The sequence below is a fragment of the Carassius carassius genome, chromosome 16 (genome assembly GCF_963082965.1).
Source record: "Carassius carassius chromosome 16, fCarCar2.1, whole genome shotgun sequence".
In the NCBI taxonomy this organism is placed as follows: domain Eukaryota; kingdom Metazoa; phylum Chordata; class Actinopteri; order Cypriniformes; family Cyprinidae; genus Carassius; species Carassius carassius.
In genome coordinates, this window is record NC_081770.1 from 20829940 (window position 1) to 20902028 (window position 72089).

General features: G+C 36.9%; 5 protein-coding genes, 1 long non-coding RNA gene and 2 pseudogenes across 6 annotated transcripts; 6 read left to right on the top strand and 2 right to left on the bottom strand.

Moving 5' to 3' along the window:
• The first annotated feature begins 12750 nt into the window (after positions 1 to 12750).
• On the top strand, positions 12751 to 14670 carry LOC132159858 (mast cell protease 3-like). Its single transcript, XM_059569492.1, has 5 exons — positions 12751 to 13173; positions 13258 to 13408; positions 13543 to 13684; positions 14060 to 14314; positions 14404 to 14670. Exons 1-5 carry the CDS (start codon positions 13113 to 13115, stop codon positions 14560 to 14562), a joined length of 768 nt encoding a protein of 255 aa, XP_059425475.1. The 5' UTR covers positions 12751 to 13112; the 3' UTR covers positions 14563 to 14670.
• Positions 14671 to 24610: 9940 nt separating this feature from the next.
• On the top strand, positions 24611 to 36475 carry LOC132160202 (transmembrane protease serine 9-like; annotated as a pseudogene).
• Positions 27919 to 29828, top strand: LOC132159859 (complement factor D-like). Its single transcript, XM_059569493.1, has 5 exons — positions 27919 to 28443; positions 28528 to 28672; positions 28796 to 28949; positions 29253 to 29504; positions 29586 to 29828. The coding sequence occupies exons 1-5, from the start codon at positions 28383 to 28385 to the stop codon at positions 29739 to 29741; spliced, it is 768 nt and encodes a 255-aa protein (XP_059425476.1). The 5' UTR covers positions 27919 to 28382; the 3' UTR covers positions 29742 to 29828.
• A 1679-nt stretch (positions 36476 to 38154) lies between the features above and the next one.
• On the top strand, positions 38155 to 39824 carry LOC132159860 (granzyme K-like). The gene is made up of 5 exons (XM_059569494.1): positions 38155 to 38522; positions 38628 to 38775; positions 38931 to 39066; positions 39148 to 39420; positions 39639 to 39824. Exons 1-5 carry the CDS (start codon positions 38465 to 38467, stop codon positions 39789 to 39791), a joined length of 768 nt encoding a protein of 255 aa, XP_059425477.1. The 5' UTR covers positions 38155 to 38464; the 3' UTR covers positions 39792 to 39824.
• Positions 39825 to 40073: 249 nt separating this feature from the next.
• LOC132160205 (granzyme A-like) lies at positions 40074 to 42371 on the top strand (annotated as a pseudogene).
• Positions 42372 to 44420: 2049 nt separating this feature from the next.
• LOC132159129 (MICOS complex subunit MIC13-like) lies at positions 44421 to 48029 on the bottom strand. Its single transcript, XM_059568700.1, has 4 exons — positions 47884 to 48029; positions 47325 to 47481; positions 46743 to 46794; positions 44421 to 45003 (listed from the first exon to the last, which is right to left on the bottom strand). Exons 1-4 carry the CDS (start codon positions 47910 to 47912, stop codon positions 44906 to 44908), a joined length of 336 nt encoding a protein of 111 aa, XP_059424683.1. The 5' UTR covers positions 47913 to 48029; the 3' UTR covers positions 44421 to 44905.
• Positions 48030 to 48614: 585 nt separating this feature from the next.
• hsd11b1la (hydroxysteroid (11-beta) dehydrogenase 1-like a) lies at positions 48615 to 52124 on the top strand. The gene is made up of 6 exons (XM_059568701.1): positions 48615 to 48990; positions 50210 to 50340; positions 50420 to 50623; positions 50835 to 50928; positions 51017 to 51182; positions 51758 to 52124. Exons 1-6 carry the CDS (start codon positions 48906 to 48908, stop codon positions 51969 to 51971), a joined length of 894 nt encoding a protein of 297 aa, XP_059424684.1. The 5' UTR covers positions 48615 to 48905; the 3' UTR covers positions 51972 to 52124.
• Positions 52125 to 53780: 1656 nt separating this feature from the next.
• Positions 53781 to 55616, bottom strand: LOC132159131 (uncharacterized). Its single transcript, XR_009437789.1, has 3 exons — positions 55343 to 55616; positions 54149 to 54506; positions 53781 to 54018 (listed from the first exon to the last, which is right to left on the bottom strand). It is a non-coding gene; the product is annotated as an uncharacterized LOC132159131 (long non-coding RNA).
• Positions 55617 to 72089: the final 16473 nt, after the last annotated feature.

Genomic DNA, 72089 nt, shown 5'->3' on the forward strand with positions numbered 1-72089 from the left:
ATGCTTTTATCTGTTTCCACTAAAATAGCTCAAATATATCTTATCAGCAAAACTGCAAACATTTAATTTGAAATAATCGCAATTCTATTTGGCCTGTGTAAAAGAATGAGATCATCTAAAATATCTGAGAACTATTTGGAACCATTTTGTTTTTATGGATATTTCAGGTATTTATTCTAAAACATAGCAGGCATACTATTTCCCTACTGTCTCTGTGTTAAAAATGGTGTTACACCATGCATGGGAATTCGCATGTAAATGATATGCAGATGAGGTTATGCATAGCAAATCAAGGCATTGTAAGCTCCATATATGGTGATTTTGGGGAGATGAGGTGGAAATGCATGTACCGTATTTTCCGGACTATAAGTCACACTTTTTTTCATAGTTTGGCTGGTCCTGCGACTTATAGTCAGGAGCGACTTATTTATCAAAACTAATTTGACATGAACCAAGAGAAATGAACCAAGAGAAAACAAAACCGTCTACAGCTGCAAAACTGCGCTCTATGCTGCTCATTGCAAAATTGACGTAAAATTTTAGGATGAAATCTACAGAGAGTTTTTTAAATGAGATCCCAGGGGTGTATTCCAGAAAGCAGGGTTAACTTACCTTGAACTAAAACCTGAACTCTCGGTTGATTAACCCCAAACCTTGCTTTCTCGAGGTATGTGGTTCCAAAAACGCATCTGGGAGTAAGTTCTTTCAACTCAGAGTATGTTCCTGGTAAAGACTCAAGACATTCTCAACAGAGCGACGAATCGACGAGTCACTATAGAAACGGACGCTTAGTAAAAGCGCGCCAAGCTGTTTCTTTCTTCTTCTTTTGTTCATTAGTTGTTTACATGCTTAGTGCATATCGCCAACTGATGGCTGTACAATCATTTAAATTTTTTTCACATTTAATCTTTAATGCTTGAGAATGTGATTTATATTGTTTGTTTTATGCCAATTATATATTAAGTCATATTAGAAATTTATTTTGATTTAGAATTTAGACATTATAGAAAATGCCGCTCCATATAACATGTAATATATTAAAATAAATAAATATATATGTTAAACATTACCTTGTCATAGTGCTTTAAAATTTATACAGATAGCTCTTATAAATGCCAATAAAATAAATAATCTTATTAGAATAATATATTACCTTATTTATTACTTATATTAGCGCTCCCTCATTAACATATCAAATATATATATATATATATATATATATATATATATATATATATATACACACACACAAACACACACACACACACACACACACATATATATATATATATATATATAATAGGCTATATTACATATTGTAATATTATATATATATAATATTATATATGTTGTGTGCTATCTGTCACGCCCACTGAAGGCTCGCTGAAGTGAACCAACCCTGGAACATAACCTGCTCCGGAGCAGGTTAAGTTCAGAGTGTGAGTTGCTATGACAACTAACATACCCTGGAAGTTAGCGGGGATGTCACATAACCTGCTTTCTGGAATACCCCCAGGTGAAAAAGACCCCAGGAGTTAATGAAGAAATTGAATTTTTTTTTGTTTGTTTGTTTGTTTTTTTACTGTTTTTTTTTATTTGAAATATTGATGCTGTACAACCTTTATTTATACTGTTATATAACCTTTTCTCTCTCTCCTCACTTATTTTTTACCCTACCTTTTTCCTCCTTTACCCCCACCCCTTGTTTTAAAAACAAGAGGTTTCTCTTAACCACACCTACATATTAACCAGTTGTCTTTGATTCATTAATTAACACTTATTTAAAAATACCTGTTTGAGTAATTGCTGTGTGTCCAAAGTGACTTACAAATGAGGACAATGGAAGCAATCAAAATTGACAAAAGAGCAATAATACAGTATATACGTTCTTTAACAAGTCTCAGTTAGCTTAATGCAGTACGCGTGGCATTAAAAATAAGTCTTTTAAATAATAAAACAAATTAAAAAGAAAACGGATAGAATAGAGCTGGAGTTAGAGGTTTCTTTTGTAGATTTTATAATAAATGAAAAGAAAACAGAATACAAAAATATTAGAAAGCTATTTAGATTTTTTTTTAAGAATAGAATTAGAATAGTGAGTGCTAAAGTTAGAGGGTCAAATAAAGATGAAAGAGATGTGTTTTTAGCCTATTCTTGAAGATGCCTAAGGACAGCTGCTCGGATTGATTTGGGCAGGTCATTCCACCAGGAGTGAACATTTAATTTAAAAGTCCATAAAAGTGACTTTGTGGCTCTTTAGGATGGCACAATCAAGTGACATTCACTTGCAGAACGCAAGCTTCTAGAGGGCACATAAGTCTGAAGTAATGACTATAGGTAAAGAGGTGTAGAGCCAGTGGTAACCATTCAAGCTGGCGGTTATCAAGCCTCTTATTAAGAAACCAAAACTAGATCCTAGTGTACTGGCAAATTATAGGCCTATTTCAAATCTTCCATTTATGTCTAAAATTTTAGAAAAAGTTGTGTCTGCTCAATTGAGCACCTTCCTGCATAAAAATGATCTGTGTGAAGAATTTCAGTCAGGTTTTAGGCCCCACCATAGCACAGAAACTGCACTTGTTAAAATTACAAATGACCTGCTTCTTGCGTCAGATCAAGGCTGCATCTCATTTCTAGTCTTACTTGATCTTAGTGCTGCGTTCGACACCATAGATCATGACATACTCATAGATCGATTACAAAACTATACAGGTATTCAAGGGCAGGCTCTAAGATGGTTTAGATCCTACCTGTCCGATCGCTACCATTTTGTTTACTTAAATGGGGTGTCATCTCATTTATCATCAGTAAAATATGGAGTGCCACAAGGATCCGTCCTAGGTCCCCTTCTATTTTCAATATACATGTTGCCCCTTGGTAATATTATTAGAAAATATGGAATTAGCTTCCACTGTTATGCTGATGATACTCAGCTATATATTTCAACGAGACCAGATGAAACTTCCCAATTATCTAAGCTAACAGAGTGTGTTAAAAATGTAAAAGATTGGATGACAAATAATTTTCTCCAATTAAATTCGGATAAGACAGAGATATTAATTATTGGACCAAAAAACACCACACAGAATCTTGTAGATTACAATCTGCAACTAGACGGATGTACTGTTACTTCCTCTACAGTCAGAAATCTGGGTGTTATATTAGACAGCAATTTGTCTTTTGAAAATCATATTTCCAATGTTACAAAAACCGCATTCTTCCATCTTAGAAACATTGCCAAGCTACGAAACATGTTATCTGTTTCTGATGCAGAAAAGCTAGTTCATGCTTTCATGACCTCTAGACTGGACTATTGTAATGCACTTCTAGGTGGTTGTCCTGCTTCGTCAATAAACAAGCTACAGGTAGTCCAAAATGCAGCAGCTAGAGTCCTTACCAGGTCAAGAAAATATGATCATATTACCCCAATTTTACAGTCTCTGCACTGGCTACCTATTAAGTTCCGTATCTGTTACAAATTATCATTACTTACCTATAAGGCCCTAAATGGTTTAGCTCCTGCGTACCTAACTAGCCTTCTACCACGCTACAACCCATCACGCACCCTAAGGTCACAAAACGCTGGACTTTTGGTAGTTCCTAGGATAGCAAAGTTCACTAAAGGAGGTAGAGCTTTTTCACATTTGGCTCCCAAACTCTGGAATAGCCTTCCTGATAATGTTCGGGGTTCAGACACACTCTCTCTGTTTAAATCTAGATTAAAAACGCATCTCTTTCGCCAAGCATTCGAATAATGTATCTCTTAAATTGTGAGTGTAGTTGCATCTGCATTTTTATTCTTTAGCTTGGGTTAAACTAATTTTACTTTGTTGGATCAGCAGCTATGCTAATGATGTCTCTATTTTGTTTCTATGTTTTGCCACGGGATTTACATCCCGTGGTAACTAGGATTTACACAAGCTCCAGTCTGGATCCAGAACACCTGAGAAGAGATAATGCTGACCCTCAGAGGACCCTAGATGATCCTAACCTTGAATAAACAAACAGAACTAACAATTATTGCTACATGTGTGACTGCATCATATAATTACTATTAATTAATAATATTGATAGTTCATCATCTAGCTGACTACGTCTTGTATTATTATTATTATTTTTATTTTTCTAAAATCCTGTCAAACGTGCACAAACTACTAGCTACTACTAAATATTGTAGAAACATAATTTTCTGTAAAGTTGCTTTGTAACGATTTGTATTGTAAAAAGCGCTATACAAATAAACTTGAATTGAATTGAATTGAATTGGTGGTTTTGTAGGCAAACATCAATGCCTTGAGTTTTATGCGAGCAGCTATTGGTATCCAGTGCAAATTGATAAACAGAGATGTGACGTGCATTCTTTTCGGCTCGTTAAAAATGAATCTTGCTGCCGCATTCTGGATTAATTGTAAAGGTTTGATAGAACTGGCTGGAAGACCTGCCCAGAGAGCATTGCAATAGTCCAGCCTGGACAAAACAAGAGTTTGACCAAAAAGTTGTGCAGCATGTTCCAAAAGAAAGGACCTGATCTTCTTGATGTTGAATAAAGCAAATCTGCAGGACTGGACAGTTTTAGTTATGTTTTAGTTATGTGGTCTGAGAAAGTCAGCTGATCATCAATCATAACTCCAAGGTTTCTGGCTGTTTTTGAAGGAGTTATGGTTGATGTGCCTAAATGAGTGGTGAAATTGTGATGAAATGATGGGTTTGCTGGAACCACAAGCAGTTCAGTCTTGGCAAGGTTGAGTTGAAGGTGATGGCCCTTCATCTAGCAAGAAATGTCTGTTAGACAAGTTGAGATGTGAGCTGTTACCGTCGGATCATCAGGATGGAATGAGAGGTAGAGTTGAGTGTCATCAGCATAGCAGTGGAATGAAAAGCCATGTTTCTGAATGACAGAAACATGTAGACGGAGAAGAGAAGTGGTCCAAGAACTGAGCCCTGAGGCACCCCAGTAGTTAGATGTTGGAACTTGGACACCTCTCCATGAAACTTTGAAAGACCTATCTGATAGGTAAGACTCAAACCACTGGAGTGCAGATTTGGTGGTTAACTGTGTCAAAAGCAGCTGACAGATCAAGCAAAACAAAGATTTGGATTCCGCTCTTGCCAGTCTTAGGGCTTCAATAACTGAGAGTAAGGCAGTCTCAGTTGAATGTCCACTTCTGAAGTCAGATTGGTTGCTGTCAAGGAGGTTATTCTGTGTGAGAAAGGCAGAGACTTGGTTAAACACAGCTTGTTCAAGTGTTTTTGCAATGAAAGGAAGAAGAGAAACTGGTGTGTAGTGCTCTTAAAGAGATGGGTTGAGGGTGGGTTTCTTAAGTAGTGGAGTTACACAAGCCTGTCTAAATGTTGAGGGAAAACCCCCAGTGTGGATGGATATGTTAAGAATGTGAGTGCGTGCAGGTACAACTGCAGGATAAATGGCTTGAAGGAGATGAGATGGAATAGGATCAAGTGGATAAGTAGTAGTATGACTAGAAAGGATGAGTTTGGAGACTTCTGTCTTAGAGAGTGAAGAGATGGATGTGAATGAGTGTATGTTTGCTGGTAAGATGTGCTTGATGGATTGTGGTGTGGAAAATTGTGCATTGATGTTTTCAATTTTATTAATGAGAAACGTGGCAAAGTCATCAGCTATTAGAGTTGATGCAGGAGGGGGAGGAGAAGGACAAAGGAGCGAGGAAAATGATTTAAAAAGTATGCGAGAGTTAGACAAATTGTTAATTTTGTTATGGTAGTATGTACTTTTAGCAGTGGATACATTAGCAGAGAAGGAAGAGAGGAGTGACTGACAGACATTAAGGTCAGTAGTATTTTTGGATTTGCGCCACACCCTTTCAGCAGCTCTAAGCTTAGAACGAGGTTCGCGTAGAACATCGGATAACCAAGGGGCAGAAGGGGTGGTATGTGTTGGCCTAGAAGACAAGGGGCAAACAGTGTCTAAACAAGATGTAAGAGTGGAGAAGAAAGTATCAGTTGCACTGTTAGTATCAAAAGATGCTAACAGTATAGGGGAAGGAAGTGAAGATGAAACCATAGCAGATAGCTGGGATGGTGAGGTTAAGAGTGAGGAGGAAGTGATCCGAGGTGTGCAGTGGGTAACCAGTACATGAACAGTGGAGCAGTGTCATGAGTAAATAAGGTCCAGTTGGTTGCCTGATTTGTGAGTAGCAGTAGTTGTCATTCGGTTGATCAAAAGAGGCAAGCAGAGTGTGGAAGTGTGCAGACAGAGGTTTATTTAGGTGGATGTTGAAATCTTCAAGCATAACTAGGGTAGTACCATCCTCAGGAAAGTTTGAGAGCAGCACATCTAATTCATCCAAAAAGTTACCTAGTGGTCCTTGGGGTCGATAAACAACTACAAAATGGAGGGTAGGTAACAGTAACTGGATGAGATTCAAAGGAGCTGTTGATGCCCAAAGATGGTAAAGGATTAAATTTCCAGTCATTACAGATAAGCAGACCAGTACCTCCACCTCTTCTAGTCAAACGGGGGGAGTGGGAAAATGAGAAATTATTGGAGAGTGCTGCAGGTGTAGCAGTGTCCTCTGGTTTGATCCAGGTCTTTGTCAAGGCCATGAGATTTAGTTTTAAATTACTAATAATAGAAGTAATAAAATCGGCTTTGTTTACAGCAGACTGGCAATTTCAGAGACCAATTGAAAAAGTAAGTAGTGTATTAGCACACATAGGCAAAGTGTGCAGGTTATAAGGATTGTGCTGCCTACAGTGTGTGATGCATGGTTTGTGAGTGGTAGTGATATTAGGGATCTGGAAACACATAGTAAGAATTGGTTATAAAAAATAAAACAGAAGTTAAAAAAGTAGTAGGAAAAATAATTAATCAAAATATTAAAGAATATTAAAGAAACGATCATTAATCACACTTACAGGTCGTGATTTGGAGGAGCAAGCTGGTCCAAACAAACTGGGCACTAACTCATCTTTCAAAGAAAAATGGTTTAAGAATCCTGGGTTAAACTCAACAGAGTTGAGTTGGGAAGCAGCTGTAAGTGAAATGACAGGAACACAACAAGAGGTTGTGATTATACTGCTGCAGTATCATGGTAAAGATCCATTTAACCCACTGATTCTTCACAGCCTCATCCTTTGGAAGTAAATTCGCAGAAGAACACAGCATCTTCTCAAGATTACGTTATCCACATGAACAAGCTATACAGCATTTGTAGGGGTTCATCTTTTCCCGGGATGTCAAAGAAGAAGGTAGACGGGCATTATGCAAATGCATTGACTTGGGATGTATGAACTTTGCAGAAATGGGATTTGAAATTAAAATGAATTAATTCAGAGTCAACTTTTTTTTTATACGTTTTTCAGTTGTGACCTTAAAGGAACACTTCACTTTTTTGAAAATAGGCTAATTTTCCAACTCCTCTAGAGTTAAACTGTTGAGTTTTACCATTTTCGAATCCATTCAGTTGATCTCTGGGTTTGGCGGTAGCACTTTTAGCTTAGCATAACCCTTTCGCACGTGAGTTTATAATATTCTAGCTGAGATCCCGGCGTGAGTTTTTTTAGATGACCATTATTTTAGAATGTTTGTCATGTGACACAACACAGATCTGTATGACACATGGATTGCTTTTATTTAGTTTTTCCAGTTTTATTAAAAATGTTCCCAAAACATGCTCAGTATTATGAAATATCTGATATTCCGATTCTGAAATATGTGGAAGTAAATATATTTGGTAGCTTAAACACTTTTATATTGACTGTGTTAGTTGATCTATACCAGGTGATGGGCGTCGCCATGTTAGTTTGCGCTGAATCCAAACTGTGGGATTTACAACACACATCCTCTCCTCCCGAAAACACATAAAAGTAAGTCCGTGGTAAACTGAAAGAAGAGCCGAGTAAACTTTATAGTTATCTACACAATCTGTTTATGAGATCAATAAAAACATGTCGTCAGATTATATTTGTAAGGATCATTATTGCCATTCCCACAGACAACAGCGTATATTTTACAATGTATGTAAATGTAAAGGTATGTATTTGCCAGTACTCATGTGTATTTAAATATATGAAACCTAAAATAAGCATTATATGACTGAAAACACTGAATATTTGTGATAATATGACCAGTGCTCAGCGCATCCGATCTGTCTCTGCTCCAGCGAAAGCGGATTTAAATTCAGCAGTTGATGACGTGATGCACTGAAAGTTCTAATCACTCCAGTGTGATCATACGCTTCAGGGACCAACCAAGACTGATCACACCGGTGTGATTGTACACGTCAAAGGCCTAACATAGATCATTGAATCTGATTAGACTGTTAGCAACTCGCTCAAAAATGACCAACGACTATCTATATCATTTAAAACTTGACTCTTCTGTAGTTACATCATGTACTAAGGCCGACGGAAAATGAAAAGTTGTGATTTTCTAGGCCGATATACTCTCATTCCGGCGTAATAATAAACAAACTTTGTTGCCATACCATGTGTGCAGCAGGAGCAATGCTATTACTCAGCACCTGAAAATAGGCTTATTGGAAGTTACCTAACTGGGACTATTTTCAGGCGCTGTGTAATATCATTGCACCTGCTGCACACACTTTTTAGATCGCAGCCAGATTTTCTGTCATTATGGCAAAATTATTTCAAAATGCTAATTATTTATTCACCATGTGGTCCAGTGTGGGAAGACTGCTTAATCTGTTTCCCTGATCACATGGTTTGGGTTGTGGCCCAGATATATATATATATAAATATATATATATATATATATACATATATATATATGTCTGTGTGTGTAAAAATATTTATTTTCTATGTGTAGTTTAGACTAGAGCAGTGGTTCCCAACCTTTTCAACTTGCGGCCCACACAACCACACACATATGTTTGCGCGGCCCACTTCAAAAAAATTAACTGACCCCTCTATTGTTGGGTTAATAATTTAGTACTCAGAAGCTAGATTGTTAACTGTATTTATTGAATGAACTAGGGCTGTGCGATATGGACAAAAAAAAAAAAAACCTATCGCGATTTCTTTGATCAATTTTGAAATTGTGACACACACCGATATGCTTTCACAGTCATAAATGCATTCAGGATTAATTTGAAACATATTTCCAAAAGAAAACAAATTAGAGCTTTATCAAAAAGTTGTAACATCTCTAGAACAGACATAAGTCAAAATTATCACTATAGTAAAGATGTAACAAAATGTATAGACTTATGGCAAAAAAAAAATCCCGTGTACAGGGACTTTCTTTTTCTTTTTTGCCATGCATTGTTCATAGAGTTGATTAATTTTAGCGGTGCCTCAGGTGTTTGCAGTGTGTATACAGTATGTGTATGCGGTCAGCAGCGAGAGCGCATAAATATAACGCGAAAGCACATTAAAATAATGCACGAGTGCGAATCTCTCTGTTCGCATGCAAATTTCCTTTGCTCTGTCACAAAACCAGACATGCTTGCTAAGAAACACGCTGCTCTGCGCGGAGAGAGTGTGCACACTTAAAACATGTCTCCTCTCACTTAAACTGCGTCCTGTGCGCTCACAACTCTCTCTATGCTCATTTGTTAATATTAATTATTTTCGCACGTTTTTATTTCTAGCCTTTTACCGTGTGCAGTGTGAACGCTCTGATCCGTTAACATGGGCTCAGAAAAAAGGCGCATCACAGACAGTGTGTGAACCTGGAGTTAGGCATATGCCCCGTCTGTTCTGTTCTCGCACTAGGCGCGTTGCATACTGATTGGACCGGATAGCATACTACGGGAGGTCAGGGTCGCGGAAAATCGTGCTATAAAGCGATTTAGAAATCACGCACGATCAAATCGTGATTTTATGATGATTTCTTTTAATCGCACAGCCCTAGAATGGACTGGAAATGAACAGAAAATAATTGGCGGCCCACCTGCAATAGGGGGCCGCGGACCACAGGTTGAAAACCACTGGACTAGAGGGTTAGACTGGGGTACACATGCCATTCAATAGAGAATAACATATAAACCATTATATTTCAATATATGTAAAGTTAATTCTATATACTGACCCTTATAGTAATGAATTCGATTTTTTTTTTTTTTTTTAATATGTGTCAGTTGTCCATTTCTTACAAAAACATATACCGTATTTTTCGGACTATAGGTCGCACCTGAGTATAAGTCGCATCAGTCCAAAAGTATGTCGTGACGGAGAAAATTGGTTTATTTAGAACCAAGAACCAAGAGAAAACATTACCATCTACAGCCGCGAGAGGGTGCTCTATGCTGCTCAGTGGTAGGCTGGTTCATTTCTCGTAGTTCATTTCTATTGGTTCTTGTCAAATTAATTTTGATAAATAAGTCGCACCTGACTATAAGTCGCAGGACCAGGCAAACTATGAAAAAAAGTGTGACTTATAGTCCGGAAAATACGGTATATGATGTATCAACCTGTACCAGAATGACGGGAAGAAAAAAGTATGGAGAAGGCTTGAAACAGCTCATGATCCAAAGCCTACAACATCATCTGTGAAACAGGGTAGAGCAGTGTGATGGCATGAGCATGCTCTTCCAGCAGCTCTGGGTTACTGGTGTTTACTAATAATGTGACAGAAGAAGCAGCCGAAAGAGTTCTGAGGTGTATGGTGCTATACTCTCTGCCCAGATTCAGTCAAATGGAGGAAAGTGGATTGGGCAGTGCTGCATAGTACAAATGGACGATGACCCAAAACAAACAGCAAAAGCAACCCAGGTTTTGAAAGTAAAAAAGTGGAATATTCTGCAATGGCCTAGTCAATCACCTGATCTCAACCTGATTGAACATGCATTTCACTTGCTGTAAACAAAACTACAGGAAAAAAGTTCCACAAACAAACAACAACTGAAGTCAGCTGCAGTAAAGGTGTGGAAAAGCATCAGAAAGGAGGAAACCCAGTCTTTGGTGATGTCCATGAATTCCAGACTTAAGGCAGTCATTACATGCAGAGGATTCTCAACAAAATATTAAAACGAACATTTTGTTTATGATTATATTTTTGTGTCCAATTTGAGCCCCTGAAAATTGGGGGACTGTGTATAAAAATGGTTGTAATTTCTAAGCATTTTATGTTCGATTTTTGTTCAACCCCTTAAACTAAAGCTTAAAGTCTGCACTTCAACTTGATATTGTTTTGTTTTTAAAGGGATACTCCACCCCAAAATGAAAATTTTGTCATTAATCACTTACCCCCATGTCGTTCCAAACCTGTAAAAGCTACGTTCATCTTCGGAACACAATTTAAGATATTTTGGATGAAAACCTGGAGGCTTGAGACTGTCCCATAGACTCATGTAAATAACAGTGTCAAGGTCGACAAAAGGTATGAAATTCATCGTCAGAATACTCCATCTGCCATCAGACATGCAATCTGGGTTATATGAAGCGACGGGAACAGTTTTTGTAAGTGAATAAAACAAAAATAACTACTTTATTCAATAATACATTTTTTAACCGTCTATGCTGTGTATGCTCTTCTGTGTCATCCACGCCACAAGGATGCACTGTTTCTACGTGTATTTAGCTTTGATTTGAAATAAACAGTGCCGTAGGACGTAGGAATTATTGAATATAACGCGAAAGCACATTAAAATAATGCACGAGTGCGAATCTCGATTCCCGTCACTACATATAACCCAGATTGCACGTCTGATGGAAGATGGAGTATTCTGATGATGACTTTCATACCTTTTATGGACCTTGACACAGTTATTTACATGAGTCATAAGGCATTAATATGTGCTTAATCAGTACTAATAAATGGCTAATATTCAAGTAATATGCATGTTAATAAGCAACTAGTTAAGAGACCCTAAAATAAAATGTCATGTGCTTTATAGGTACTAGTAAACAGCAAATATGTTATTAATAGTCATGATAATAAGCAACTAGTTAATAGTGAGAATTGGTCACCATACTAAACTGTTACCAAATTTTCATTTTTGGGTGATCTCTTTAAATGGTGATGGTAAAAACATTATTTGGAGTGAAGAGGAGGCCATTTAATTTTTATCTTTACAGTCCACCAAAAAATAAATTCAGGAAAAACTTGATGGTACAGTCTGCAATAAATAGAGGATGCGTAATGCACTGTGTAAACAGGTCACATACTCCCTTTGTCCAGTCAGTTACATTGATGCTTCACATATGCAAATAATAACATTAACCCAGGGTTTAGGAATGTTAAGTGATAAATGCCAGCATTTGAACACACAATTATTTTCTAACCTTAAGTAAAATATGACCATTTTGAAAAGTGAAACCAGAAAACCCAGAATGACCCAGAGTTCATTTTTAGAGTTTTAGAGTTATTTTAAATGTGAAAAGCCCAAAATCCCATTTTGATTAACTTTACATTTTCACATCGCCTTCTATTTCATCTGTCAGTTTTATATATTCGAAGTACATCTTCATCATTCATATTTATGTTCATAATAAATGCTTAAAGGTGCAATGTGTAATATTTACAAAGCTCTATTGACAGAAATGTAATATAATATACATAACTATGTTTTCAGAGGTGATTAAAGACCTTACTTGAACCGTTATGTTTTTATTAGCATAGATTGAACAATTTCTATCTACATACACTGCGGGTCCCCTTACATGGAAGTCACCATTATGTTTCTACTGTATCTCTAAAAGGACAAACTTCTCTACACTGCATTTCATCACTTTGTTGTTCTTGCGAATAAAACACTGACACAATGATGAACAAGTACATCAATATCCACCATAACACTGATTTACTGAATAATCAAGTAAATATAATTCCTTAATTTACCTTTGAAAAGAAATCCAATCATTGCTCTCTGCTGTCTTTACCGATGACATCTTTACCGTATCTTCTCTAAAGGGAGGGGTGAGTGGGGGACTGAACCGTTGGTTACAATTCGCAACCTCACTGCTAGATGGCACTCAAATTTACACACTGCACCTTTAATTCTTATCACCCAAACCACCTATGGCTTAAATTTGTGACCGCAAGGATTAACAAGAACAATGCTCACTCATTTTACAAGATAATTTTAAAGAGTAGATAGCTCAATGTCTCCGCCCACCTTTAAAGTATATTTATACAGTGTTTTGTCAGCGAGAGCTCACTGATTGTCTTCATGATGACCATCATCTCTCTGCTCCTGCTGGCCTCTCTGCTGCCACACCTGATCTTCACTGGTGAGACTGATTGTGAATGAATTCTAAGAGTAATTCATTGGTATGTGCTGAATAAGTTCACTTATAACACTATCTCTCTCTCAGCTCATGTAAATGTGGGTATAGTGGATGGCAAGCCTGCCACCTACAGACCTTACATGGTTTCGATTCAATTGAACAAGCGACACATATGTGGTGGATTCCTCATTTCTGATCAGTGGGTCTTGACTGCTGCACATTGCTGGGACAGGAAAAGGTTTTGATTACTTTTAACTGAAACGTTAACAAAATGAGCTGCAACAAAATGACTGCAGTGCAACTATTCAGTGTATCGTATGTCATAAATGCATCGTGATTCCATAAATCAATCTTTCTAATATGCTCTTTCAGCTTGTGTCAGAGTTTGATGATTGTGGTTGGTGTGCTTGACTTAAGCAAGAGTAACAATTTGGACCGCATCAGAGTGAAGCATTGCTTCAAACATCAACAATCCACCACCATACCTTATCGGAATGACATCATGCTTTTGATGGTAAGCAACTGTGCCCACACTACTTGTTCAAAACAATGTCTGATCAGGAAACAGAAAATACCAAGTGCTTTTTTGAACATGTTTCCAAATGATTGCTCATTGTACCAACAAAAATATTCCAAAACTGCAAAATAAACAAATAAATAAATAAATAAAACATGACTGGGAATTTTTTGTTGTTGTTGTTATACAAAGCAGATAAAAATAGGACATGTAGGAAATATACTTTTTTAAGAGGCACATTAAATCATTTAATTGAATTGATCTTAGCCTTTGTGTTTTCTGTCCTAACCTCAAGAACAGCAGTACAATCAACTGAAACTAAACTTATAAAAGATTATGCTTATTAATCATGGTTGTGTTTTTGAATTACAGCTACATGCAAAGATAAATCCAAACAAACATAATTTAAAATGGATAAACTTACCAAATGAAGGAGATGATGGTACAGCAAATCGTTTCTGTAGTGTCATGGGCTGGGGAAGACTGAAGCCTAATGGTAATCCGAGTGCTCTACTAATGGAGACAAATGCATTTATAGAAAATCGGCAAAAGTGTGAAGGTATATGGAAATTTGAGTACATTGACTCACAGATGATCTGTGTGTCTGGCAAAGGTGGATCCTGCGAAGTACGTACAAAAGATGATTGACAGACTTTATGGTGATGTATGAATGTATGAACTGGTTTCACTAATGACATGCTGATCTGTTTCCTCAGTATGATTCAGGAGGTCCTCTGGTTTGTGGAAACACTGCAGTTGGTATCACATCTTTTGGTGACCGTGATCTCTGTAATGCAAATCTGAAACCTAATGTGTATACCAAGATTTCAGCTTTTCTTCCATGGATCAAACAAACCATAAGAAAAGTTAAGTGACTTCATGAAAAAAAAAAAAAAAGGGAAGAAATGTTTTCTTGAATTCTCCCATAAACCTTCTTCCAATAAAAGTATCACATGGCAAGCATCAATCAGTTGTATAGTGTCCTCATTGTCACCACATATATTTATATTACAACGGAACACACATCCAAAGTCATTTCACAATAGTTCACTTGGTTGCCATCCATATACATACATGTGTATATGTATAACCTATCTATCTATCTATCTATCTATAAATAAACAAAAGTTTAATAGAAGACTGTAAATACTGTAATTAGTGGACCTTACTTAAGGGAGAGGATGGAGGATGAGAGGCTGTCTAACTTAACAGACTGAGGTTGATTAGTCAGAAAATTTAGATTCTAGTTGCAGAGGCATGTGCTGATTAAGAGCTGGCTGAGCTTGGAGATCAGCTTGGAAGGGATTACAGTATTAAATGCAGAACTGAAATCAATGAACCGCATTCTCACATGTGTATTTTGACTGTCCAGGTGGGTGAGGGCAGAGTGAAGTGCCGTAGAGATGGCATCCTGTGTTGATCTATTGTGGCAATAGGCAAATTGTCTGAAGAATTAAAGTGTTCTTCTTTTTATGTGTGCGTTTGGCCTGGCCAATACTCTTTCTTTAGGTTGGCTCTGGCTGAGCTGTAAGCCTCCTGGTCTCCAGACCTGAAGACTGCATCTCTTTCTCTTCTGATTTGGGGAAAATTTGTTTGTTTGTTTTGTGTGTGTGTGTGTGTGTGTGTGTGTGTGTGTGTGTGTGTAGTCATTCTGCCCACACATCTTTTGATGTGCTGCAAGACAGAGTTGGTGTAAGTGTCAATGTTCTGAGAGTTTGTGGTGGCCTGGGCACCAAACTCACTCCAGTCTGTGTGCTGGAATTGATGCTGAAGAGTGGAGTCAGCACATTTCTGCCAGATTTTAGCAGTTCTTATTGTATGTTTCACATCTGATGGTATACTTGAGGATCAGGAACAAAGGGAGGTGGTCAGACTGACCCAGGTTGGGGAGGGATGTGACTTCGTAGGCATCAGTCACATTGGTATATACATGGTCCAATGTTTTATGTCCCCTTTTTGTGCAGGAGATATTTTGGTGAAATTTAGGGAGAACAGATCTTAAAGTGCAGTGATTAAAGTCCCCAGCAACAATAAAGGCTCCATTCAGGTGCAAGGTTTGTTATTTGCTAATAGTAGCCCAAAGTTCTTTCATAGCCACATTAGCGTCCGGCAGTACATAAACTGTAGCAGCAACAATGCAAGTAAACTCACGTGGTAGATGGAATGACCTGCACTTGATAATCAGGAACTTATTTCATCCCATTAAACTGTATATAATCGTGAACATATTTGTCAAAAAGAACCATACTAAAACAAATTCAAAGACCTCTAAATACAGAGATGTGCTATAAAACTGTTTAATCATCATTATATACCCTTTGTCTACAAATTGGCCATCCTATTAGTTATTTCTGTCTTCCTGTTCATCTGTTTGTGTTTGTCTATCTGTATTTTACTTTATCTCCCTTTTTAGGCCAACTGGCATCGTCTGTGTGCGTGAATAGCTTTAGGACTGATGCCCATTATATCATGGAGGGTTAGGGCTGCCAGCTGTCCCATTCCAGATTCAAGTATCATTGATTATAAGATCAGCGGAACAGAAGGTATCAACAATGACTGAGTCTGTACACCATGATTTGTTTACATTAATGCATACTCCTCCACCCTTGTTTTTACCAGAGGTTGCTGCTACTTTGTCAGCCCTAAAGAAAGAGCGTACATCCATATGCAACACGCTGTTTGGGACATCATTACAGAGCCATGTTTCAGTGAAGAATATAACATTGCAGTCCATAAGCCATTTCTCGGTGAGGGTCCAGAAACCGTACATTGGCAAGGAAGATTCTGGGCAGAGCTTGTCGATGTGGGTTTAGCCTTAGCTTAGCACACCCTCCCAGGCTTTCCCCATCTTTGTTTACGATCTTAACACCTACGCCGAACACTTCCAGTCTGTATGTGTGATCCGCTTGTCCGTGGTGATCTCTGTAGCTCCGACAGGAGTTTCGCTGAAGTCGAAACGATGATTTAAACTATGTTGGAATACCTTTTGTTGATGTCCAAAAGTGTCCCTTTACTATATCTGTAGTTCAAATAACTGAATAGAGTGAACAGAAAGGAAATAATCAGTTAAGTTAACACTATTTTCTGAAATCTGGTAAGACGCTGAGCCTCACGATGAGTTCGCACCACCATCTTGTCCCAACCATTTGAAAATTAATGGAAATGCAGCAAAATATTGAAAATACCACAATGTAAAGACAATTAATTAGTGAAAAAGGAAGACCTGCCACCTTTATTTGATGAAATCAATTAAAGGTGATATATGTAGGATTAACACTGAGTGATTGAGCTAGGTATTGCAGTCCAAATTCAAAATTTTGGAGAGGTTTTTTTTTTCACCCAGCCCCTCCTCCTCAGACTTGAAGCACAGGCAGGTTGCCAGTTTGACGACAATAACAACAGGAACGAGCACACTTGATGATGAACGAAATGAAATGAGCTGTGTTTCCTGCCAACTGGCAACCCAGGGTGCCGAAATACCATTGGGTAAACTAGTACTGGATGGGTTTAAAAAAAACAAAACAAATGTGTATTCTGGGGGGTATTCCAGAAAGCAGGTTATGTGACATACCCGGATATGTTTAAGAGTAAGCGGATAACCTCAACTTTCGGTTCCAAAAACGAGGTAACTTTCAGGGTATGTTAGTTGTCATAGCAATTCACTCTCTGAACTTAACCTGCTCCGGAGCAGGTTATGTTCCAGGGTTAGTTCACTTCAGCGAGCCTTCAGTGGGTGTGACAGATAGCGCACAACATTATATAATATTACAATATGTAATATAGCCGATTATATATATATATATATATATATATATATATATATACATATATATATATTTGATATGTTAATGAGGGAGCGCTGATATAAGTAATAAATAAGGTAATATATTATTCTTATTATATATTAATATGATTATTTATTTTATTGGCATATATAAGAGCTATCTGTATAAATTATAAAACACTATGACAAGGTAACGTTTAACTTATATATATTTATTTATTTTATTAATTACATGTTATGTGGAGTGGCTTTTTCTATAATGTTTAAATTCTAAATCAAATACATTTCTGATATGACTTAATATATAATTGGCATAAAACAAACAATATAAATCTCATTCTAAAGGATTAAAGATTAAATGGAAAAAAATTTAATTTATTGTACAGCCATCAGTTGGCGATATGCACTAAGCATGTAAACAACTAATGAACAAAAGAAGAAGAAAGAAACAGCTTGGCGTACTTTTTCTAAGCGTCCGTTTCTATAGTGACTCGTCGATTCGTCGCTCTGTTGAGAATGTCTTGAGTCTTAACCAGGAACATATTCTGAGTTGAATATATTTACTCCCGGATGCGTTTTTGGAACCACATACCTCGAGAAAGCAAGGTTTGGGGTTAATCAACCGAGAGTTCAGGTTTTAGTTTAAGGTAAGTTAACCCTGCTTTCTGGAACACACCCCTGGGCATTCTGGCCCAGAACAAACATTTTCAAAGGAGAATAACTAACTGTATCATTGTTTTTCAGTTAAACAAGTATGTTAAGTTAGCATGTTTCTTAAATATCTGAAAATATATTATAGTATATTTAGGCTTTAGTAGAGTCAGAAACTTAGATACAGCACCTTTAACTTAAAAAGGAAAAGTATATGTTATGTTTTGGCAACAAAGCTGTACTTATTTACCAAATAATACTGCTCCAGAAGGAGCATTTATTGAAGTAATGATCAAATTAAAAAAAACTAAGAATGGAAGCAAATGCTTGAAAAGATAATCAAATGTGAGACTAGTTTGATCTAAATTTAGATGCATAGTTAGCTAAATTAGGAATGCTTTTAGGAATTGCAGTATTGATAATATAATCTCTTAAATACCATCTCTTTAACCTGGTGTACAAATAACACACTAACATGCTTCTAATACCCAAATCCGTTAAAGGATTTTTAGGATGCATTAATTAGGTAAACCGGAACCGGGAACACTTCCCATAACACCTGATGTACTTGCTACATCATTAGAAGGCATCTACGCTAATATTAGTCTGTTTCTCTCTTATTCCGAGGTCACCGTAGCCACCAGATCCAGTCTGTATCCAGACCAGGTGTTGGATAAGCACCTAGAAAGGACCTCTACATCCCTGAAAGACCCAGATACAGATCCCCTGTAAAGACCTTGTCTCAGACGACCACCGGGACAAGACCATAGGAAACAGATGATTCTTCTGCACAATCTGACTTTGCTGCAGCCTGGAATTGAACTGCTGGTTTCTTCTGGTCAGAGGACAACTGACCTCCCAACTGAGCCTGGTTTCTCCCAAGGTTTTTTCTCCATTCTGTCACCGATGGAGTTTTGGTTCCTTGCCGCTGTCAACTCTGGCTTGCTTAGTTGGGGTCACTGGAAGCAAAATCTGACAGATAGCACTTTTTGCTATTAAATTAATTAAAGAGATTTATTTTCTGTTTTATCTGCCATCTGTTTTAATGGGAGGTAGCAAAATCTGACAGGGCAGCACAATTCATACTGCAATATTGCAGCCGGTTGCAACAAGTTACCACACTGAATAATTTCTATGGACATAATGCATCTGCAAATATTGGAGGAAACAGAATGAGCTCCTGCAAGAAAAGTGATCCAAGCTGCCCAAAATATGATAAATCTTTATTTTAAAGGTGTCATGTGCAAAAATTGAGCTAAAAATATTCAATAAATGACCTACATGCATCAAAAGTATGAGAAGAAATAAGGGCGATGATGTCATTAAAAAAATGTAAAGTTATAGTGCTGCAGAGATATCAACCTTAATTAGCAGTAGCATTACTAGCCCCGGCCCGACAGGTGTCGTAATACCAGTTTCGGCCATGGGAGGCGGTATGCGGGCAACATAACCACCAGCCAACCTGCAATACACGAATAACTCACACGGCTTGTAGGCATACCTGAACCTGATGTCAATCATGTGGAAAGTACAGCCCACTACTTCATGTGACTTAAGCCCTTGGCAAGAGACCACCACCCGCTACAGGGTAAACAACAGAGTAAACCAACTGATGGAACTGAAAGAAATGAGGTCCGACACCGAACTTGCAACATTTCTTTTGGATTGGTAAGTTAGATGCTGTTAGTATTTCGCTAGAAGTTTGTTTTATATGTTTGTGTATTTTTTTTTCGGGAAGTTATAACATAGAAATGTATCGAAGGCTGTTCTAGAAACGTGCTAATGTTAGCGATGGCTAACCGTAGCTGCGTTTGATAATTAGCTAGCTATAACTTACCCATTTTTTTATATCATAAGTAACCTGCTCTGTCTAGTCTGTTGGTCTCCGTGTCCTCTTTGCTTCTTGGTTTTTCTGTATGTGAGAAAATTGATGTGTGGCGTTAAAGCGTGTGAAAAGAGTCAATTGCGTGTGTCTCACGGTGAATGCTTGTGAGAGTTGGCAGCTCTGGTTACGTTGGTTGGCGCTAGCTTGGTCAACATCAGCTGTCTGATGTTGACCAATGATGTTGACAGAATGCTGTCTGTCAAATTAATTTAATTCCAATAATGTGTATTTACAACTCGATGTAATATGAACAAAACGAATATGAACATATTCACTGGTAAAGGTGAAGGGGAGTAGCTTGAAGATGTCATGTTTCAAAATCACTTGACATCACCCAATGTTCCTCTGGAGGCAAAACGTCCTCTTATAGCAGCGGTTTTCAATTCCAGTCCTCGCGCCCCACTGCTCTGCATATTTTGCACGTTTCTCTTTGTTAACACACCTGATTCAGATAATCAGCTCGTTAGAAATGAACTCCGTGCATGAACTGTTTTTCAAATGTTCATTGCTCCCTACTCTCTGAGCAGGGGAAGTCTGTTGAAGTTTACCTCACATCGAAACATTCATTCACTGATTTGTGCTGTGCAGCGTCTTTAAACATGGACAACTGTGACATCATATACCTCTGTAAATCGATACAATTTAAATTCACGTCTTGCACACTTCAATGCACTTTGATTGGAACATATAGCTACGTTCGCTTCGAACTGGAATCATGGCTGAATATCCTGTGATGTCCACTTCACAGGGCACTTATGTTCGAATAGAACAAATGTCTGAAGCTCTAAGAGAAACGTTCAAAATGTGCAGAGCAGTGGGGCGCGAGGACTGCAATTGAGAACCGCTGTCTTATAGGCTTCAGCTATGCTCTAGGGTTGTTGTGAAGGTAGGGGCGGAGCATAGAGACTATGCCGTTTCTCGTTTGTTACTCTAGAGTAGACCAATTCACTTTATTGAGACATACTGCCCCCATCTGGTATGGAATGTGGAGTATGACTTGATTTTTTTGCCAGATATGACAGATGGCACCTTTAAGCTTCAAGCTGATGCATTAGTGTAAGGGTTTGCCTGTCAGGCACTTTTACGGATACTTGTGTGCGTCCTCGGCACAAAAAACTTTGTTAACGGTCATATCTTTATCTGTAAATGTCACCCTGACAGTCTGCTTTAAGTTGAAATCTTACCGAAAGAGCGCCGATGCAGAGGGCACGTGCATCAAACAGACAGAACACAGAGAGGGAGACAACATTCAGTACAAAAACATTCATTGGGCTGAAATATCTGTTGTTTAACATTATATTTAGGTATAAAAGTCAACATACAACGCGAGTAATTTACGAGAGTAGGAACTGTGAAGGGACAGCAACGTGTAATTGTCTGAATATAAATATCAGACACTTTTAGGGCAAAGCAGGAAAAAGACTACCTATGAAAACTATAAACTGAAACAAGACTATGAAAACTATAAACTGAAACAAGACAAGACTATGAAAACAGCTTTCGCTGGGGAGGGATATGTGCGAACAATACTCAGCAGTGTGTGAGGGGAAGTCAACTAACAAAACTGGGTTCAGTTAATACATGTATCGGTTGATGGATGTGCATTCTGGCTTCCCAGACATTACAACTACAGCGATGAGATAAGAAAAAAAACCTTGGACATACTATATTCACTTTTGTTTGCCTTATGCTGGATTATGAGCAGTCATTTATTCCGTCATCACCCGGGTGCTGATAGCGCACTCACATATGAGACCTGAACAGCACAATGTTCATATCTGTGTTTAGACTAAACTCATTAAAGCTTTGTCAGTTTAAAGATTTAAGAGCCAGTGAGAAGATTTGTGCATGTGCTCATCCGAAGCGCGCAAACCCATGCCTCAGAATGCGCACAAATATAAGCTCTCTCTGAAGTATTGTGTTTAAATGGACAAATTCAGACAAAATTATGTCAAAATGCCCGTTTTGGTAAGTATCCTACTACAGCAGACATAGCCGGCTGAACGTAGATCTACTTTATCAGTGCATTCTCTTAAAGTGACAGTCTTTATATACAGTCCAGTATGCAATACTGTTTTACATTTGATTACTTTATTCAATTTCTGTACCTAAAAATAGACCTCTCTAAACAAAAAAAAAACTAAAACAAAAAACTGAAAATCACTGTTTATTTTTTGTATCTTTACTCTATTGTATTTATTTGTGCTGGTGCTTGTATTTGGGTAGAATATTCTTTTTTATATATATTAGAAAGTATAGTTTTTCCATAAACATAGCACATACCGAACTGTACCGAAACCGTGATGCTAAAACCGTGAAACAAACCGAACCATGAAAAAGTTGAACCGTGCCACCCCTAATATATATATATATATATATATATATATATATATATATATATATATATATATATTCAGAGAGATTAAATTTTATAAAGAGTGATTGAATGTTTTATTTATTTAAAAGGAAATGTGAAATATTCAATCTCAAAGATGATGTGTGCATATGGCCATGGTGGATCCTGAAAAGTATGTACACAACATAATTCACAGACTCTGTTTCTGGTTAAACTGGTATACTATTCTAATTAATGTGTGGATCTGTTTCTTATCAAGGGGATTCAGGAGGTCCATTAGTTTGTGGAAAATCTGAAGTTGGTGTCACTTCATTTGGTGATTTTAACGTCTGTAATTTACCGGAGCATCCTAATGTGTAGGAGCAGTACTACGATTTCAGCATACCGCCAATTGATCCACAAAATAATCAAAAATGTTAAGTTACTTAATGAAAACTTCTTGAATATATTATTTCAGGGCAAGATTCGTTTCAATTTGTTTGCGAACCGGATATCACTACACTGCAGTGAACGCACTCACAACAGACACGGAAGAGAAGACAATGCTGAATAAAGTCGTAGTTTTTGTTATTTTTGGATTAAAAATGTATTTTCGATGCTTCAAAAAATTCTAACTGACCGTCTGATGTCACATGGACTACTTTGATGATGTTTTTCTTACCTTTCTGGACATGGACAGTATACCGTACACACAGCTTCAATGGAGGGACTGAGAGCTCTCGGACTAAATCTAAAATATCTTAAACTGTGTTCCAAAGATGAACGGAGGTCTTATGGGTTTGGAACAACATTAAGTTATTAATTACATCATTTTTGGGTGAACTATCCCTTTAAGAAAGGCACATTACAAATAAAATGTATTATTATTATTATTATTCTTTCTCAAATTTTTAATCAAATAGCCCACCTTAGATTGCTTTTAATGCAAAAATCGTTAAATAAAAAAACATTAATGCTGTCTTTATTTATAAGTTCTGATTAAGATATTTGGCTGTGCTCATGACCAGTTCCCACAAACAGATGCACAGCTCAACACAGCTCAACCACTCAGATATCTATCTATGACATCTGGTCTCGTTTCTGAGAAATGTCATGTTTTTCAGTAGTGAAAGAAAACATATTGGTGAAATAGCAGAGCTGATAAGTTTCTGTGTGTGAGTCTGTGGGTTCATTTTTGTGTGTTGAGGAGAGAGCAGAAGTAAGATAATTTTAATAGATAAAATACATTTACTTGCTTGTTTGTGGTGTTCGATTCTTTTGCTGTACTAGGGTGCAAAGCTCTTTGAAGTAACTGACACAGTTTGGCAAGGCCCATAGCATGTTTTTCAGTAGTGAAATTTTTTTTTTTATAAAATAGCAGAGCTGATAAGTTTCTGTGTGTGAGTCTGTGGGTTAATTTTTGTGTGTTGAGGGGAGAGCAGAAGTAATATAATTTTTATAGATAATAAAATACAATTTTGTTAAAAAAATGCTAATATTTTGTCATTTTTATATTTATTTGCTTGATCAGTGTCTTTGTGGAGTTGTATTATTTGCTGTTCTAGGGTGCAAAGCTCTTCAAAGTAACTGAATCAATTTGGCAAACTGGTAATGTAATCAAGACCCTCCTGGACCCATTTTGGCCATGTAGTTAAAGAAGAAGAAAAAAATCAGCAGTTTAGGATGTCTGTCACCTAATTAGAATCAATCATTTTAGAGTTTTATTTTTATTTTTTTAAGAATGCTTAATTGCTATGAGCTGATTAAGGGGACTTACAGCATCATGTCTCAGTCAACATTACTCCATAAAGGAAGGAGAAAACGGTCTGCGTCATATTGTCCTTGTTGATCCTGCATCAAAATGATAAATTTCAGTCTTTCTGGAAGAACATTAATATCTGTTATGACACTTCATAACAGTTGTATTGTGAACTGTAAAATATTCAAATACCAAATTGCATGCATACTGTGCATGCTTTATCCTTCTCATCTATACTACAATATCTTTTAATCACTGTGTTGCTTATTGCTGCAAGAAAGGCAAAACTCATGAGCAACTCAGTGTCTCTACCCACATTTCAGGTATATTTCTAGTGTTTTGTCAGTCAGAGCTCATTGTCTTCATCATGATCATCATCTCTCTGATCCTGCTGGCCTCTCTGCTGCCACACCTGACCTTCACTGGTGATTATATAACAGCATTTATAATGACGTTTAATTGTTGTGTACAGAATAAGCTCACTAATAGTTCTATTTCTCTCAATTTGTATGAATTTGGGTATAGTGAACAGCAAAGAAGCGAAACCCCACTCCAGACCTTACATGGTTTCTCTCCAGAAGTACAAGACACATGTCTGTGGTGGATTCCTCATCTCTGATGAGTTCGTCATGACTGCTGCACATTGCTGGAATGAGTAAGAGTTTTGTTTATTCTGAACTGTGTTTCATGTGCTAAAATAATTTTGGCTGATATATAACTCCAATATATAGCCACCATATATGTCATAAATGAGCAGCATCATGACTCCCTAACCCAGCACATAATGCTTTTTCAACAGAAATGAGATTCTGACCGTTGTGGTTGGTGCTCATGATTTAAGGAACAGTAAGAGTTCTGATCACATTGGAGTGAAGAACTACATCCCACACTGTGGTCTGAATGACATCATGTATTTAAGGGTATCCAGTTGTAATGTTTTTAGTTATTCAGAATAGTGATCAGTACATAAAACTAGTTATTCCTGATCAGATTCTAATCAGCACCATCAAAAATCACCTTGGCCTTCAGGGCTTCGGTACTACCCTAAAAATAGCATTGCAATCAACTTCAGTTCGATCTTAAAAAAGATTATTAAACCTCTTTATTAATAATGGTTGTGTTTTTGAATTATAGCTACAGGAAAAACTCAACCTAAATAACTATGTTAACTGGATACTGTTACCAAAGGATGGGGAAGATGTCGAAGCAGATACTATCTGTAGTGTTGCCGGCTGGGGACAACTGGAGACTAACGGCACACTGAGCAATCGTCTAATGGAGGCAAGCGTGTATATACTGAATAACACAGAATGTGAAGAAAAAAAATGGGGAACAATCTACTCCATCTCAAAGATGATGTGCACACGTGGCCATGGTGGATCCTGCCGTGTACGTACAAAAGATGATTCACAGAACTGATTACGTTAATTAGTGAAATGAGTGTCAATAGATACAGTATTTGGCATTTTAGTGATGTTTTGTTCTGGATTTCTTCACAGTATGACTCAGGAGGTCCTTTGGTTTGTAGAGACACTGCAGTTGGCATCACAGATTTTGGATCTAAACTTCAGTGCAATTCACCTCAGTTTCCTAATGTGTATACTAAGGTTTCACCATATATTTAATGGATCAACAGCATAATTAGAAATGTGAAGTGAGATAAGTTCTTGAATTCACACACACACATATATACACAGATATATGTGTGTATATACACACAGAGCTGGGGAGATTACTTATGAATTGATTAATTACTGATTACATGACAATTTGTAGCCAGTAATATATGTCTCTCTTAGATTACATATTTTGGGTAATAATCTGATTACTTTTAGATTGCATTTGTGCTAACCCTTATTTGATATCACATATATTAAATCAGTCTAATCTTATACTATTTTGACATATACAAAGAAAAAAATATATTCCACAAAATATATTGAATTCACCAACAAGAGTCCCAATAGCTTCTTTTTCAAGCGCAATGTATGGAGAGTTAATACTTACAATATACAAACACTAATGTACCTTGCTGTTAGTGTTTGCTAGTAACACTGAATAAACCAAAATGACATCTTATTTTAAAGCATATTTACTTATAATTAAGTACATTTAATAAACACCAACATTACAAAAACCGATATTGAAAAAATATGAAATTCCCAGCAATATCACGGCCAGGTCAAATATTGAATCTAAAAAAAATAAATTAAAAAACTACATTGCAAACATGAATTTTGAAAAAGACTAGATTGACACAGCAAGGACATTTCTATCAATCTCAAATTAATCCTTGGTAGTCAGAGTTTACACAGAACAGTGAATATTCCCTTTTTTCTTTTTTTCAATGAAATGACGTCTGTACATCCAGTGATTAAAGGCAGTCTTCCCCTCCAATTTCCATTCTGTTGTTGCTAATTTCTTCTGAGCACAATTGTTCTACCCCTCCCCACCAGGAAACCTCAAATCACACACACACACACACACACACACACACACACACACACACACACACACACACACACACACACACACATAACGTATATAAGTGGCAGGTTTAATAGGAAAAGATATAAACGTTGAAAAAAAGGAGATTTAGGAAAATCAACTTATTACCATTTATATATGTATGTGGTTCTCTCCCATTCACTGCTCTCAAAGTTTACCCAACTACTGTAGGTGGACTTTTGCGGTGGAGAAACCTGTAAATGTGAAAAAGGTCTAGGATTTGTTCGAAGTGTCACGCGCCGAGGAAGAAGTAGGGTCTGGGTCCAAATGCAGGGAAATTATCCCTTTTTAATAAAAGAGAACAAAAACCAACACAGCAAAAACAAAACAGAAACAAATCATGGTGACAAGCAAAGATGCAAAAACACGAATACCAGGAACCACAGCATACATAAACAATGATTAATGCAGCCAGAAAGAGTGGTGTGAGAGTGGAGAATATATACTAATTGACAATGGGCACCAGGTGTGCGTGTAAGTGTGTGAGTGGATGCAACAGGTGTGCAGAGTGAACCAGATGTGTAGTGTTAAGGTGAATGAGTCCGGGAGATGGGGAAGTGGCGCCCTCTGGTGGTGAGAGGGAGGAACACCGGGTCCGGACTCATGACAAGATGATTCTTTCCAAACCCCTCCTTTGCATGAGGCTATTCTTCTCTGATTGGTCAGATTAACCGGTATGTTTTGATTGGTCTACTGTGTACAGAATGTATCATAATTGATCAAATTGCTAATACATATATATATATAAAAAAGACCATAAAGACCAATGATCATTTTGTGTATGATTATTTGTCCAATTTGAGCCCCTAGAAGTGTGTGTGTGGGGGGGGGGGGCTGTGTATAAAAATGGTTGTAATTTCTAAGCATTTTATGTTAGATTTTTGTTCAACCCCTTGAATTAAAGCTTAAAGTCTGCACTTCAACTGCATCATCTGGTTTTATCTTTAATTGAACGAAGTTCTTATGGGTTTTAAGGTCACGCTTTTATTTTAAGGTCCAGTTCTCACTATTAACAAACGATTAACTATGATTTTTGCCTCAATAAACTGCTAATTTGCTGCTTATTAATAGTTATTAATGTAGTTGTTAAGTTTAGGTGTTGGGTAGGATGTAGAATATGGTCATGACTCATGTACGATATGTGTGGTAACACTTAAGAATGGGGAACATTTATTCACTATTAACCACGACTTTTGCCTTAATAAATTCCTAATTTGCTGCTTATTAATAGTTAGTAAGGTAGTTAAGTTTAGGTATTGGGTGTAGAATAAGGTCATGTAAAATAAAGCATGAATTGGAGTGAAGAGGAGGCCATTTTATTTGAATCTTTACAGTTCACCAAAAAGTCCATTCAGGAAAAACTTGATAGTATAGTCTGCAATAATAAGAGAATGCATAATGCTAGAGCCATTGTGTAAACAGGTCACATACAGTACTCCCTTTGTCCAGTCAGTTACATTGATGCTTCACATCTGCAAATAAAAATGTTAACCCAGGGTTTAGGAATGTTAAGTGAGAAATGCCAGCATTTTTATCTGTCGGTTTTAAGGTGCAAAGCACATTTCCATCATTCCTATTTATGATCATAATACATGCTTAATTCTTATCACGCAAACCATATGGGGTTTAAATTTGTGACCACAAGGATTAACAAGAACAATGCTCGCTCATGTTACAAGATTTTTTTTTAGGAGTAGGTAGCTCAATGTCTCCGCCCACCTTTAAAGTATATTTATACAGTGGTTTGTCAGCGAGAGCTCACTAATTGTCTTCATGATGACCATCATCTCTCTGCTCCTGCTGGCCTCTCTGCTGCCACACCTGATCTTCACTGGTGAGACTGATTGTGAATGAATTCTAAGAGTAATTCATTGGTATGTGCTGAATAAGTTCACTTATAACACTATCTCTCTCTCAGCTCATGTGAATGTGGGTATAGTGAATGGCAGGTTGGCCAAACACAGACCTTACATGGTTTCGATTCAATTGAACAAGGAACATATCTGCGGTGGATTCCTCATCTCTGATCAGTGGGTCTTGACTGCTGCACATTGCTGGGAAGAGTAAGAGTTTTGATTACTTTTTACTGAAACGTTAATTTAACAAAATGACTCCAGTGCAACTATACAGTGTATTGCATGTCATAAATAAGCATCATAATTCCATAAATCAATCTTTCTAATAAGTGCTATCGAGAGATGTCCACAGTTTCTGACAGCTGTGGTTGGTGTGCTTGACATAACCAAGAGTATAAGCTCGAACCGCATCAAAGTGAAGAAATGCATCCCACATCTAGAATCCTGCTCAGGACCTTCACGGAATGACATCATGCTTTTGATGGTAAACAACGTTGCTAATAATACTTGTTGAAAACGCTTTTCTGGTCAGGACACAGAAAATACCAAGGGCTTTTTGGAATCTGTTTCCAAGGTATTGCTCATTGTACCAATACAAAAACTGCAGAAAAAAAAGTGAACAAAATGTAGGAAATATACTTTTTTAGAGGCTCATTAAATCATATAATTTAATTCAACTTAGCCTTTGGGTTTTCTGTCCTAACCTAAAGAACAGCAGTACAATCAACTGAAATTAGACTTATTAAACATTATGCTTATTAATCATGGTTGTGTTTTTGAATTCCAGTTAGATAAAAAGATAGATCTAAACTACAGTGTTAACAAGATAGAATTACCAAAGGAAGGAGAAGATGTAAAAGCAAGAAGTAACTGTAGTGTTATGGGCTGGGGAATACAGCAGCCCAATGGCTCAGTGAGTACTCATCTACAAGAGGCAGACGTGTTTATACACAATCCTGCAGTGTGTCTAGCTCGATGGGGAACTCTTTACATAGACTCACAGATGATCTGTGTCCGTGGCTGGGGTGGAACCTGCCAAGTACGTACAAAAGATGATTCACAAATGTTATGGTAATGCATGAACTGGTTTCACTAATGACATGCTGATCTGTTTCCTCAGGGGGATTCAGGGGGTCCTCTGGTTTGTGGAAACATTGCAGTTGGTATCACATCTTTTGGTGGAATTGAATGTAATTCACCCCAGAGACCTAATGTGTATGCCAAGATTTCAGCTTTTCTTCCATGGATTAAAAAAAACATGAGAAATGTTAAGTGACTTCATGGAAAATAAAAAAGAAGAATTGTTTTCTTGAATTCTCTCATAAACCTTCTTTCAATAAAAGTATCACATGGCAAGCATCAATCAGTTGTATAGTGTCCTCCTTGTCACCACATATAATTATCATATTACTGTACATGGGGGGCACATCCAAAGTGATTTCACATTAGTTCACTTGGTTTCCATCCGTATACTGTACATACACATATGTGGATGTGTATAATCTATCTATAAATAATTACAAGTTTAATAGAAGACTGTTAATACTGTAATTAGTGGACCTTAAAAAAAGCATGCAGATATTACAAAAATGATTTCCTTACAAAAACAAAATAAAGCACTGCTTCGTTTCAACAAATTCATTTTAAGTTAGATATACTGGTTGTACTTTAAGTTGAGCTAACTAACAGAGGTGTCAAGTAACAAAGAACGAATACTTTGTTACCTTACTTAAGTAGAAGTTTGGGGTATCTATACTTTACAGGAGTAATAACTTTTTACTTCTACTCCTTTCATTTTCACGCAAGTATCTGTACTTTCGACTCCTTACATTTTAAAAATAGCTTTGTTACTGCTATTTCATTTCGGCTTGTTTTCATTCTGACTTATCGTTCAAAAAAACAAAACAAAAACCTATCCAGATAAATCGCACCATCCGGATGGACTGAATTTGACTGTGGTTGGATGAGAAGTATATTCTGACACCGTATTAGTTTGTACCCGATCCACCGCACCTGCACATGACACGAATCACATCACACTCCAGCAAGGACATAGCTAATGTTGGGTTCATTTATCAAAAAATATAGTTCGGTAGCAAGACATTTGAATAGCGTTTGCGATTCACAATGCGATTGACAATGTTGTAATAAGTAGGTTATACTTACCCCCCCCCCCCCCCCCACACACACACACACACACACACACTGGACATAGCAGACGTATGTACCGAATACAGGAAGGTATCAATCAAGAAGGTATCAGGATTATGAGTTCTTTTTTGTCTTTTTTTTTTATTAACCACTTAGATTAATCATTCATTTTGACAGCACTTATGTTATGTTATTGTAAATAGACAACCATACAAGAGTAATTGTTACTAAGCCTGCCCTGGGTACACCAATTTTATTGTCCATTGCCCTCGCAGATTCTTGCAGCTAAGCTTGGATGTACATTTACATTCCATTAAAGGTTATTGATGACATGCCTCTGAAGTTTGACTTCTTGCACCATAAAAATACTTATAAGCAACTAGTCATCATATCTCTAGTTCTTTAATGTATTTGCATTGTACTAAAATGCATTCATTTTCAGTGGGCATATGTGTCTGAAACAGGTAGCCTAGCGCATCCCAAATGTTTCAACATGAACATTTCAATATAACATTATAGTCATTATGGCCTATGGCCTTTAGAAAAATGTTTTTTTGAGGAGGTGGGGTAGTGCACAATAGGCCCCTGTTGCGCGGCCTAAGCTTTTGTTCTTAATGGCATTTTTTCCCGTACATTACTTTTACTTTTATACTTTAAGTAGTTTTAAAACCAGTACTTTTACACTTTTACTTGAGTAAAAAGAAGTTCATACTTCAGCTTCTACAAAGGTTTTTTTTTAACCCTATCTTTACTTCTACCTGAGTAATGAATGTCAATACTTCTGACACCAGTAATAACTAATGTAACATGGCAATTTCAGATTCTATGCTGTATTTACATGAAGAACAATCTGATTTACTTGTTAAAAACCATGAACACTGATTGCCTTAAAAATACCAATTAAGTGTTTCTCCAGAAGAGTGTGTTTCAATTATCCAGCTTCCGATGGCACACAGGCATGAGGTAACATTACCAGAAAGACCACCAAGTGCACCAACATCTGCAAATGTTGATTTTTAAATAGAGCGTTGTATAGTCACTTTATCGTATGAGGGTTTTCTGAGCAACAAATGCATAGTATGCAAATTGTACAGATTACTATATATTTATAATAAAAAAAATCAACTAATTGTTTGAATTTTAAGTAAAGTCAACTAAAAAGTTTGAGATATGAGCGAACCAAGTATAGCATGTCACTTCTCATTGTTTGGTTCTATCGACGAAAACAAGCACTGATCTTTGGCAACATGGGTTATGCGATGATCAGACAAAACCCCACCAACTGTTACTTTTGGGTGGCATCTTTTAATGCAGTGTGAACTGACCTTCAGAGATCTAACCAGAGAGAGACAGTTTTCTCACACCTAACATAATTTACAAGAAATATTATCATTTACATCATACATGGGGGAGAATAGTCTACTTACATCAAGACCACAAACCTAACACCTATCTTTTCCACCTCGGTGCTGCAAAAGCCACATCAAGCTGTGAAAGAAGTATGACTGGTACTGGGGGGCTAAACCAGCCCACTTTGCATTAAATACTACCAACAACACCAGTGAGATCTTCAGAACTCCTGAGAAACCTTCCAAGAACAACATCATGATCATCAAGGTGCTTTTGCTAGTCACCATGCTACCAAACCTGAGTGTTCCAGGTAAGAAAATGCTGGAAAATAACTGACTTCTATTACGTTATGTATTCTACATTTATCATAAATATGATATGTTTATGTTCATTTTATGCAATGTTACGCTCTGTGAGAACATTAGGTCAAGTCTACTTCTCACTTAACCAACCTAAACAATTTTTCTCTATCTTAGAATCTGTGCAAGTGGGTATAGTGAATGGCACAGAAGCCAAACCTCATTCAAGACCCTACATGGTTTCAATTCAAAGAAATAAAAAACACATATGCGGTGGCTTCCTTGTGTCTGCACAATTTGTCATGACAGCTGCGCACTGCTTCAAATAGTAAGTGTTTTTTTTTTAAGTTACAATTTTACTGCAGCACAAGGTCATCACTTGGTGCGACTTCTTTGGAAATAACACAAAGTATAATAGTACCCAAACAAATGCGCCCACGACTCATAAGGTCTCAAAAATAAAGATTCTTTATTGGCATTGATGGGTGTATGATGAACCTTTATCATCCATAGAACATTTCCACTGCACAAATGGTTCTTGGATTATTAAAATGGGCTTCATACTAAGAAAAATTTCTCTTTTAAGAAGTGTTTACTGAAACTTTCTTTGGGGAATAAATAATGGCTCTTCAGTGACATTACTTTTGGTATGTAGTTCAACAAATATTGTTCTTTTCTTAAAGCAATGTTTGTTTTCTTCATCTTGTCAGCGGAGACAAGCTGACAGTTGTGGTTGGAGCTCATGATTACACTAAAGGCTCTGGTCACATGGGTGTGAAATTCTACCACATCCACCCTGGGTATAAGGACCTGCTAAATGACATCATGCTACTTCAGGTAAATGACTCAGCTAGTTTGGCAGAGCAAACTGCAATGAAGCAATAGTGTTTTAACTATACACTAAACAAAATTTTGCCTTGTTCACATTGCACACAAATCTGATTTGGTTTTAAATCTGATATTAAGGACTGACTAGTCATTTTGCAAATCATCAAATGCTTTGATTCAAACATTGTTTCCCAAACTAACAAAGTGATAAAACAAGCTACCTGAAACCTGATTGTTCAGACTGAGACACACTGAGAATTTGAATTTGGATTGGATTTCACAACACATTTGGATGTGACTTGGAATGGGAATGTGGAAACTTTATTGGTTTTGTCTTTTGTTGTAATTACAAGATTTAAGATCAGAGATGCCACAACATAAGATTTTTACATCAACAAATCCATAGAGATCTTGGCCCATATTCACAAAACATTTTATCTTTACCCTAATAGTTCTCCTAAATAGCAGTTAAAGTGTTTAGCCAAGTGCTACGTTCCGGCTTTCTAATTAGTCTAGGGGAATTGAAGAATACGTAACAAAGTGAAACGGAAGTCTACATGGAGCCTCTCATTCCAGTCCCAGCCTTAAGAACACTGCTAACCACTAAAGGATCCACTATAATTTGATTCATTATATTATTTATACATGCAGGAGTAACAAGAACAAAGCAAAAAGGCTTCAGGAGGGGGCATAGCCAGAATAAACAAAACAGTTGCTTACTCCATTTTAAAATCTAACTTACCTAACTCTGGGAAAATAAATAAAGAGAAAATAAACTTCCTTAACTACCTAGCTTTCCCAAAAACTGGAGAAAAGGAGTTAACAAAACAAATGGCACCATCCTCCCTACAAATTATAAAGTAAACAACTTGACCAAAATTGACTGAAGGACTATTAAAGCGTCAGCAATATTGAGTTGCATATAACAATCTAAGTGAGAGTCAAGGTCAAGGTCAAGGTCAAGGTCAAGGTCAAGGTCCTCTGAGTGGGGGAGGGGGAGACAGCTCAAACTTTCTCCTTTCCTCTCTCCTCCAAGTTGTACTATCTTGCTGGATTTTATAGCTGGTTTCCTTTCTGGAGGAGCCAGTGAATGAGTTGGTTGGTGATCAGCCAACGAGTATCAGGTGCCAGTAATCAGCTCCTATTAGAACAGCAGCACAGGAGCGAAAAGACGACTGAGAACACACAAAAACTTTTGACTGACCCCAAGAACAGTACAACCTATGTCACAGGATGTAATGCCAAGAAGCTGCTGAGACCAACATTTACTAAGGAATAGACAGAAGTCTTAAGCTAAGAGTAAGGCCGGGGTTAACCTTGTTGCAATGGATGATGTCAGCATACTTACTAACTATGCACACAGTGATTGGCTGATAGTCTCTGTCAGAGATTTATTCATGGAAATATTGCAGAGCACGATATTATGTTGCCTTATTCAGATAAAGGTTTTAAAATAAAAATAATAATTGCCACATTCAAATAAATATTTTAAAATGCAGGCTAAGTGTCACTAATTAAATAAGTAGGCTATAGTGTCAGCCTCTTATATGTATGCTTCTCATAAACAATTAGCCAATATGCATTAGGGCTGCCCTTGACTAAAGATTTATCTGGTCGAGTAGAAGTTATTCGTTTTAATGTACTGTAATGTCGTAATGTATTGTTACACTAGTGCTTTCTGTTCTCGGTTTAAGAGATGAAGTCTGCGACAGTGACTCATCTCCGCAGTATGCACCTGTATGCACGCTTCATACGGATAACATAATGTGAGAATATTTGTTTTCTGTTTTAATTGGTTCACTTAAAAGTTTCACTCTCTATAGATATATTTTTCATGTCTGTAATAAGGCAAGCATCCACAGAGTTTTGAAGTGACACGCTCAATTCACAGAGTCCAAGATGATAGAAAGCACATCATGTTTGCTTTATTTTACAAAAGCACATCATTGTGTTGCTATTCTGAGTGCACATGAATAAACGTATTTACAGATACAAAAGATGCATTACTCTTATCTGTATAACCAAAAATGACAAAGTATTTTAAGAGCAAATGATCACAGAGGCGCCTCCATCTGTCACGCAGTAGCCCAAGCACGCTGTTCAGCTTTCACACGCCGCACAAACATGCACACTTATTTCTAGGCTAACTTAAATTGAGCTGCCATGTAAAGTTACTACATACATATCTCAGATGATAAGCCATATTTGAGGTCGATGAATGTTAGGTGAGCATATGGATGTCCTGCCCAACGCACTATATTTTCACATAGACCGCCCGTTAATGATTTGTCATAAAATTTTGGTAATATGCATATAAACAGCCTTTTAATAAGCAGAAAAATCATGGCTGATAGTAAGACATGCAAACATAAAAGAAAACCAAGCTGGATGCGAGAACATATATTAATCAAACATTTGGAGTTGGGATAACCCCCAAACCAAACCAATTAGGAAAAAAAACAAAACAATTTGGGATAATTTTAGTGCTAAAAAGCTTTGTGAAATACTCTTAGAGCAAAAATTTAGCAGTCCTAAATTTAGGACTGACACGCCCTCTATTTTTAAGATTTTCTCCTAAATCCGCAAGTTAGGAGCTACTTTTAGCCTTAAGATGTTTTGTGAATACGGGCCCTGATCCTATATGCTGTAAACTGAACAATATTTACAATACTTAATTACTATTCAAAATTTTGTACTGTTGTGTTTCATGTTTCAATTCTTTTAAAGCATACATGTAACAATTGCAAAAATACTAACATACCTAGTTATCCAATTATCCTTATAAGTAAACAGAATGCAAATACAAAAAAGTTGCAATTTGTATAATTTTTTTGAAAATGATCTGCATTAGTGGTTGAATTACTTGGTGTAGCTATATGGAGAAGTCGAAAAGAGCAAGAACGTGAAGTTGATCTCCATACCAAAGAAAGATAAGGACATCAAGGCCAAGGTCAAATGCAGTGTTGCAGGATGGGGGAAGAAAAACAACAGTGATGTATCAAGTGCTAAGCTTATGGAGGTGGACGTCACCATCATTGACAACAAAGAATGTCAGAAGAAGTGGGGAAAAGATTACTCCAACTCACGTATGGTGTGTGCAGGCGGTCGTGGAGGATTTTGCCAGGTACAAATAATATTCTGGATTAATCACAAATAGTTTGACAGTTAAATTTTATTCACGCCCTGCACTTTCATGACTTTTCTCAGGGGGATTCTGGAGGACCTTTGGTGTGCAATAATGTCGCAGTCGGTGTGGTTTCATTCTATGAAAAAAACAACTGTGACTCACCTAATCTTCCAAATGTCTACACCAAGATTTCCAAATATCTAAAATGGATAAATGCTGTTCTTGAAGGTGTGAAGTAAGAACTTGATGAATAAACTTCAACAAGTCTGCTTATATGTGTGAATATTTCAAGCTCATTTAATAATGAATGAATTGAATAAAACTTGACTGATGTGACAAGCTCCAAAAGCTTTTCTGTGGATAGATGCTGTCAACTGTTCTCAGCAGGCCTAGTTTCCTGTTGGGGTCGAGCTCATTGCATGTGGTCAGACAGTCTGTGAGAAAGTCTAGTTTGCAGACGCGTCAAAAAAAAAGAAATTCTGATACCTATGCAAGGTCATCACAGATTCACCACAGATTAAAATAATAATAATAATAAATTCAAGTTGCGAGCTAACATTCCTAAGTGAATATGCATGAAATAAAGTCTATATTTTATACATATATATATATATATATATATATATATATATATATTCACACAGGTTTCTCAAAACACTCTCCTCATATGCCACTGCCTCATGATGGAACCACTGTTGTGCTAAGCTTGTCAGGGTTTTCAAGCAAGCGAGCAATGTTTTGACAGAGCCAAAGTGTTTGTACCTATCAGGAAAATCCACCTAAAATGCACTATTTATAGAATTTAATGGAAAATTCACCACAAAATAAATGTCATCATTTACTGACCCTCATGACTTTATTTTTTCTATGGAAAAGGTCTATACAATGGACAATGTCAATGGGGGCCAGTGTTGATTTTGGAATGCATTAACTTTTATTGTATGGAAAAACACAGTTTCAGTATTTCGAAGTATGTGTTCCACAGAAGAAATAAAATATTACAGGTTTGGAATGACATGATGGTGAGAAAATGATGACAATTTAAATTCTTGGGTGAATTAACAGGAATCCTCATTTTATCATAATACTTTAGACACTTTATGTTTAATTAAAGGGGTCATATCATTTCTCTTTGGAGTGTTACAAGCTCTTGGTGCACAAAAAAGATCTATAAAGTTGCAAAGACTAAAGTCTCAAATTTAGAGATATTCTTTATCAAAGTTACGGGGTCAACTACGCCCTCCTAAAATTGCTCATTCTAACACGCCCCCACATGTCTACCTCACTATGTGGGAAGATTTGCATAACACTGCCCAAATGTTCACACAAAGAAAGAAGGCATAACTTTGATTCTCGCTGTAGTATTTGTACTTTGTTTGGCCTTCCAAAAGAGGACAAAATTAGAAATCATTGGGTAAGTTGTATTTACAACTTTTTTTCCGGAACAGTTCAACCGAAATATTCAGATGTGTGCAGCACAATTTTTTGAAGGACTAGGACTGTTTCCTGAGAGAGTGGCCTACAATGCCGGTGTCGGTCTCTATAAAGTGAGGCAATTCCAACTTTGCAAGAACAATCCGTCGCTTTTGACTCACAGTAGGTAAGTTTTTTATATTTAAAGGATTTGCCACTGATGATTTAAACACAACTTTTGAGCAGTGTAGGGTAGCGCTTGTTGTTTGTAGTTTCTCCGATCACAGATGCAGACATGGTTTTATGTTTGCGCAGCACGATACGCCACACAGAAAAAAAACTGTTCACAGTAGTCATTATAATCAGTAATTACGTCCCCACTGGATGCAGCAAATGCCTCGTTTGTAATGGGTTTTATTGGTTTTGTCTGGTCGTGCCAGGAGATGGTATCACAGTATGGTAAGGGGTGTAACATTTCCGTAAAACACTTGAGGTATTTGGCTGATCACAACTAGATAGCTGGTCAATCAGAGCACACCTTGCTTTTTCCGAACAATGAGCTTTGTAAAAATCGACACGTTTCAGAAAGGCGGGGCACAGAGGAGAAACAATAATGTACAGTATGTGGAAAATAATGTTTTTTGAACCTTAAGCCGCATAAAACCATTGCATTACACAAAATACACAAAATAATATTCTTTTTAGCAACGTCATATGACCCTTTTAACAGAAGAAACATACAGGAAATGCTGTGGTTTGCTGTGTAAAGGGAGGCTTGCCCTTTTACACTGAGTAGTTAGAAAGTCAGTGACACATTTTCATTGTTCCACAATGACAGGCTTCACTGCGATTCTTTTTGCTACAGCTGTGACTACACTGCACATCACAGGTTTCTTCTTTCATTAGTAATTCTTAATCTTCAAACATCACACTTGTGCCATTATAGGGGCTATTATTTGAGTTTATAGTTATCTCTGTCTTGTTTTTTCAATAGTTGTGGCTGGAGATGACATAATCAATGGGAAAAAAGCTTTAAAAAATTCCTTGCAATACATGGTCTCAGTGCAGAAAAATAAAAAACATCTATGTGGAGGATTTCTGATATATCCTCAATATGTGCTCACAGCTGCACACTGTGCAAGGTAAGTTATTCATTTTTGGAGCCATGTTTAACACTAAATTAAATATCTATGCTCTTAAAAAAAAAAAAAAAACTTTGAAATGAGTAAATTATGATTGGTGATTGAACAATTCATGAGAATGTGAGTTTGACTCCCTCCGATTTATTGTATTCCAGTGAAGAGATGACAGTCGTTGTTGGCGACCATAATATTTCTCCAAGCAAAAATCTAAAAAGATTTGATGTTGTTCGCCAATTTATACCAAAAACATTTAAATACTTTAAGATGGGAGATGACATCATGCTTCTTAAGGTAAAGAAACACGTATTGAGTTGTAATGAAATTTTCACAAGATGACATGCACATTTAATAACTAAGTATTTGCATTTTCAGATTTCCAGGAAAGTAGTTTTGGGAGGAAAGGTGAAGACGGTGAAAATCCCACATCAGCATTACAGTGTTAAAAGCAATACCCAGTGCTTGGTTGCTGGATGGGGTTCCACTAAACAGCGTAAAGTTGTTAATGACCTTTTGGCCTTGAATGTAACAACTGTTGACATCCGGGACTGCAAGGATGCATGGAAGAAATACAAAGAAAACATCACACAACTTCCACCAAACGTCATCTGTGCTGGAGGATATAAACAGAACAGTGGAGTGTGCTTGGTAAGAATATACAAGAGAGACAGGCAGGTTGTCACAATGTCTTAAATGTATAAACTATAAGGTTTTCAGACAATTAAGAAAGATAAAAAGTGTTACAACTAGCCACAGTCTCATCTTCATATACACATAAATGTATTGTAGTATTTTTGTTGTTGTTTTGGACTAGGGATGGATCATTGCTCTTCTATTAAACATCTTCTTCACATATTTTCTTGCAGGGCGATTCTGGAGGCCCATTGGTGTGCAATTCAGTGGCAGTGGGCATTGTTTCCTTCAACATAAAGGAGTGTAAATATCCTGATGTACCGAATATTTACACTGAAGTTTGGAAACATGCACGTTGGATCAAAGCAATGATGAAGAAAAAATAAACTTAAGATTTTTGTGTCCACAGCACTTGCAAATTATGCTTAATCATACAATTGCTGATGACTTGTCTCTGTATTTCCACAATTACCACCTCTATGCATGCAGATTGTTGTTTATGAGAAGAAATTTCCCAAAACGTCCATGCTTTCGAGTACATAATGGTTTACATTAATAACATTTATACATAGACCTAGTAAATCAGGAATGGATACATCAGATGCCTGTGACTGAATTTTGGTTTGATATACACATTTGAAATGATATTTCCATCAGAAGGGTACAAAATGAGTACAGTTTCTTCCAGCAAAAGGTGTTTAACATTTAGTTTAACATTCAGAATGGGTTGATTGTGAATTTTTTTTTAAGTAATTTTTTTTGGTGATACTAAAATTTAAAACTAACATTTTTGTGGTTTTATTTTCTAATAAGAATAAATACATATATGGGCCATTCTACAGAATTGGTCCAAAGTCAGAGTTGGAAACGTTTTTTTAAAAAAAATCTATATTTTCATAAGCTGAAATTTACGGTTTGGGAAGGCTGCCCACCTCCCAATTGAAAATACCTAATAAATTATGATTTTATATATATTAAGCTTAGATTTTAAATATGATTGTGGGTTTCAATAGATAATAGAAGGATCTTAGCAAATGCTTTCTAAATGTGTTTTTTGGTCGTGGGACAGCAGTTTGGACCAATTCTGTAGAATGGCCCATACAGCAAAAGGGTCATGGTAAGAACCTGACTGTTACAACTGAAAACTTCAAAGAAGAAGTGGCAGACCAAAAATTACGATACAAAGCAGTGATAAAGACATATGTGTTTAAAAGCAATGTTTAGTTCTAGGTGATATTTATTAAACATTTCCGATAGTTTACCAAAAAAAAAAAAAAAAGGATTTGTCCAAGTCTGGGACTCCCTATTCATGATATGTGCCGCATCTATCTGTAAAACAAAAACTAGAAAAATTCTATTATAAAAATGAAAATAAGCCATTACAAAAAACATGTTTGATCAAACCAAGAGAGGAATCAAAGAATTCCATCATGAATAGTCTAGAGAAATGCAGCCAAAGAAATGAATCTTCACCAGAAAGACATCAGTTTTACCAAGATATGGTGGAGAGGATCTTGTAATCAAGAAAAAAGAGATGTTTTTGCAGCAAAATGGCAAATTCAGCATTTTGCATCGTCATTGACTTTAAAGGATGTGTCTTGTGGTAGAGACCTCCGCGGTGGTCTCACCAGCAGCATCTCATCAAAATGAAAGCAGCATACATAGCTTTGATGAGCTTGCGTTTCACTTCACAAACTAATGCTTTACTTATTACAAAACTGAAATGTTTTCTGTTAGCTCAAACATGTATCTTTGCTTGATTAGGCACATTTGGAGCTGATATCATCAATGGCAAAAAAACGCCAAAAAGAACTCCATGCTCCATACATGGAATCAGTGCAGATTGATTTCCTGATCCACCCGAGCTACGTGCTCACGGCCGCACACTGCGATAAAAGGAAAGCCTATAGCTAACCTGGAATATGTTTGGTGTTCAACGAAATGGTTTAATAATATGCAATTATGTTATAAATAAAGTGGCAACATGACTGTTATCCTGGGCACCCACAAATCAGTCCGAAAGGAGCCAACCTGAAAAGATATACAGTGCAAAATCCTTCAAAGACACCAAAACTAGGAATATCATACTTCTGAACGTACAGAATTCATAAATTAAACATGTTATAAAATCTAACAATATTTAGTTTATCATTAAATATAAATGTATAATTAAATACTTGCATACATTAAAATTTTAATAATATATCAAATAATTTGAATAAACATACCTTTAATGATAATGGCAAAAATCACTTTTCTTTTGTGAAATATTAGCTGTCCAAGAAGCTGAAAAATGGCGAAGGTGTGAAAACCATCAAATTCTCGCGCAAGGACAAACCACTGAAGCCAAAAACAAAGTGCAAGGTTGCAGAATGGGGTCAAACTGAACATGAAAATAAGGTGAACGATCTTCTGGAGACAGGCGTGTTGACCATCAACTCTTCCATCTGCCAGACCATGTGGAAAAAAGTGGGAGTAATACTCCCCAACAATGTCCTGTGTGCTGGGGATTTCGAGACCAAAAGTGGTGCTTGCCAGGTACGTTTAAATCAATATTTTGAAGACTGTTCATAATTTGTGAGTCCATCTTTTGAGCTCAATAAAAATGAGACCATTAACTGATCTCAAACACATTGTTATTTCAGGGGGATTCGGGTGGACCGCTGGTGTGCAGTGGGATAGCAGTGGGGATTGTCTCTTTCAACCTGTCACAAAACGGTGACAACCCAAACATTCCCAATGTTTACACTTAAATTTCTAAATACAAAGAGTGGATCAAGAAAATTATCAGAGGAGGTGCTCGATTCAATGCATACAGCCAAAGTCAGCTGCTATGGTGCCGTGTGTATGCTAGCTGTCAAAATGTGACCGTAAAACTTAGAAAAGAAATGAACAACAAAAACTCAATAAACAATGACTTTGCATTTTTCCTTTCTAAAGCGCCACTTCAGAAAGAGCGAAACTAGTTAGGGGGGCTGTTTGATTCTCAACCACTGCTAAAGTTCACCACTTCCTAAGTTACACAACCGTCTAGTTAACCAGAAATAGATGCAAACCTGCAAAAATAAAACAAAATAAAACGTTTGAAAAGACACTTGTATGCCTTCAAAAATAATAAATGTTTTGAGCTTCGTTCAAGAATTCCTGGAGACACAAGCAATTGATTTGTCAAGGTGAATAAAAATCTTTATAGCAAAGAACTCCATTCATTGAAGGACATTTAGTCTCAATTTTATTTAAAGATTTTCATTAGGTCACAAAAATGTTGTTGTTGCATGAAGCAAACAAGGTTGAAGGAAATTTAAAAAAAGAGAGAGAAGGAATTGCTCCAGAAAGAACATTTGCCATCACATGAGTCACTCTACAACAGAAATTTTTATTAGGAGGGATGCCCCAGTCCTCAGCAGTCCATTCACTATACTTTCTGCAGAAGTTCAATCTGTCCCTGATGTTTTTTTTTTGGAGAGAAGTGGCTTCTTTGCTGCCCTTCTTGACACCAGGCCATCTTCCAAAAGTCTTGGCCTCACTGTGCGTGCAGATGCGCTCACACCTGCCTGCTGCCATTCCTGAACAAGCTCTGCACTGGTGGCACTCCGATCCCGCAGCTGAATCCTCTTTAGGAGACGATCCTGGCGCTTGCTGGACTTTCTTGGACACCCTGAAGTCTTCTTTACAAGAATTGAACCTCTTTCCTTGAAGTTCTTGATGATCCTATAAATTGTTGATTAAGGTGCAATCTTAGTAGCCACAATATCCTTGCCTGTGAAGCCATTTTTATGCAACGCAATGATGGCTGCACACGTTTCTTTGCAGGTCACCATGGCTAACAATGGAAGAACAATGATTTCAAGCATCACCCTCCTTTTAACATGTCAAGTCTGCCATTCTAACCCAATCAGCCTGACATAATGATCTCCAACCTTGTGCTCGTCAACATTCTCACCTGAGTTAACAAGACGATTACTGAAATGATCTCAGCAGGTCCTTTAATGACAGCAATGATAAATTTTCATGGCAAAGAAGGACTATGCAATTCATCTGATCACTCTTCATAACATTCTGGAGTATATGCAAATTGCTATTATTAAAACTTAAGCAATATTTATGTAATTCTCAAAACTTTTGGCCACGACTGTAAATACATCCGCGCAGCTCTCTCAGGAGTTGAAAACGGACATGCAAAGTTTATTTTGGGCTGCATTTAAATTGACATACAAGAAAATGTGTCAAAATGCCCAACTTGGCTAATATTCTTGTTAACACAAGTAGGTTATATCTTGGTGAATGTAAATAGCTGGGAGAAACTAAGATGTGTGTCAGTATATAATTATAGGTGTGTGCATTAGTTCCTAAAGTGATAGTAGCCTAATAAACCTGCTGCTGTCCCAATAATGTTAATAAAAAAAATTAAATTAAAAATTAAAAAAAAGAGTAAAATCACCCATCGTGATGATATAATTTAGAAGCTTTTATAGAAATTATTGTAGTCCTTAATAAGCTTGACGACACTTTACTTTTATTAGTTGTGCTAGTAGAGACTACTGTTTGTACTTCTCTCAGTAACTTGCAAAACTCTCTTTAAAATCATCATTGAAAACAATCGTGATAAGATCATAGATTAAGATATGACATTTTCGCCTTATCGCCCACACCTGGTTCTTGTCATTCGCTGCATTTCCTCAGTTTACCGGACGTAGGCCACAATGCACTAAACCCACAAACCCCTAATGTTTCCACCCACATACATGTTCTTTAATCAACTTGCTCTGGTAAGAACGACACGTACAGAAACTTTCAAAATGAGTCAAGATGTGCAGAAAAGAGCTGGGGTCCTTCTCGACATGAATGCAGCATTACTGTGTGGTAAAGCTGAAAGGTGTTACTAAGTAATGCTTTCATATGGTTAGAACTTCTATAGAGTCCAAGCTAAACTTTAATGGACTTGTAAGCAACCAGCTTTTACAAAATGAGTAATTGTTAGCAACCGGAGTCATGCAGAAGAACTACATCCCTCAAAATATTTGACATTGTTTATTTTACATCAGACAGAGCAACATGGAATTATAAACTATACAAAACTCAGTTGCAGTCCTTTAGTGCCTATACAAAAGGGTGCATTTCAGATGATTCAAGGGGAAAATAACCTTGAATCATCTAAATCAGTACAGAACACTTCCAGGAAGAGATTTCTTAAATAAATAAAAGACTTGAATAACAATACACATATAGATAACACTTATATTATGATCTTCAAATTATTTTTGACTCCTCTCAAAGCTTTACAACTGTTACCAAAGGGGAAAAAACTGAAAAACGGAACAATTTGGTTTATACCATTATTATATTCATATTTTTTAATCATTCTACTTGTTGTTCCTCAAAACTTAACGGAATTTAGTCTGTGACATATATGCATGGCAATATACCTCTTGAAGTGAGTAAGTCTCATCCACTGAAATGTTTCAATAGCAACTTTTACTCATTTTAAAGTTGTAAATGCTCATTTTGTGAGGTCTTTAACGTACTGGAGGGCTTGTTTGGTGTAGTCACTAGCTGTGGACGGGGCGACTGATAGGGCATGGAAAGACTTCTGGACCCCTGAGTGAAAAAATGAAGTGATCATAAGGATAAATTATATATATATATATTACATTTGAGTAAAAATGTGTTTTCTTTACCAAGAAAGCAGCAAGATTTAAACCACTATTTTCTGTTTCAAACTTTCACATATAACCTTTAAGTTATAATAACATAAACAAATTTAATCCAGGTTTCATTTTCAAAGATTTATTATATAAAAAAAAATTTCCCCCAAAAAATGCAATGAATCCATGATACTTTTTCTTGCAAATAAATCCATTGAATCAATATTAAAGTTATTTTTCATATTGAAACTAATGAAAATACACAACCTAGTAAGTTGCTCTACACATGACAGCCTCTGAACTTGGTCAATACTAACTATATCATAATCAATAATTATATACGTGCCCTGGACTAAAAATAAATTCATCAGTCATCACTCCCGAAATGAATTCAACGTGTCATCTTGTTAATGCTATGAATTAATTACAGCAATAAAAGAAAAAGTCATCATGAACAAGAACATGAACAACATCACATTAAACCACAGAAATCCCAAAATGATATTTCCCTTACATTCAACTTCCAGAAGTGCATGTATTCTAATGCAACTTCCGGATGTGATGTATTCCAATAAAAACCAATCAAAACTATCGGTGTGAGGTCAGAATTACCAATATTTTCTTCACTTCAACATTATTATTTTAACACTACGAAATGATGCTTTAGAATGATTATGGCAGAAATAATTATTTTATAATTATTAAATCATTATTTACGTTGATTAGCCCCATAAAACCTACCGTATTTTCCACACTATAAGGCGCACCGGATTATAGAAACGTATAATTTTAGATCTGTTTTCATATATAGGGTGCACCGGATTATAAAGTGCATAGAATAGAAGATACTGCAGTCAAACGTTTGACTGGGTTTGCGTTATGCATCCACTAGATGGAGCTGTGCTAAAGGGAATGTCAACATTTTGACAGAGCGCCTTGATCCATATATAAGGCGCTCCGGATTATAAGGCGCACTGTCATTTTTTGAGAAAATTAAAGGCTTTTAAGTGCACCTTATAGTGCGGAAAATACGGTACTGTTTTTATTTTGGGTGGTCATCTGATTTGTGACGATGCATTCATATATCCAAACAATAATTAAAATTATGCATTTTACCATGGTGAATATGCCGAAGTAACTGCATGACAGGTTTGAAAGTTCTGCGTGATTGCCACTAGAAATGCGACAATCGTGTCCGAATGTCGTGTGCAGTGGAAAGGCAGCTTAAGACTAAGATGCAGAGTGTATTCAAATAGTGTATCCATAACTGTCTAGAGTGCGTGGAATGGTGCGCTGTGATTGGCTGTTACTGTTTACAGTGCATGGAATGGTGCGCTGTGATTGGATAAGCGGATATATAGCATGCTTCAAAAAAGGGAGACTGGCACTCTTCGCGGTTTGGAAAAAAAGGGAGAAAACATGACCTAATAACTCTGCATATATTGCATTTTGCATAAAATTAAAAACGAACTTTTCAATATCGACCAGAAACAATACTGATTTGGGCGGAAACTCGTTTTTTATCGTGTTTTGGAAACAAACTCTTTACTCACAAACACACACATACACACACACACACACACACACACAGATATATATATATATATATATATATATATATATATTTACATTATGTGTGTGATAAAAACTGATTATATACTAACATCTTTCACCAAATACATTATTATTTACCTGAGTTCCATGCATCCAGTGGTGAGAACTCAATTTTGGGCGTGGCAGGAAGCTAAAATATTTCATAAAAACAAAAAATAAACTAAAACATTCAAATAAAGCGACTTAAAACAACACAGAATAATACCACACAGACAGCACCATAAGAAGTATCTGGTCAGTATTACACATCAGTTATAAAACTACTCATATACTACCATTCTACAGTTTCTTTAATGTTTTTATAGCTTATGCTCACCAAGGCTGCATTTTTTTAAAAGAAAATAAATTAAATAAATAAATTAAAATAAACAAAATTATTGTGAAATATTATTACAATTTAAATGTTTTCTATTGGAATATATTCTAAAATGTAATTTATTCCTGCGATGCAAAGCTGCATTTTCAGTATCCGGTCTTCAATGTATTCTAGTGTATTCTTATACCTGTTGTCACACCTTTGTAAATAAATATCAGGTAAGTTCACATTTATGACTTCAGTGCTTATATTATATCTTACTTTAAATCCCCTTACACCGCATCAAAAGTCAAAGGCTCTACTTTCGGTTTCATTAATAAACTTGGTTTCAGAACTTCTCATACCTCGAAGCCGAAATACTTCATCCACTCCTCCACAGCAGGTGGGAAGGCATCTTTAACTCGTCCCAAGGCGACAGATCCCTCTTTACCATCTCCAAGAAGCCCTGAATCATAGGCAACATAAAGGGCGCCACCTGCAAGGGTAAGTTTTGTTGCAAACCTGAAGCAAACATCAACACAAATTCAGTCATTCGAAGTCAGAAACCACAGTGAGATAAACAGTAGAGATGTTTGCAAGCTAACGTTACATTAGTTATTATGAAAGAAAAAATGTATATATATAAACGTTTTAGCTTAACTAAAATTCTAAACAAAAAGCCAATATTTCATGTCATATTGCTTTCAATGCATATCTTCTTGCTAATAAATAGCAGAGTAGCTCTTCTTAACCTACTCAAACATATTCTTATTTCATTTATAACTAATACATATGTTTAAAACTATATAAAATATAATAATGCACAAAATATGTCAGTCAGCATAACTCTCAAGCCCAAACTGACACTTGTAAGCTAACTGCTAAGTTAATTAGCTGCATATACAACAACGCAAAAATACTAACTTGGCTACAGGCAAAATTTTTGCAGCCATGGTCCTAAAAGTTAAGCAATGCTATATAGCACAAAACGGTGCAATAAAACCCTGCTTTAGAGGATATGTTCCTTTATCTTGACGGCGAACTTCACTGACAAGTGCATTTGCTCCAGCAGCACGGCTGCTAGCATTGAAGTTCGTTTTGAATGCAGACTTTCACTATCAGCACGTTCGACAAAATAAGCGTCGCGTAAATAAAAAAAAAAAAAAAAAGATAAATGTGGTATAAGTAATTTGAAAAAATAAATAAATAAACGATTTTAGCACGAGCTGCTAGCATTGAAGTTCGTTTTGAATGCAGACTTTCACTATCAGCACGTTCGACAAAATAAGCGTCGCGTAAAAAAAAAAAAAAAAAAAAAGATAAATGTGGTATAAGTAATTTGAATAAATAAATAAATAAACGATTTTAAAGCAGACGAGTTACTTTAATAGACTTGTGGTGTTATTTATTTGATGAATGTGCCGCCACAACAACTCGCTTAATGTCAGCTGCTTTGTTTCAGTATTATTATTAATTATTTATCATTCAAATATTAATTAAATGTGATATTGGGATTAAAAGTTAACAGGATAACATTACTTCTATTAACTTCAACGCCAAAAAATGTTCATACTCGTTAGTTTAGCCATGCAGTATATAGCCTAACCTGACTTTTGGGTTTTATTTCCTAGCCAGTCATTTTGTTCTGTATTTTAGAAACACACACGCACACAAATTAAAACATACGCTGGATTAAAAATAAACATTTAAATAATAATAATAACGGTTGTTAATATCCCGGTTATAGAACATACAGTGTGCATTTATTGCTCACAAGATTATTTGCACCACATAAATCGTATTGAACTTTGATACGACTCCGCCTTTTATGCTTTTGACACACATATGATCCTGTTCTGCTGGTTCGGTTATAGCACTGATTTTTGACAGTTGATCGGTTCAGCTGCATACTTCTGTGCATTTTAATCTTCCACAGCTTTCCTCAAATGAATCTTTATGCCAAGTTGTTGCTGGGCAGCATATGCGTTGCTTTCATTGCGCTTCGATGGAGTGCTCCGTCATTTAATAAGGGTGAGCTGAATTACCTTTCTGTTCGTCTACGTGTAATAAAATGTATTATTCGTAACCTGTCATACCACATAAAAGTCATGTGCAAGACCCGTGATTAGTCAAACCAGGATATAGGAAGAATAGTTGTTTTCTTCCTTTCTTCTGTGGTCGACCTAATAGGCTGTTCTCTTGTGTAATCATTTTGAAATGGGACATTATTCCCTCTTTAAATTATTTTAATATATTCAGCAAAACCCAGATATCATACGGTTTTATTCCACAAAATAAGCAGGATTCTTTTTTATTTTTTCAGAAATGATCAAATATAGCCTGTAGTCAAATTCAGCATAAACACTGTGTAGAAAAATACAGTACAAAACAATATTAACTAGAAATAAAGTACATAACTCAGATAGTACTAACAATTATTATAGATATTACAGATATTATAATCGGCTGTGTTGTGCAAGGCAAGATAACAATTGTGTGAATAAATAGATATGCATTATGCCATTTTGCTAGCTAGCTATTGTTTTTAATGTTGTGTTTTGCACCATCATAGTGAATAGACGAGTGTGTTTAAGAAAGAATCATGACCTGGCCTCTGTTAAAATGGGAATTCGTAACAGTTTTAATATAGAATTGATAATCTCCCATTTACATAATTGAAAATTGATTTTCTGCTTTGGGAATGTGATAATTCTTGATATCCAACATTTGATGGTCATCAACTTGAACTTGCATGATGAGTATGAAAGGATCCCACAGATCACCACATATTTTCTCATGTATAAATATTGAGTGATTTTGCCGAAAACCCTACCAAGAATCAGTCATGGCTTTAATTTACATGGCCACAATGACATTAAAGGATGTGTGACAAGCAAAGGAACATCTCTGTCCTGCAGCAGATGTACTGCCTTATTTTACCCTCAAACTAATTAGTTTTACCACAGAGCCTTATTCAATTCATCATACGTTTACCCAACGGTTGGTGGGCATGCAAACAGCATCAGTTCTATTGACTTTTTATGCATTGGTCGTGTTAAGGGCTGTTTCTATTTTATTTCTATTGTTTTTCTACATGAACGTGCTAGACAGACATGTTTGAAAAATGCACATAATTTTTGTGCATGATTCAGCATTCTAAAAACGTGGCACTCAACTTGAGACCTTTTTTCTCCTTTCGACTGCCTGGGTGAATAGCTCCATTGTCAACATCATACTATGTCTTTTTTAGAGTCCTTGAAAGGTGCCAGAGTGCTGGTGACTGGTGCCAGTACTGGCATCGGCGAGCAGTTGGCGTACCACTATGCCCGTTTAGGAGCCCAACTCGTTATCACGGCGAGGAGAGAAAATGTCCTAAAACAAGTCAGTTGGGTTTTCATCTTTCATTCATCATATACATGATTCACGGAAATTTCTGATTGCTTCGTTCACCTCAATTCAGGTTGTGAGTAAGTGCTTGGAAATGGGGGCTCAACGGGCCTTGTTCATCCCTGCGGACATGGCGAGCGCCTCCGATGCTGAAAGCGTGGTGCAGTATGCCATCGAACAGCTTGGGGGTCTGGATTACCTGGTTCTGAACCACATCGGGCCCAGTCCATACAGAATGTGGGATGGAGACGTGGAGCACACACGATGGCTGCTAGAGGTGTAGAATCACAATGAAAACAATTTGTATTGACAACAGTGACTTTGTTAGTTCACCCAAAAACGAATGTGGACCAAAAAGGACATACTGTAAAAGCAATGTAGTTGTCAAATCTCGTTCACACTTCTTTATTGTAATATTTGGGTTACATTTGATGCCATACAACTAAAACATGTGATTGATTTGTCATTCATTTTATACCTTCTTATAGGTGAATTTTCTTAGTTATGCACAGATGACTCAGAAAGCTTTGCCTACTCTTGAAAAGAGTAACGGATCAATAGTTGTTGTTTCTTCCCTACTAGGTGATGAAAATATTACACTTTTCTCACAATTGTCACTGGTTTAACAAACAAAAAGATGTTTGGAATAACGCCCAACTCTTTTCCGCAGGAAAAATATGCGGCCCCTTTGCTTTGCCGTATGCCGCAACAAAGTTTGCAGTCAACGGTTTCTTTGGAGGCCTGCAGCATGAGCTAGCTATGCAAAAAAGCAATGTGTCCATAACCATCTGCACACTCGGCCTGATCGACACAGATAGCGCCATGGAGAAAATCAAGTAAGAACATGCTTACACCAAGATCTTTGGTTATCTATGCTAATAAATGCAATGCAAATTTACAGTTAATTAAAATTGGACTCAATTTCTGCTCATGAAAAACTTTTAGACAAGAATTTAAAAGTAATGTTTAGAAACTTGTGGGAGGGCTATATATATATATATATATATATATATATATATATATATATATATATATATATATATATAACCTCTAGTGTAGGACAAAACACCATTAAAAGGAATCAAACAACAGATAACAAAGCGGCAAAAATTATTAAACCAACTTCATGCATCCAGGCCAGTAGATAGCAGTATACTGTCCAAAAATATAAAACATAAAAACACAAAGGTGAAAAGGAACAAAAAAGTTCAAATTTAACAATGTTTAAAATGGTAGGGTTTAAATTTTGCCTAGTGGTGCTAGCTCAGTACTACTTACTAACAAATAAATTGGCAAACAAAGTCTAATTTGTTGTCATATTTAACACTTATGCAACCCAAACAGTATCAGACATTACCTTGAGTTGCTGATAAAAGGCTCATTCTTCATATCTCTTATGTGTTTAATGCAGAGGTTACATCAATATGACTGCCTACCCTGCACAAGAGGCCGCCTGGAACATTATCGAAGCTGGAGCGTCTCGACAATCTGAGACCTTTTACCCTTGGTACACCTTCTACGCCTGTCTCTTCAGAGACTGGTTCCCCTACTTTAGGGATCAAGCGATTCAAAACTCCTACACATATAATCCACAAGTTAATGAGGACCCAGTTACTGGAAGCTGACAGATTCATCGAAATCTATGTGTGGAGCAGAGCATTAGCCATTAACGCATGTGCTTTGACACACACCAAGCCAATGGTGCTCATGAGGGTGATCATTTCTTCTCCCTGTTGTTAAAGATCAAAAATAAAGCTTTATGATGAAATAACATTTAACCTGCTGAGAAATATTCCATGATTAAGGTGATTTGTAGTACATTACCAAGAACATATTGCTGCTGTAAAGATTAAAAGAGTTTAAACATTGTGTATTTCGCCTGTTCACAAACTTTATGCACATTTTGGCAGAAGCTGTTTGTAAAGTCTGTTAAAACCCATATATTTCATGTAATCAGGACTTGAAACTGAAGACGGTTTGTGTGTAAACTAAACTACTTATGTAAAGCACTCTGAACTTACCTCATATTTTCTTATCAGTTACACACATTATCGATGTGTCTGAGGCGGATATCTTGTATAGACTCAACAATAAAGACGTTCCAATAAAAGCTTGCCGCCTGAGTTTTACTGCTGATAAAATTTAACATCCACAGCATACATCAGATAATGAGAAGTTTCAAAACATTTATGATGTTTTAGACAAAGAATTGCGTCCATAATATGGAGCTATTATTATGACAAAATGATTTGAATTTGAATTGTGTAAATTTGAATTATTTGCAAGTGTAATCTAACAAAATTGAATTTTAGGTGGTAGTTTAAATAGTTCTGGATTTGATTTTTTTAAACGAATATTGAACATTTGAAATTTAACAAACTGAAATGTTTTTATGGCTGAATTTTATAGACAAGAATTTTCAAACAGCTAGTTTTTTTGTTCTGAATTCTTATACTGCAAATATTCAGTTTTAAAAAATTCAGATTCAAGTTTTCAAGATGAAGAAATTCGGAACTTCGAATTCAGTTTCCTAAAATTCAATGTCAAAAATTCAAACTCAAAAATTCAGATCTTACAGAAAGTAGGTCACAGGTCATCCACAGGGAAGAGTAGATGATCTCAGAAAAGTCGAACAGAGCATTTTGGCCAATTGGGGACTGCAGAAGTTTTCCAGCGTGAATGTGGTGGTGGTTTAAGAGGTTGCCACTCTCTGACTCTGATCATGAATCGCCCAGTGTTGTGTTATATTCAGTTCCCGTGAGAAACTGTTCCCGTGGTTTGAGTTAACATGAATATTCATTAGTTCCCTTATTGTGGGCGTGTCCTTGAAACAACGTGCAAACGAATGGAACTGAAAGTGCACGCTCGTCAAATCTCTATTTGATTTAATGGATTATTTTGAACAAGTAACGAAGTGTCAATGTTAAGCGTTAATTAGCATTAACTGCAACAGTGCCAAAACAATGGATAGTTTGTGTAATATGATAAATTGTCTTTCATGTTTTGCTTGATTGATTACACAGAAAAACAATTAATAAGCTAATTTAACTTATCTTACCTAATATCGTTTTTACTGTTTGGTGTATTTCGCTTTTTATATATTTCATTTGTGGGGCTTTATTTTTAATAGTTTGCTTTGATTAGACTACCTAGTTGTCATTGGAGAGACTAGTACAATTTGTATACAAAACCTGAAACAAACCACTAAAAATGTATCGGTGTCTTAATAAATCGGTGTGAGCATCCTGTGTCATGCTTTCTTTTTTAATAACCAGTTTTTACCAGCCTTCACAGCCCCATCAGTGTATTTATTATTATAAATGCAAATTTACTTGTCACATATTTTATCCTATTACTAAGATTTTAAAGTCATGCAACATTGAAACAACATGCGAGTTAATTTTTGTATTTAAATGAACAATGAATCTTTTTAAAATGGACACATTTTTCTTTATTGCATTGAGTTAACAGTCAAATACGGAGCTTAACGGTTTAGACAATCTGAGAAAGAACTACTAATAATAAATATAATAATAATGAATATCATAATCATACATTGCATACATTGTATCTGTTCTTTGACCATAGGCACTGAAAAACAACCTCATCATGTCATGTTTAAGAATAGTGAATAGTGATCCATTGTGTAAACAATGTTTAACATTTGAACATCTTATTCAAAACTGTTTTTCACATTTTACAACTAATACATACAATGAAACCCAAATTTCAGTTTCTTTGTCAGCCAATAATATCCTCTGAGATTCATTAAAGTTAATATTTCAATAATTTAACAACACACTTTAATGATGACAGTTCTCTGATGTGTATTAATAGTAACATGGCATGCAGGTTAACAAATAACATGTTATCTTTAAGTATGTTTACTGTTTAAAATTATACTCAAAAAATGATACTGTAGATCACATAAATATTACATTCATTAAATGTTACTATGACAAGTACAGAAGTAATTGCTTTATGAATATAACTCAAATTGAAAAGACAAGGAAAGTTGTGTGAAAGCATGGAATGAAGCAATGCAAAATTAGGTGAGTGTCTGAGATATGTATTGTCTCTCGATGAGAACAGCCTCCATGTATGTCCAGTTCATACAATGATCAGCTACTGTACCAGTGGCTTCAGCTCTCTCATCCAGTCTGAAACAGACAGTGACTTTACATGATGATCAATATAGGTGGAAACATCACAAAAGCAAATTAAAGCCATATTATAACATTGGTGATGATGAGACACATGATTTCTTATCCAAATGTAAAAATAATATTCTAGGAGTAGCTGCTGACCTAGGTCCAAGAAGACTGCATCAGAACAATACTTTAAGGTTTATGTACCGTTTTATATAACCAATTACGAATTAGATTGATTACAATATTGACATTTTCACTGCAAGAAAATTGTTTTCAGTAGCCTATGTGTGTGACTTATTTAGGTAACAGAAACACTGGCTACATACAAACTAAACTTTTTATAAATGACACAGGATAGCTAGCCTATAGCTATATTTATTAGGCGGCATATATATTTGTTTCAAGCATTGTTGTGAATACACTGCAGTAATAGTCATCAGTAGCCTAACTTAGCTAATCATACTATTCAAACAGCAATTAATGCCCCACAAATGAAATGTATAAAAAGCTAATACATAAAACAATAGGATTAAGAAACTATATATCCCAAAGTTAGCATAGGTTATTCGCTTATTGTTTTTCTGTGTATTGTTTTCACTGATTCCCCAGCCTATTTCTGAACTAGTCCCAGCTCTTTGCAACAGTCGCTTCAAGCACTGTGTTGCGTCGCGCCGCTCGCGTCCTGTCTGTGTAAGGCATAGTAGACACGGTGGCGTTCTAATCAATTTTACACAAAATATACTTTAAAACAAACACCAGAGATCACCTTAGACAAATGTCTCACGTGCTGAGAACGCCAACCTAACATATAAACACAAAATCATTCATGTTTAAGAATCACTTACCTCCGGGCGATTCATGATCAGAGTCAGAGAGTGGCAACCTCTTGAACCACCACCACGTTCGCGCTGGAAAACTTCCGCAGTCCCCAATTGGCCAAAATGCTCTGTTCGACTTTTCTGAGATCATCTACTCTTCCCTGTGGATGACCTGTGACCTACTTTCTGTAAGATCTGAATTTTTGAGTTTGAATTTTTGACATTGAATTTTAGAAAACTGAATTCGAAGTTCCGCATTTCTTCATCTTGAAAACTTGAATCTGAATTATTTTAAACTGAATATTTGCAGTATAAGAATTCAGAACAAAAAAACTAGCTGTTTGAAAATACATGTATATAAAATCCAGCCATAAAAACATTTCAGTTTGTTGAATTTCAAATGTTCAATATTCGTTTAAAAAAAATCTAATTCAGAACTATTTAAACTACCACCTAAAATTCAATTTTGTTAGATTACACTTGCAAATAATTCAAATTTAAACAATTCAAATTCTAATCATTTTGTCACAATAATAGCTCCATGCCATAAAGGCACACTCTGTCTGCGTTTAAGTACCCGCAGATTATCCAAATGAGGTAACGCGAACTCAAAATCTGCTTTGATTTACAGACTACTATCACACATTTAAATACTGAGTTGCGTTAAACCTCTAAAGAGTTGCTGTAAGGTATTTGCACCAGTGCGCATTTGGATGTTAAAACACAATATGTCCGAAAGAGGGCAGCAGTCTCTTGACAATAGCGACAACGAACTCTTTTACTTGCACGTGTTCCCTTTTCATTGTCCAAAAGTTCGTCCATGAGGTGGTTAGATTGTACGACCGCCAAGATTAAGACTTTTCTCTTCTGAGTGAGTCCTTCATCAGAGAGATGCTCCACATTAATTCCCTGCAATTATCACGGGTGGGTCACACTATATCAAATTCACAGAAGAGCTAGATGATCTGAAAAGAAGCCAGGCCGTATCAATTCTCATTTTCTTGATTGGGTTTAAGAGGAGAAATCAAAGCCAGAACCTCCTCGTACTCGATGCGCACTGCCTTACGCATTACACATACACTTTCCCCTTCTCTCTCAGACACACACCCACACATGTCCACATACACGCTCATGATGGGGCCTTAGGGGGAAGGAACGGCCCGGCTGGCTGGGATGGCAGCCAGCAACACCTGCTACAGATTAGGACTCCTAATGCTGAGCAATAAATCCCCCACCCTCTCCAACATCACCATGAAGTGAACTATCTATCTATCTGTCTATATATCTATCTATCCGATTCATGAAACAATTGTTTGGATCTATTCAATAAACCGGTTAATTCAGTTCACAAATAGTTTGAATTATTCATTTATTGATTTAACATGTCTAACTAGGCAGTCAGATTTGTTTCACTACAATATATTTCCATGCTATCCAAACATTTTAAAATCTCAAGAAAAACAAAAAATAAACACTTTAAATGCATCTAAGCAAAATCTTAAAATGTAACCTCCAAGATCCAGTTTTTTAAAAAGCCCCCCAGTGTTCCCAATTAGCAGAATCTAGAAACAGAACCGCGGTTGTTCTGGACCCAGATTTCCTGTTCACTGCATGTGAGACAGTACTAGTCAAGCAGTGAGTAGCTGGAGGGGGTGTTTGCAGTCAGATGAAAAGGGTGTGTTAGCCCCCCCTCTAGCCTTATAACCTCTTTCTCTCCATGCTTTTCAAAAAGCACACAATGGTTGACACCTGTGTCCTTTCAGAGCGGCCACTGTTATTGTTTACACACTCAGCGTGGCAGAGGCCACAAGAGCTGTGAAGCAGGCCAAAGCCGCAACCTTTTACCTCCCTTCTTCTAATTAGGACATTTCACTCAGACCCAAACACACACTAGGGGTTTGTGTGAGTTTCTGTGTGAGTATCTATCTATCTCTCTCTCTATCTATCTATCTATCTATCTATCTATCTATCTATCTATCTATCTATCTATCTATCTGTCTGTCTGTCTGTCTGTCTGTCAGATGTAGCAATGACTGATATATAAAATAATTGTTTTAATGTGTCAGATATTGAGACACGAGTCAAATCTTTTTCAGTAATTCATTGTATTCACCTACACACACACACACACACACACACACACACACACACATATATATATATAAATATATACATGAAGAGTTTGTTTGCAAAAAACAGATAACTCAGTTTTTAACATTTTGAAAAAAAAATCATGTTTTTTTCATTGTGCATTTATCTTAGGTTGGGTTATTTTGATTAGTTTAAAAAAATACTTAAAAATACAGCTAACTATTACAATAAAACACAATAAAAACATGACAAAAAATTTATTAATAAACTCTTCATATGAGGATAACAAATGATACATGATTCACAAAATAATTGTTCTTATGAGTCAAATCTGTTCAGTGAATCAGTTCATCTAATTTACAAAATCAGTCTAGAGTGCAGTGTTGCCAAGTCTGTGGTTTTCCAGCGGGATTGGGCTACTTTAACACGGTGAGCGTGATTTGACCAAGTACAACATGTTTCCAATCAACCAATCAGAATTGAGAGATAACTTTTCAGCAAATGTCAGTTTTAGGCTTACAATCAGGATTAGGTGCTCGACACCCTTGTTAATCAGATATCATTTTCCTGTGATTTTAGGAATAAATTATGGGTAAGGTTAGGTTTAGGGGTAGAGATTGGGTTAAATCTGTATTTTTGGACAGTAATGTTAATCCAGGAATGTCTTACTTGACAAAATCACGGTGACCACTTTAACACGGTTGCGGCGGGTTGTTTTTCATGTCTCCGCGGTGTTTAGCCTCTGAAATGTACATTTTATTGGGGAACCCCAATAAACCCCATATATTTTACCCACCGGAACGCGATTTTTAACGGAAGAGTCTGCTCGAAAGTCGATTGGGCTAGTTTTGGGCTAAAGGTGGGCTATGGTTTTGTTGTGAAAACCTGGCAACCCTGCTGGGGTGCGTTTCCCGTACAACCATGTTACTCGCTGATACCACCATAGTATGATGCATTGTTGTAGAAATGAACTATTCATGACTGTTTCCCGAACACGGTCACATTTCCATCTTTTGAACCACATTAGTTCAACAACATAGGGCCATTGTTAATGACGTCACATGCATGTGGTGGAGTAATAACTAATGCTATTTAACTGATTAGAGATCTCTAAGATGCTGGTGTATAACACGTTCCTCGTCATTTTGCTTTATTTGATGTTTGATTCATTGCATGGTCCCTCCTACTTCATACTCCATGGTTCCCTTGAGTATTTATGCACATGCACAGTCCTCAAAAATGGCTCTTATTGAGGACGCGCCAAAATACATAGATTGAAATTGATTTATATTTAGATAGAATGGAATATACAGTATACCGTATTTTCCGGACTATAAGTCGCATTTTTTTTCATAGTTTGGCTGGTCCTGCGACTTATAGTCAGGTGCGACTTATTTATCAAAATTTATTTTATATGAACCAAGAGAAAACATTACCGTCTACAGCCGTGAGAGGGCGCTCTATGCTGCTCAGTGCTCCTGTAGTCTACACTGAGCAGCATAGAGCGCCCTCTCGCGGCTGTAGACGGTAATGTTTTCTCTTGGTTCTTGGTTCTAAATAAATGCAACTTATAGTCCAGTGCGACTTATATATGTTTTTTTTCCTCATCATGGCGTATTTTTGGACTGATGTGACTTATACTCAGGTGCGACTTATAGTCCGAAAAATACGGTAGATGTTTTTTTACATGTTAGCTTGTTTACTGTGCCCAAGAGCATATTTATTTAAGCCCTTATGTCTTACTAACAAGAAACTATGCTTCTGCAGGTCGAGAGCTGTTTTCCAACCACGTAAGTTTGCGACACTGTTTGCGAATGTTCGTTAGAACTGTTTTCGCGAAAAACACTGAATCGTTGAACCATGTTGGTAACGACAGAACTTGCGACCATATACTTTTTATGGAAATGCACCCTTGAATGGTTCTATCAACTCGCTGTCTTACTATACCTTTAAGCACAGGTTTTAGGGTGAGTTGCCAGACGGTGATTGTACTTCATTGGATGTGGCGAACAACAAAAGGATATTTGGGCTTATTTGTTGTTTTTTCATGCTAGCTACAGGAATCATTTGTGCGGTTGTCTGTTGGCTTGTATTTGTGGTGATGTATTGATTAAATAATTAGGGGGCATCTGTCGTGAGTCTGAATGTGTTTGTGGGCATTATTTGGACATGTTTTCTCCCTGTATCTGGGCTTAATGAAGTCCCATGCACAATTACGCATCTTTCTGTACCCTAGCTCTTCTCTTTCCCCCCTGTTTTGGGGGGCACATGGGTGGCAGGGTGGGGGTTAGATGAATTCTTCTTTCTCTCCCTGTCTCTTTTTCTCCATAAAGGAGAGAAAGACCAATTAACAAAGAATGAGAAGTGAACCGTAAATACCCTCAACATGGCCCAGCAAGAACAAGAACTGGCCTTTTCTCTATATCTCTCTCTCTTTTCCCCCCATCTTCTATCCCCTCCACCTTTCACAAAGGGAAGGCTCGGAGCTTACAAAGTGCCAATTAACACTGAATGTTTGGCCCTTGCGCTTCCCTCCCAGAGCCGCTGACAGCGATGGTGTTTGGGTTAATACCAAAGGCCTGCAAAGAATTATAATTCTCCTCCTTCGCCGCCCTCCCCCATCCCTCTCTCTCCTCCTATCCTCAATCCCTTTATTTTGTTTCCAATGGGGTGGTTTTACAGTTCAATGCACGTTCAAAGGGTGATATAAGATGACTTTCCAAAGAATTTTGTTTGGAGCAGAGGAAAGAGGCAGGGTAGGGGTTGTCATTGTGGTGGGGTGACTAGTTAAAGGACAGCAATCAAAAAAAAAAAAATCGGACAAACAACTGAGGCTTCCTTTAGTTAGTGGTGTTTGGTAAGCATTTTGAACACAACCCAATCACTAAGGGGGTGAAGTGACTAAACGCTGTCCACTGTAAAGGCCTGTTCACACCAACGACAATAACAATAGTTATATCACTTTAATTCAAAAGAATAACAGAGTCTACACCACAACCATAATGATAATGGCAAAGTAAAGCCAATGATATCCTTGAGATCGCTTCCAAAACATTTTTCTAGATGTTAAATGATGAAAAATATTGACAGCCAGTCAGAATCCACTCGACATAAAAGCGTAACAGTGAATCAACTTCATTTTTGGGTAAGTTCACCCCAAAATAAAAATTAGCCCATAAATTACTCACCCTCAAATCATTCTAAGTGTATATGACTTTCTTCTAATATAATTCTGACTGGATTCGTCTGAAAGAAAAAGTCATATACACCTAAAATGACTTGAGGGTGAGTAATTTATGGGCTAATTTTCATTTAGCTCAAACACATCCTATGTGAGATTAATAATATATTTATGCAACAAAACATTAGGCTAATATTACATCACTAACTTACATCACATGCTAGTCAGAATGTGAATGTACACTATGTACGTACAGCATGACATTTTTTACAATTCTGTATTACAATATTTTTCAATTTGTCTTTGTACAATATTGAAACCAAGCGTAAATTATTGCATATTATAATTTTGCATGTTTTGCACTGGTGACTAAAATTAATTTAATTCTGAACAAAGTAAAACTGACTAAAATCTAAGAATATCACATTTGATGAAAGATGACTTATGGCCATTACTTTCAAAGTAACATTGAGCACCCTAGCAACCACACATCAATGTCTGCAAATACATGAAGCAGCAACGCATATACTGTACCTACTGGAAGCTTCAGTGGGTGTCATCAAGCTGGTTTTGTGGATTGTATAGCAGTGACATGGCTGTTTCTCTTCTTTCCCTGGTCTCATAAATCAACAGGCTAAATAAAAGAGAGGGCAAATGGGGTTAAACCCTTGAACATGCCCACGTCTCCAGTCTGGACATCCTTCACAGTCAATGAGGGATCAGTTGATCATCAATGAAGATCATGGTATAAAAGGAAAATGTGACCTCAAATTAACCTTGTCTAGTCTTGAGTCTAAACGCATGACATTCTGCTGATGACAGTGAACTGCAGAGTTTGTAATTGTAGTGACCATGAAAAAAAATGGTTAGACAATTACTTTAAATTAGACTATATCAGGTGAATATATAGTGTAAAACACCAAAAACTGTATACTAGGACTTTCAAATTAGATATTCACATACATTTGCTCAATTAATAAATCTAAACTATGTAAACACAACCTATATTTTAAAACTAATAGAAATCAGTCTTTTTAATATGTGACAGGGACAACTAGATATTCAGTGCTGGATTCAAAGAGACAAAATATGCATTTTCTCTTCCTCTTGCATCTGTTTTTGTGCCGGGCTGGAATTTCCCAAGTGTGTGTCGTGTGAAGCGCTGTGTCTGCTTGTCTGGGGCCTATCTGACCTCTTCAGGAAGGTGAGGAGGAGAAGATAGAAAGAGTCTGAAAGAAAGACAAAGCTACAGACAGAGAGAGCGGTTGGTCGACAAGTGTTGTTTGGCACAGTGACTCAGGAGACAGAGGGTGATGTGAAGGTCAAACAGAGAAGAAAGAGGAAAAACAAACAAACATACATATATATATAAACACTATACAGTATATAAAGATCACTGACCATCATGATGTCATCAACAGTCACTATCGATCATGGGTAAGGTATTTACTTCCACTCACTCAAACATAGAGATGGTCGGTTGAAGACGGCGTGTCAGCGGGAGAGCGGACCAATGGAAATGATTAAAGAAAATATCCAACATCTGGCAGCGGTTCCCCCAGAAGACGAATTTCAAAGTGTATGCAAATGACAGCGTAAAAAGCAATTGCACAGGATCTACCAATTTGGTATCTTATTCACATCTTGTTCCGTGACTTTTGACCGCGTGTATTCATACATTTATGCATGAAAGGCACTGTGTCCCACACACATACACACTCGAACCTTTCATGGGCAACCTGTTGTTTTTCTTAAAGATGACCCTGAAATTGTTCAGACTGCACTGCGTCCCCTGCCATTGGCTTTGGACTTGTACAAAGACGCAGCTGTGAACTGATTTATGATGATTCGTGAGATAATTATGTGAACTTTGTGGGAGTGAACTCTTCACATAAAAAAAGAAAACAGACAATACATAGGTTTAGTTAAGCTCTAATATGTTGTTGATTACCACCTAAAAATAATAGAGGGAAAAAGGCAAAATTATAGCTAAGACTTACGTTAACATGGAAATTGTCATAAAGAGCTTACTGAGCTTTTAATGCTGATTTTTCCACTTAATATTCACTTTTTATCAAACATTTTAAAATTGCCCCCTACTTATGAGAATAAGAAACATTAAAAAGCCATTCCATGCAGAGTTCACTTCTTAAAGGGATAGTTCACCCAAAAATAAGCATCCTCATGATAAAAATTAAATAAAAAAACAATTATAAAGTGCTTTAGGGATGACAAATTTATGTAGTCCAAACTGGAAATGCGCATTTTAGCATTTCCAGTTTCATCGTCCTTAAGTCAATGTTTTTTTTTTTTTTTTGAATGGGTTGGTTTTAAAGGGTTAGTTAAACCAAAAATGAAAATTCTGTCATTAATTACTCACCCTCATGTAGTTTAAAACCTGTAGACCATCCTCGGAAAACAATTTGAGATGTTTTTGATAAAAGACCCTCAGACAGCAACTCGTCTGACACGTTCAAGGCCCAGAAAAGCAGTACGGACATAGCTAAAATAGTCTTAGTAACATAAATGGTTAAACCATTATGTTGTGAAGCTATAGAGAATACTTTTTGTGCGTAAAGAAACCCAACATAACTTTATTCAACAATTTCTTCTCTTCTGGGTCAGTCTCTGCCGCCATTCATGAGAGTACCATGATGCATTTGTGTGATACTGGTGATGCACGAACTGGCGTTCTGATGTAGAACGTGAATGCACTGCGCCTTGTTTACAAACAGAGGAATGCACATGCATGCTGTCGTGAACGTGCGTCGAAGTCTGACACGCAAGAGAAGAAATTGTTGAGTAAGGTCAAAGAGTATTCAAAAAGTATTCTCGTAGCTTCATAACATGAATATAACGGTTGAACCACTGATGTCACATGGACTATTTTATCAATGTCCATACTACCTTTCTGGGTCTTAAATGTTTCAGTTGAGTTGATGTCTATGCAGGGTCAAACGATCTCAGATTTCATAAAAAATATCTTAAATTGTGCTCCAAGGATTAATGAAGGTCTTACTTGTTTTGAACGACATGAGGGTGAGTAATTAATGACAGAGTTTTTGGGTGAACCGTCCCTTTAAATACTTAAAATAAGATCTGTGGCTCACACAAGCTAAAGATTTTTCTTTTTAGTAATACCCCTTTTAGGTGAATTAATCCTTTAGTAAGATGAACCTAAAGTACTGCAAATAGCCATTGCAGAACGTAAATGATCAGACCACCGACTTGTCTGCAGATGATATGGCATATATAGACTCCATCTCAGTTGTGGCTTTAAAGGTGGCACAGTAGCAGGGTAATCTCTCTACACAGTAGCTACTGTTTCCCTCCATCCACCCCCACTCTATGCCTCCCTCCAATGCCCCAATCTCCCCCAGCTCCAGTCTCCCCTTCACAGCTTGCTGTGACCCATCTTGCACCTCCTGGAGTCCACAACAGACGCTTGGTGTGTGAAGAGGGTCAGGAGTTCAGTGCGCGACTCCGTCCGTCCCCCCTCTCTGTGCAGTGAGCGCCTCACGAGGTTTATAATTGTCTGCTGTTGGCATCCAGGGCAGGTTCAAGTGCAGTGCAGTACTGGAGAGAGAGAGAGAGAGAGAAAGAGATGTGTCTTATTAAACAGTCACTGATTAGATGCAACTAATTGACAGGGTCTTGTTTTTACTCTCCTTTTCCCAGCTTTAGCTCCCTTCCTAACAGACATACACACACGTCCGTCTGTTCACCATTTCCTTGTTATTCATCCTCTATTCATTCACACGGAGCTGCTGAACTCTCTTAACTGTACGTATTTATACCTTATTTAAGGTGTATCGTTATATGTTGGTTGCCTGTCTTGGCTTGTCAACTGTAAATGTCCACTTGTAACCATCATCTGTGAAGACATCAGATGCAAAATCCATCTGAGATTTGTTTATATATATATATATATGTTTATCAAAAAGAAAAATCTTAGACAGACTTCACTCTTAAAAATAAAGCTGCTTCATGATGCCATAGAAGAACCTTTTTGTTTAAATGGTTCCATAAAGAACCTTTAACATCTCAAGAACCTTTCTGTTTCACAAAAGGTTCGATGTGGTGAAAGAAGGTTCTTCGGATTATTAAACGGTAAGAAAGAGGTGGTTTTAACTGAATAGTTCTTTGTGGAACCAAAAATGGCTCTTCTATGGCATCACTTGAATATATATATACAGTACAGACCAAAAGTTTGGACACACCTTCTCATTCATAGAGTTTTCTTTCTAGAGTCACACTGAAGGCATCAAGGGCTATTTGACCAAGAAGGAGAGTGATGGGGTGCTGCGCCAGATGACCTGGCCTCCACAGTCGCACGTCCTGATTTTGCTGAGTTAGATGTGTTCCTAGGTCAACATATTTTGTTGACCCTGGAACATCATTTTACCCCAAAAATATATTCTTGACCATATCCCTACACCTAAACCTAACCTTAACCATGAGTAATCCCTAAAATCAGAGGAAATGAAAGATGAATGACACTGATGTACAAGCACCAAACACTGATTTTAAGCGTAAACTTCACAAAATCTATAAACTGGTTCTTCAAATCTGATTGGTTAATCACAATGTTGTTCCAGGGACAACAAAGATGTTTTCCCAGGAACATGTCTCACTTGGTAAAATCAGGTTCTGCTCCACAGTCATCGAACCTGAACCCAATCGAGATGGTTTAGGGGTGAGCTGGACCGCAGACAGAAGGCAAAAGGGCCAACAAGTGCTAAGCATCTCTCGGGGAACTCCTTAAAGACTGTTGGAAGACCATTTCAGGTGACTACCTCTTGAAGCTCATCAAGAGAATGCCAAGAGTGTGCAAAGCAGTAATCAAAGCAAAAGGTGGCTACTTTGAAGAACCTAGAATCTACAATTTTCATAGTCATGAAAATAAAGAAAACTCTATGAATGAGAAGGTGTGTTCAAACTTTTGGTCTGTACTGTATATATATATATATATATATATATATATATATATATATATATATATATATATATATATATATATATATATATATACACTGTATATATATATATACTATATATATATACTGTATATACATTTTTTTTTAAGAAGCAAACATGAAGATATATATATGTGTACACAAATGTTGTTTTTAAAAAGTAACATGTTGGTCTTAAAAATTAATAAATAATGAAAAGGAAAGACATGGTAGCCTACAGCTTCAAAGACAGAAATATAAGAAGTGAAATAAATAAATAAATACATTACAATACAACATTCATAAGGCATTCTCAAATGTATTAAGTGAACCATTTGTATCCTGCCATTTACCTAACTGAATCAGGAAATGAATGAATGCCATGGTTCAATTCTAATCCATAGGCAGTGTTGGGAAGGTTACTTTGGAAATGTAATAGGTTACAGATTACAAGTTACCCTGTTTAAAATGTAATAGTAGTGTAACTTTTTCAATTACTTTATTAAAGTAATGTAACTAATTACTTTTGAGTACTTTTTGATTACTTTTCTAAATTTGTGAAAATTAAAGAATAATAAATAAAAGCATATACATCAACTTAAATACAGTTATCTAATAAGAGTGTGACGTATTCTGTGTACTAAACTCCTGAAACATTGGTGTTTTTTTTAAACTGCTGTCTCTTTGTATATGATGATAGTTTTCTCAAAATAAGTAAAATACACATGAAGTGACACAGAACAGTTCTAGAAATTATGTTTATGTGCTCGTGTACTCCTATATTGAGGCAGCAGAGGTTGAAAACACTGCGAGCTTCAGTAGGCCTATGTGTAGTAAATGAAACCATGTCTTTGCCATTAATTTACAGGAGGGGGGACTGGGAAAAAAATTCAGACTGGAAAATTCAAACTCATACAAACAAATTCATGGACAAAACTATTGTTTTGTATGGACCTGACATAAAAAAGGTTTAAATCTTTAATTTGGGGACATGCAAAATAATTAAAAGTTCTCTCCTGAACTGCACCTTCACTTCCATTTTTCTCTTCAGTCTCTTTATTTTGCCCTGTTATCCATTTCTCGTGACTTTAATACTCAAGATTGAACAAAACTATACTTTACAATACAATACTCTACAATACTGCAATATCTTTATAGAAAAATCCTAATACTGTACACTAGTCATGTTTTTCCCTTACAAAAGTTAAACATGCTTTTATTAGCCTATATAAAAGTAAAATAACCTTGTTTTGTTTTTGTTTTTTTTGCAAATGGATTTGTATTTATTTTTAAATAAATACATTTGTAAAATAATTTTACATTTTTGGTTACCACAGTTAAACAATAGTAACCATTTTCTCTGGATTTATAGTTAAATATTAAAATGTTAATTTTCGTAAGGGTTGTGTTGTCTGTCGTAGCTCCCCCTAAACCTATGAAAAAATCAGATTTTTTTTCAGCTAAATTCCTACTGTAACATTACAACTGATAATAATGATGTCCTTTATAGAGTATTTTGAGTGATGACTGGTGAGCAATGTGCTGCTGCTTGATTAAATAAATAAAAAAACAAAGACAAAAAAGCATCTTTACAGATGAAACTGACCTGAAACCCTGAACAGTAGTTCTGCTTCTCTGCTCCAGCTGTGCGCTTCCACACTCCACTCTATTCTCTCTCTCTCTCTCTCTCTCACACATTGATTACTCGGAGTCTGATCCAGACTGAACCGTTTGGCGGAGGCGCGGAGAGCGCGGAGAGCGTGCGAGTCATGACTAACACTTCCTGACTTATTAGAGATTTAATTATCAAATGGCGGATTCGCAAATGATCGCTTTAGTACATTCGGCAGGCAATTATACAATAATGATATTAAATAGTGGGGCAAAATCGGCTGCCAGGCCACCGGGAATTGTCCCGGTTCTCCCGGTGTCCAGTCCGCGCCTGATTTCCACAGACACGCAGAATGTGCAAGTCATATATTGCATTTTTGGGGCTTAATATTCACAGACACTAGTCCATGTCATGTTTTGATTCAAGTGTAGGCTACTGACCTACTTTTGATTTAGTCATCCAAAATGTGGCATATTCCGTCCGCGTTAGGCATTCCGTTTTTATGAATGACTGTATTTCCGCATCCCGGAAATTATTAGGGCGGTATGTCTCAGAATAGTCAGTGCAATTTGGGGAAGAAATCAGTTAAATCTGTATGTGGATGTGTGTAAATATTCAAATGTAATCCCCTTTGTAATCGTTAAAAATTTCATAAGTAACTGTAATTTAATTACTCATTTTTTCGTAGTAACTGTAACTAATTACAGTTACAATAATTTTGTAATTAAATTACGTAACGCCGTTACATGTAACTAGTTACTCCCCAACACTGTCCATAGGCAACGTGTCATTAGTGTCTTGCTAAAGCCTGAAAAAGTGTGTGCACACGCTGCAAAAAATGAGAGCGGTAAGTGTAAAAATACAAGATAGAGAAGTGCAACAGCAGTAGAGCAGATGTGGCTGGAGTGCAGCCAAATTCAACCTCTCTGTAGTCCATAACCCTCATCTCAGGAGAATGCTGAGGAGACAATAAGAGCGAACCAAAGGATCAGAGAGAAAGTGCAAGTCTTTCATCTTCTTCCATCCTCGTTCCGTCACCGAGCGTGTACTGATGAACTCGGTGTTGATAAAAGTCGCATATTTCTTGGACAAAACCTTTGCTGTTGTGTCCTAGGCTTTCACCATGACCTAGTTTTCATGCGAGCAGATGGTTCAGACTGATTGCTAAATCAATAAATCAACCAAAGAATGAGTTTCCACATTTTACGCTCTTAGATGAACGGCAAGAAGATGACAAACTTGGGCAGCTGCCACCATCCGATGTTCTGATGTGGACTTTCTCAGGCGAGTGTTTGGTCTTTGGAGAGCGGCTGTGAACATCCGTCTGCAGATGGCCAACACATTGCATTCCAGACAGGCCCTTCTGTCTGGACTGGACCAGGAATGGCTCAGTTCCGGCTTCATGGCTCTCCAGGGCCACATGGAACTGTGTCTCCCTCTTAAGAAACACCTGCAAGATCTTGTGTGCGACAATTCAAATTCACACTTATTAATTGAAAAAAAGGCAAAAGTCATTGCTACTTTTGTGGTTGTCAGTGGTAAAAAATAATCTTGGACACATTTACCAGACAAACCCTGTCAGTTTTAAACAGCACGGATTAGCTCAGGCTAGCATGGGAATTCATTCAGTATTAATATGGCCTTCAGATCTGGAAAAACAATGGCTGATAATGGCCCTTCAATTTGTCACTGAACACATTTTGGATTTTTGCCATGCATATGCTGAGAACTTTGGCCTTTCGCAGTATTTCAGCCAGTTTACAAGAAAAGAGACTGGGAACGTGAGATTTGCCAGTCAGAGTTACAATTTGCTCAATTCGTTCCAGATTATATTCCTGTTGAAACTGCCTCATCTCGATCCAAATGCTCTGACGATGAGACCATTTGAACAGAAAGAGCTCATTATTACATGCGCCGTATTCTTTCAGGCGGTTCGTTGAGATGGAGATGCTTCCAAGCAGCATCTGCACGACTCAAACGGACCAGATGTGTCTCTGGCTCCACAGCCAAGTCTTTAAGCAGCGGTGGACTGTGCCTGCTGCCTCCCTGGGGTGCCTGGAATAAAAGCACAACTGTTAACAGGTAGCCCCCTCTACTCCTCACGCCCCTTATAGACTGCACATAGGAACAGATGGAATTGTTGGGGTCTGCCGAAACAAACAAAGAAGCAGATGAGAAGAATCGCCAGCTTCTTGTAAAAAAGACTCAATCAAACCTTCAACTCCAGACGTAGACTCCCCCCCCAGCCTCCTCAAGCCCAGCCCCCTCAACTTTGACAAAGGCAAGCCAGAAAGTTATTTTCATAACCTCTTTTTAACGCATATAAAACTCCCGGGGAAAAGGAGCTGGGCCAAATTTGTCTTTTACACCAAGAGAGATCGCCGAAAGGGGATCACCGGGATTGGAATGTTTGACTCCCTTCCTCCCAAAGATCAAGGGGGGTCTTAAGCTACTCAACCAGAACTGTAAGGATTATTGGCTTTTTACAAGGAGGCCACTTGTGTTAGCCGAAAGACTGAGCTCGTTAGCTTCCTTGTCTGCTCTCAAATCCAAAAAGCCATACCTTTCAAGCATTCTGAAAGAATTGAGGTCACTGATGTGTTTTTTATTTGTATTTTTTTTACGATTGATAAAAAATGCATTCATACAAATTATGACTTTTATACACGTCTTCTACTAACATTCTTTTGAAGTTGGCATGAAATGAAAATCCACAAATCATCTTACTGTGAATGATTGATCGATATATATGTATTTTTTAATGTTTGATCAAAATGTCAAAACTGAAGCCGTTAACCCCTATTCATTTAGTTTTTTTTAAATCTCGCCCCTCTACGATCAACTACAAGCTCGCGTGAATTTTTCAAGTTCAACACCCACACTTAAAATTCCAGTCTACAGCTGATGGACAAAACAAATTTCCCATCGCACACTCTTCCAAATATAGTTTGGTCATTTTAAGGTCCCGTTCTCACTATTAACAAACCATTTACTATTACTTTTGCCTCAAACTCCTAATTTGCTGCTTATCAATAGTTAGCAAGATAGTTGTTAAGTTTAGGTATTGGGTAGGATTAGGGATGCAGAATATAATGCTTTATAAGTACTCTACTAATAAACAGACAATGTCAATAATAGTCAGAATTGCTCCCTACGTGTTAGCCTCCATGAAGAACCTTTAACATCCATGGAATCTTTCCATTCCACAAAAGGTTCTTTATAGTGTAAAATGATTCTTTAGATTATTCTCTGAGTGGACAACCCTCATGACTTTGACAATGTCAACAAGTATTAAAATATAAGATAGTTTGACCTTTTTAATAACAGACTGATCTAGCTGTAAAACATCTAGTGGTACAACCCCTCCAAAAAAACATAATGATATTTATGAATGAATACTTAAAGGAGCATTGCGTAGGTTCTGAAATTTCTAACCGTTACTGACACCAGTGGCCGTTAGAGGAACTGCAGCCAGTCTCATGCTCGTTCTCAGTGCGCACGCTCTTTTTTTTTTTACTTACGAGGAGTGTCCGTGGGTGTCTGAATTGTGCTGGAGGCTGGTCGCTTCTTTCCATCTGCAGAGTCCATTTGAAAACACTATTGCCGCTGCTTACTATAATGGCTGGCGTGCCATACGTTTGTAAGCCCAAGTAGATGAGAACGCGCATGACGTCACATTTTGTGAATTTTCGCGCCAATTCGGGCCCGACTCCTCCACACACAATTGAGCCTACAGGCTGATAGAGGCAACCGTGGTGGACAGTCGAGTTGTCATTCTTTTTTTTACATCATGGTTGGTTCATACATGTACAAATGAAAACTCTATCTTAAAGATTTTTTTTAAGTAAAAACCTCCACATAGCTCCTTTAAGAGGTAATTTTTTTCTTCTTCCAAATGTACCATTGATAGGGGTTAAATAGCAATCTTTTTGCCTTTCAAATTCCAATTCCAGTTTGAGAACAACAAAGTGTCATGAAATCCAAGAGGCGAAAGGAAGCTGGGTTTTGCGTTGAAAGAACACAAGCCATCATTCAACTGTCTGTGTTTTCAAAGAAAGAGCCTTAGGAAAACACGTTAGAAGCTAGTGAAAGACATGTCATACCATTACAACACCAAACAGGGCTTAGACTTGCCACCTTGGCTGCTGGCGGTTGGGCTTTTATCAACTATACATACCTGCTGATGCAGAACATGTATTTTATAACTCAAACGGAGATGACACAGCACCTTAAAAACAAAAAGCGCAAAAACATCTGTATAGAAAGTGAACGGGCATGAAAATACATGTGTTATAAATGTGTTTCACCTCTGATGGCCAGTCATGCATTTCTGTTTTGAAAAGCCATGCCATTGAGAGGCCAGTTTATATGCATTGTTTTTTCTTTCCCTCCTTTTTTGTTTTGGTTTCCTCCTCCCAAGCTGCAAGTCTTTAGTCAAAGTCTTGCTTTGACAGGTGAAGATCAACCGGAGCAGTCTCTATTGGCAACCATGTGGGACTGAAGGCAAAAGGTCGGAGCGGGGTCACCGGAGGCTCAGTCATTCTATACCTATTCAATAATATGCCCAACCCCCACCAGGTCAAAGGTCCCACACAACATACCTTACCCAAAGTTCTCCAATTAGCCCTGGATCACAGTCTGGAAATAAGATTCACAATGTGAGGAGTGATTAAAGAAATGAATGCTGGTATTTTTCTTTATTTATCGGTATAGGGAGGTTGTTATGTCACAGTTAAAGCTGTATAACTTTATTAAGCGTGTGTATAAAATGCATTTAAGGGCTTAAGAAATTATATGTGCACTGATAGAGCATTGTGTTTGCAGTACAAAAGGTTGTGGGTTCAGTCCCCAGAGAACACACATACTGGTAAAAAAAAAAAAAACCTATGCACTGAATCCTGAATGCACTGTAAGTCGCTTTGTATAAAAGCATCT

Bases quoted from the DNA above. Each gene is read 5' to 3' on its own strand.
- hsd11b1la (XM_059568701.1), top strand. From the start codon at position 48,906: ATGAATCTTTATGCCAAGTTGTTGCTGGGCAGCATATGCGTTGCTTTC. The intron at 48,991-50,209 runs GTGAGCTGAATT...TGTCTTTTTTAG, and splicing joins TGCTCCGTCATTTAATAAGG to AGTCCTTGAAAGGTGCCAGA. The intron at 50,624-50,834 runs GTGTAGAATCAC...ACCTTCTTATAG, and splicing joins ACACACGATGGCTGCTAGAG to GTGAATTTTCTTAGTTATGC.
- LOC132159129 (XM_059568700.1), bottom strand. From the start codon at position 47,912: ATGGCTGCAAAAATTTTGCCTGTAGCCAA. The intron at 46,795-47,324 runs GTATGAGAAGTT...GAAATATTTTAG, and splicing joins TGAAGTATTTCGGCTTCGAG to CTTCCTGCCACGCCCAAAAT. The intron at 45,004-46,742 runs GTAAATAATAAT...TTTTTCACTCAG, and splicing joins ACTGGATGCATGGAACTCAG to GGGTCCAGAAGTCTTTCCAT.
- LOC132159860 (XM_059569494.1), top strand. From the start codon at position 38,465: ATGACAGGCTTCACTGCGATTCTTTTTGCTACAGCTGTGACTACACTG. The intron at 38,523-38,627 runs GTTTCTTCTTTC...TTTTTTCAATAG, and splicing joins GACTACACTGCACATCACAG to TTGTGGCTGGAGATGACATA. The intron at 38,776-38,930 runs GTAAGTTATTCA...ATTGTATTCCAG, and splicing joins ACAGCTGCACACTGTGCAAG to TGAAGAGATGACAGTCGTTG.
- LOC132159859 (XM_059569493.1), top strand. From the start codon at position 28,383: ATGATGACCATCATCTCTCTGCTCCTGCTGGCCTCTCTGCTGCCACAC. The intron at 28,444-28,527 runs GTGAGACTGATT...TCTCTCTCTCAG, and splicing joins GCCACACCTGATCTTCACTG to CTCATGTGAATGTGGGTATA. The intron at 28,950-29,252 runs GTAAACAACGTT...TTTGAATTCCAG, and splicing joins ATGACATCATGCTTTTGATG to TTAGATAAAAAGATAGATCT.
- LOC132159858 (XM_059569492.1), top strand. From the start codon at position 13,113: ATGATGACCATCATCTCTCTGCTCCTGCTGGCCTCTCTGCTGCCACAC. The intron at 13,174-13,257 runs GTGAGACTGATT...TCTCTCTCTCAG, and splicing joins GCCACACCTGATCTTCACTG to CTCATGTAAATGTGGGTATA. The intron at 13,685-14,059 runs GTAAGCAACTGT...TTTGAATTACAG, and splicing joins ATGACATCATGCTTTTGATG to CTACATGCAAAGATAAATCC.